Source organism: Podarcis melisellensis (genome assembly GCF_964234715.1).
Source record: "Podarcis melisellensis genome assembly, chromosome: 1".
In the NCBI taxonomy this organism is placed as follows: domain Eukaryota; kingdom Metazoa; phylum Chordata; class Lepidosauria; order Squamata; family Lacertidae; genus Podarcis; species Podarcis melisellensis.
The window spans coordinates 110,233,782-110,300,151 of NC_138528.1; the positions used below are offsets into that span (position 1 = coordinate 110,233,782).

At 42.0% G+C, this 66,370-nt stretch overlaps 2 long non-coding RNA genes across 2 annotated transcripts; both read left to right on the forward strand.

Annotated features, from left to right (window-relative positions):
• Positions 1–1,387: 1,387 nt before the first annotated feature.
• On the forward strand, positions 1,388–23,682 carry LOC309363804. The gene is made up of 3 exons (XR_014165594.1): positions 1,388–1,566; positions 3,863–4,135; positions 23,302–23,682. It is a non-coding gene; the product is annotated as an uncharacterized lncRNA (long non-coding RNA).
• A 26,725-nt stretch (positions 23,683–50,407) lies between these two features.
• LOC309363772 lies at positions 50,408–59,538 on the forward strand. The gene is made up of 3 exons (XR_014165584.1): positions 50,408–50,583; positions 58,071–58,238; positions 59,491–59,538. It is a non-coding gene; the product is annotated as an uncharacterized lncRNA (long non-coding RNA).
• Positions 59,539–66,370: the final 6,832 nt, after the last annotated feature.

Genomic DNA, 66,370 nt, shown 5'->3' on the forward strand with positions numbered 1-66,370 from the left:
ATATTAAACTAATGATTTATTGGCAAGGCATCACTATTACATATGCTATTATAGATTTGCATGCTGTGTAAGGATATATCTCATCATGAACTGTGCTATCCTTTGACTTTTTAATGAAGATGCTTTTAATATCATTATGATTGCTACTCAACTTTTTTGTTATTTCCTAGATGTCAAATGCTTTTAAATAAGAGAATCTTGCCTCAATACTTAAACCACTTTCTAAAAATTAATTATGCTATTTTTATGTTGTGTTAATGCTGACACTGGGGGTGCCTGAAGTCAGTGGTGTGTGGTCAGTGGACTAGCAAGACTAGTCCTGGTAATTTAGAGCTTTGAAGTACAGTGGTACCTCGGGTTAAGAACTTAATTCGTTCTGGAGGTCCGTTCTTAACCCGAAGAGAAGAAGAGTTTGGATTTGATATCCCGCTTTATCACTACCCGAAGGAGTCTCAAAGCGGCTAACATTCTCCTTTCCCTTCCTCCCCCACAACAAATACTCTGTGAGGTGAGTGGGGCTGAGAGACTTCAACGAAGTGTGACTGGCCCAAGGTCACCCAGCAGCTGCATGTGGAGGAGCAGAGACGCGAACCCGGTTCCCCAGATAACGAGTCCACCGCTCTTAACCACTACGCCACACTGGCTCTCCAAGGTGCTGATGTGCACTACACCACACTGGCTCTCCAGACATCTCTGCCTGATCATGTAGGATGACTTAAAATGGCTGCCATACTGACAACACAACATGGGTGATGCTGGCTTATAAAGAGTGCCTCCACCAGGCTGCTTCCCTCTTCCAATGGAGCAAAGCTCTAATCAATCCTATTCAAGAGCAGGGCCCCCAAGCATGTAACCTGAAACTGTTCTTAACCTGAAGCACCACTTTAGCTAATGGGGACCCCTGCTGCCGCCGCACCACTGTTGCACGATTTCTGTTCTCATCCTAAAGCAAAGTTCTATTTCTTGGTTAGCAAAGTCTGTAATCTGAAGCATCTGTAACTTGAAGAGTCTGTAACCCGAGATACCATTGTGGCGTTTGCCTGTTCGTTTGAAAAATGTACAGGGGGAGAGAAAGGGTTCATATGCAAACCAATAGGAAAGCTGGAGGCAGAGCCTGTTGTTGTTTAGTCGTTTAGTTGTGTCCGACTCTTCGTAACCCCATGGACCAGAGCATGCCAGGCACTCCTGTCTTCCACTGCCTCCCGCAGTTTGGTCAAACTCATGCTGGTAGCTTTGAGAAAACTGTCCAACCATCTCATCCTCTGTTGTCCCCTTCTCCTTGTGCCCTCCATCTTTCCCAACATCAGGGTCTTTTCCAGGGATTCTTCCTGTATATAAAGACTGTATATAAAAAGGCGGAGCCTACCTGTATATATAAAGGCTTAGCCTGAGGTTTGAGTTAGTTGTTGGTGGGTAGTTGGCTGGTTTTAGTGGGTTGGTTGGTTGGGAAAGGCAGTTGGAAAAGCAGATGGCAGGCAGTTGGAAATGGAGAGACAGTTAGTGCAGTGGGTTCTTGTGTGAGGGGAGGTTGAAGAGATAGAGACAGGATAAAACAAGACTAAGAAGGTAAAGAGTAACAACGTTTGGAATGCAGTTAAAGTTTGTTTGTGTCTGAAATAAACTACACTCTTCTTTGTTAATTTGAGAACCTGACTGAGACTAAGTGATCTACTGGGGAGGAGCTGGTTGGTGGCAGCGGATTAGTGGTGTACGGTTCAATAGTCCGTGAGATGACCGGGAGCTCCATACGAACGCCACAGCCACTGTATTAGAGTATTAAAGCCTAGTGCCTCCTTCCCAAAGCCCAGGAAGCTTCTGCACGACTTAGGGAGGGAGGCATGACGATTTGACAGGGTCCAAGAGCCCTCCTGCCACATTCCCAAAGCCTACCCTCAGTTACCTGTGGCATGTGCATGTTTCTGTTATACATAGTGTCATTATCCTCAACCCAGGGACTTCGCAGTGTGTGGCAGAGAATTCTTATTGGGACAAAGCTCAGGCTGCTTCCTCGGGGTGGAGGCAGGGATGAGACGATCAGTATCATGTCCTGAGTATTCATGCAGATATAATTTATTAATACACTAATATGACTAATTGACCAATATTTCTTTTCTCAGCTGACATATTTTGGGAGCTTAGCGGAGGATTTAAAATCCTAATTGCACCGGCTATTCATAGGCTCCGATTACATTGGTACTTGCAGATGCTTCCGGGTTGTCCTTGTATGGGGAGGAAAAGGCTCCACGTACACAAGTAACTGATAGGTAGAAGAGAGAACAGAGTTCCATATGCAGGAGTTTGGCCATATTTGGAAATGAAAGTCAGAGATGTAGCCATCGCCGAGTACAAAAATATGGCTATGATTCAAAACTGCCTCTTCAGAGATGTGAGCTTGGCCAGGCTTCAAAAGGAACTTCACTGGATTATTTAAAAGAAAGAACACTGAGTGGTGGGAAGAACATATTTCTTGCAACCTCTGGCTATGTGGAACCATCTCATTTCATAGAATTCATAGAATTGTAGAGTTTGAAGGGACCCCAAGAGTTATCTAGTCATAACGGGGTGAAGAACATCAGACCTAGAGGACCCATATGACCTTCCAGGCATCTGTCTCTGGTCCTCAGTACTCTCACCCTTTCATTTCTTCACATCCCTAGTGATTTTGCTATTTAAAACTAGGCTAAGTTAAAATGTGCATTCATTGCTCCACCCATTTTTCTCTCTGACTTCACCCACCAGAAGGGAATATGATCCTCAGGCTGAAAAACAGGTTTTCTACTCCTACGTTATCGTCTCACTTGAGAAATTACTAAATAATATTGTAAAGCACTTTGGATTTTTTTAATGATATAGCAGTATGTAAATATGTTTATGAATGAATGAATGAAGTGGCATTGAGAGATTATGTTCTGGCTCAGATTTCACCCTGTCACCATGTGAATGATTTGGGGGAGTGTGTAAGAGCACTGATGGAATCAAAATCTGAATAATCTTAGAAGGCGTCACCAATGTTCTGACATCTCCACTCAGGGTGTTTCATTGTCACATTCAACTGCCTTGATCTGTGGGATCCCAGAGGTTTAAACAGGTGATCCCATGTGTTGCAATAACACACAACCCAGCCAAGAAAAGGTGGCTGGTGAGAAGCAATGGTTTTGCATTTCAACAAGTCCTGCCAAAGCCATTCTGGGAAGCGTGGATGGTAAGAAATGGCAGAGAGGAACCTGCACTGAAGGACCTTTGCTCTAAAATACAAATAAAATGAGCAATAAACACTTGGCCCCTTTGAAGGGTTAAGGTGAGCAACAGATACTACCTCCCTACCAGCACCACAATGCCAATTGATTTGGTCCTTTCTGGGATTCTACCGACACGTTTGATGCAATGCAATATCCCCCTGCCAAAGATTATTTGCAACCACAAGGAGCAGTGATTAAGTGCTTCCTTTTTGGCAGTGAGGGGACATTTAGTCCTCCAGATTTCCCAACTTAATCCCTCCCATTTTTAATTATTAATTCCACCTCTTCCTTTTGCTGTTGAGAAGGCAAGCCTGACATTTTGGAGGTAAAGTGGATGTGCAATTTACTGCTTGCTGCAGCCCTTGCAGTCCTGTTGCTCTGATTTTTCTTCATCTTGACTTTTTTTTTTTAACATGGAGAGCTTTAGGTTTGGTAGCAATGATATATGGCCCTGATCCCCAACTTTGGCTTCTCACTCCATATCTCTGTGTAAGACGCACTTCCCATTTTCTGCCCTTTTTCCAAGCCCCCTTCTAAGAGAAGATGCAGCCATTAAGCTGTCATTTCTTATTGTTCTGCTGCAGCAGCGATTGTGTTTTACAGCACTTCTCCATTGTTTTCAGCTATGTGTCTTGATAACAGGTGCTCCTCCCTACTTCATGAGCTCCTTGTTATGAACCAGAATTGCAGCACATTCATATTGATAAAATCTCTGGGGAAAGCCAAAGGAAATGGCATGTTTATCTTCAGTGGGGCGCATTCACTGTCTTCTAATGAGGAAAAGCAAGCTTCTATGAAACACTTTTCTATGCAGAAGAGAGTCCCATCTGCTCCTGTTAGGTTTATATACCCTGTAAATAACAGAGGGTCCCAGCAGCCATCTTGATTCAGTCAAGGTAAAAAAATTTCAGCCCTGCCCCAGGGGTTTGTGGGGAACATTTCCTTAATTTTTCTGGAAGTAGCTTTCATCACACACTTCATACTTTTCATTTCCCTCTGACCTTATTTTTTATTACGATCGCCCACACCCAGACGTATACAGTGGTACCTCTGGATGCGAACGGGATCCGTTCCGGAGCCCCGTTTGCATCATGAGCAGAATGCAAACCGTGTCTGTCCATGCACGGGTCGCGATTTGCTGCGTCTGCGCATGCGTGTGATGTCATTCTGAGCATCTGAGCATTCGCAAGTGGCGAAACCCAAAAGTAACTGGTTTTGTTACCGTACTTCTGGGTCGCCGCGGGACACAACCTGAAAATGTTCAACCTGAAGCGACTTTAACCCAAGGTATGACTATTTGTACCGGCACCTCCAGGACAACATGCATAAATGTGCTAGCCTTGAGTCTCTTCGCCATTCTTATTTGTTTTTACATTGAGTGTTTTCCCTGTGCTGGAATGTATAATTGAACTCCAAAAGTGCTTCTTGCTCACCTGGCTGGACTTTGCAGAGGGGCAGAGTTTCTGCATGAAAAAACTAGCCTACTGTACAAAGATAACATTTACATTCCTTGTCCCACCTGCTTTTACCTCTGTCCATGCCCACCACTAGCATGTGGTCTTGTGGACTTGTAGTCTAATGTGCATAGTTCATCAGCCCTCTTCTGACATGATCTGGATTCTTGAGGAGTCAGCAGGACTGATTGCTGCACATTCAACATTGTAGTCCTACTCACAGTGATCCCTTCCTCAGGAGCAAGGGAAATTGACCACAACTTGATTGATTCCCAATGTAGGTAGGATTTAGCTTAGGCCAGGGGTCAGCAAACTTTTTTAGGAGGGGTCCGGTTCACTGTCCCTCAGACCTTGTGGCGGGCCAGACTGCACGTGCGCGGCGGAGAGGGGCTTCTCTCTCTTTCCCCCAGCGCCTCCCCTCCCCCTACTTTCCTACTTCCTCTGCCGCTCTGCCTGCGGTTGGGAGCCAGTGGGGGTGGCAGCACTTCTCCTTTCTAGGCCAGCTTTCCTGTGTGCCAGGTGCGAGGCCAGCAGGCGCGCCAAGCTCCAGCCAAAGCCCCGCGATGTGCCCGTCACGAGGCTCACAGCCATGGACTAAGAGGCCGGCGGGCGGGTGGTGAGTCTGGGCCATGCCTCAGCACACGGGTGGCGAGGCTTTGGATTGGCTGGCACCAATCAAAGCCCAGCTCCCTTCCTCCACAGGGCGGGGAGAAGCCAGGAGGAGGGAGGATACACCAATGTGGTGTGTGTGAGGGAGGAAGGGGGGGAAATGTCAAAAAATGGCACCCCCCAAAAAAATGGCAAAAAAAGGTGCAACACGAATGATCATGCTGAAACAAGCGGCAATTCCAGGACTGTCTGCGGGCCGGATCCAGAGAGCAATTGGGCCTGATCCAGCCCACGCCCCTTAGTTTACCGACCCATGGCTTAGGCATTGGGTGTGTATCCCTTCCAACCTCCTGGTGGAGGACTGAGGCATGGCAGAGTCAATCATGGAAGTTATGGGTCCATCGCTAGACACAGGCCTACATGGATGGCCCTCCATTGAAGGGAGCTTTATGGCCTTTTAAACCCAAGGGGTAGATCGGAGTAAAGCCTGCTCCACACCAAGCCCCAACCCATGGATAAGCTGGAATTCAAAATTGGGAATAGTGGGACTCCTGCCCTTCTCCATGGCCGGCACGGGGATTTCCCAACTGTCGGCAACTCAGCCCAGCATTGTTCCTGGGTGTCAGGCCAGTCGTGACAGGCCGCAACTGCCACCCACCCCAGGACTGGGTAAGCAGCCATTATATTTGCATCTGAGATTCCATGCACACAACAGCACACATGATCATGTTTTATACCTTAGGACATGGGTAACATTTCTATTCCCTTTGCATTTTGCATTATCATTTGCTGCATGATTTGAAAGTCCATGCCAACGGCATCACCTGTGGCTGTTGCTGATCCAGACCCAGCTGGGCTTGATCTGGGTCACAGCTGCTTCAAGGAGGGCATTTGCAGGGGGGAAAAGAAACAGCTTTAAAGAAATGCTGTGTTATACTTAGCAATATTCTTAGATTTCATTTATCCACCGGCACATGAACAACCATCTGATGCCATGCTGTGCCCCTTCCAATGACATTTGACTCTTGGCTGATCATTATGTCAAACAAACCTTAATAGAATGAATAATTTAGAGGAGTGTAATTTGCCCTTGGTACTATAACTTACTGTCAATTTGTGATAATGATTCAAAAAAGAAAAGGGGGGGGGACACCAGTGTTCAAAATGGAACAAAATGATAGGAAGGGATGTTTGGCTCTAAGATGTCACACTGGTCCCCTTTTCTGAAGACAGAACATAAAATTTAAGAGTCCTTTGATTTGTTAAATGGTGTCAGACAAAAGAAAAGCTTTCACTGCCTGGCATTTCCAGACCTTTTCAATCTGCTGCAGAGGAGCAGCATAAAATTGCACTGAGAGATCATTGCGGCAATTATGTCCTTGTGGACATAGATATGCAGAGGACTTGCCACGTTTTGATACATGCTGCTCTAAGCTACATTTACATTTCGTATTACGAATAGGTAGGTATACGTATATCTATATATCATGACCTTTGGGAAGCAACCAAACTTCCCCTCATACTTTCTCAGAAGCAACACAGAAATTAGAGTCCTTGTTGAACAACCAGTTTAAAATGGTGGGTAGCTAGTTCACTGAGGAGGTGTGTGGGGAGGATATACATTTTAGATGCCTTAAAAGGATTTATCTTTACAAAAAAACATGTTTGGAAAGATGCTAGGGCCCCAGTGCCCCCAAAGAGTCCGCCATTGTTCTGTGTTCTGTGTCCTCTTTAGGAATGGAAAGGTTTGTGAGAAACTAGCATTAACATTCCACACAGTGCATCTAAAAATTCGTTAACATTCTGTCACGGCTTAAAATTAGCTGCTGTTTCTTTAATACAAAAGGAACTGAGTCAGCATGAGTCAGCGGTCTACAATGAATGGGCAAAGTCTGCATGACTCAAGCAACCTTTTACCTACATGTGTCTGTATATATAGAAGAAGAGTTTGGATTTGATATCCCGCTTTATCACTACCCTAAGGAGTCTCAAAGCGGCTAACGTTCCCCTTTCCCTTCCTCCCCCACAACAAACACTCTGTGTGGTGAGTGAGGCTGAGAGACTTCAGAGAAGTGTGACTAGCCCAAGGTCACCCAGCAGCTGCATGTGGAGGAGCAGAGAAGCGAACCCGGTTCACCAGATTACGAGTCCACCGCTCTTAACCACTACACCACACAGAGTGGTCATTGATTGTATGTTGGATTGGTTGGAAGCTGGTTGTGTTTGATATGTATAAAGCTGTCGGTCGTGATTGGAGAAGACTTTTTAGAATAAAAGCAGCATTCTGCAAAGTATTCTTTCTCAAGGATTCTTTGTGCCGACTAGGGTCTGAAGACCAGGCAAAGGTGGTCAAACACTGACACATTCTCCCTTTTCAAACACTGACACATTCTCCCTATCTCTTCCCACCCCCAGTTTTCTAGTTTCTTTCCCCAGCAGTTAGCATTCTGTGTTCACAGAGCATCCTCAGTCCTAATTCAGCCATTTTGGGGGATTTCTCCATCCATTTGTTGTTTTACCCCCAAATATTTTTTGTACTTCCGAAAAACTCCCGATAACCTCTCCTCTGGTCTATGAATGTGTGACATTTTAGCTACAGAAGAACAGGCATTCAGCAATTGAGGCACTTGGATAGACAGGATCTTTGCTGTACCCCTGGTTATTTTGCTGTCCTGTTTATTTACTTGGGCATACAGTGGTACCTTGGGTTACAGACGCTTCAGGTTACAGACACTTCAGGTTACAGACTCTGCTAACCCTGAAATAGTACTTTGGGTTAAGAATTTTGCATCAGGATGAGAACAGAAATTGGGCGGTGGCAGCGGGAGGCCCCATTAGATAAAGTGGTACCTCAGGTTAAGAACAGTTTCAGGTTAAGAACGGACCTCCAGAGCGAATTAAGTTCTTAACCCGAGGTACCACTGTACTTCCAGTGAGGCAGTTCTGCAAATGGAAGCAACTATGAGAAGGAAAGTAACTGCAGCATAGGCCTACCCTGGGTTTTTACACATTTCAAATGTCCTGGGCTGTTCCCGAAGATCCTTTTAGCTCTGATAGCATGTACTTAAACCTGTGGCTTTCTGCATGAAAGGCACACACTCTCCCACTGAGCTCTGCATATAACTCAACATTTCACAGACAAAACTAGAAACACCTATGGGTGGGTGAAACTGACGCGCGATCGCTGGAGGAGGAAAATACTTAAACCCCGTAGCAGAGTTCCTAAAAAATAGACCAGAGGCAATTGTGCTTCATCCTGCGGAGGTTTTGCTGGTACTGAAGCAAATGAGCATAAATGGTCACAGATCCAATACATTCAGGATTGGCACAGTCCATAAAAAATCCAGTTGCAGCACTTACAATAAAACTTATAAGAAGACTATAATATAGGTTCATCCTGTTAATTGAGCAGTCATTCTGATTTGTTTGGAAGGAGGTTGTACAACAACAAACATCCTGATTTACTTGCAGGGTGTTTATACATCTTCCCATTAACCATTTGCTACATTGCACACTTTTCAGGATGTTTCCCTCTCACTTTACTAACCACTAAAAGCATTTTTCTTTTCTTTCCGGAAGTGGATTTGTTGCATCTGGCTGCATATTTTAATTGTGCAAATTTCAGATTCTGGTCCTTGATAACAAATTCACATCCTAGGGATTTGTAAGTATCCTTAACCTGCAGTATAAGTTACGAGTTCATCCAATAAGTTAATTATATGTGCCTTGCCTGGTGGTTCTTGCTAGATGCCACAGTTAAAAAAATTCTCCTAAGATCCCAGCTGTCAATATGGCAGTTTTTTATTGATAATGTCTTTCTATGGAATATGTCAGTCCTAGCCTAGAGCAATTTTTGGTTTGAGCTTCAATGGCCTTTGTTGGCTAACAGAGTACATTATGGTAATGTAATTCATATATTGGTTTCCCGGAATCCTGTGCATTGTGTGGAAACTTGGCCATTCAATCTGTGGCTCATGCAGCACGACTCTCAAGATTTATGCAGTTTATTGATCTTCATCAAACAGACTGTATTTTCAGACCAACCTTCCTGCAAATTCCTGAAGATGAGATTAGCTTTGTGCACAAAGAATAATCCTATTAAATGTGATGAGGAGAGGAAATATGAGGTGCAATTGGGAGGACCCAGCTGTAGAGTTGAAAAGGGCCACGAGGATCATCTTGAACAACCTCCTACAATGCAGGATTTTTTTTGCCCAGCATGGGACTCAAACCCACAACCCTCAGATTAAGAGTCTCATGCTCTACATACTGAGCTATCCAAGGTGCTGATGCTACATATATCCATCCCCTAACAGTAATGCTTCTGTGCATGCATCCAACCAGCCATAAAATGAGACTCTCATAGTGTGATTCTGGACTCATTGCTTCCACAGATGGGAGTGCCCACTTCACTCAAACCTTCCTGCATTGTGTGAGAAGATCTGAATGCGACTTCTAAATGCATTCGCTGAACACATTCCACACAGCCAGGAAAATTTAATAATGCACAGTACCCAATCACAGGGAAGCTTCTATTCATGTTCAGCTGAACATGCACAGAAACTCCCTTCAGACCTTCCTATTCACTGTGGGTAGGGGGTTCCTCAGTCTAGAGGACAAGCTAGTTGCTGGTTCTGGATGGGGTTGCACCCCCTCTGAAGGAGCAGGTGTGTAGTTTGGGGGTTATTTCTGGATACATGTTTGTCACGAGAGTGATCTCTGCAGCTAGGAGTGCTTGCCAGACTCTGGCGCACCAGCTTTGGTCATATGTGGATCAGGATAGCCTGGCTAGTGTCATCCATTCATTGGTGATCTTGTCTGTATTATTTCAATGTGCTGTATGTGGAACTGCTGTATGTGGATATTGCAACTCTGCTAAAACATCTGCATTGGTTGCCTATGTGTTACTGAGCCAGGTTCAAGGCTGGTGTGTTGATATGCAAAGCCCTGAACTGTTCAGACTGAACAACTGATGTCTATGATTCCTTATGGACCACCTGAGTCCTTACATCTTTGTGGGAAGTGATCATCCTGTGTGATTGTTATTCAGATAATATTAGAGGCTAAATGTTCATTAATTAACATGACAAAAGAGCTGAATATTATTAGTGGAAATGGGAAAATGCTAACTTTTTACTCTAACAGGGTGCATCTATAAAATAATATGCACATATACTGGCTAAGAGCAGCATAGTTTAAGCTTTTATGGTTTTATGACTGAAGCTTCTTTGACACCTTTTAAAATGAATGTAAATATATTCAGACTATTTATATGTTCTGCCATTGTCTGCAAGAATGCAATTGTGGACTGTCAGTGCATTATAAAAAGTGATGGTGTTTCTATTGCAAATTGTGCTCTATCCAATAAAACACACACATTTAAATGAAGGTAGTTGTACGGTGGAGGGGGGATTGCAAATTTTTATGTCCCTGAGGGGCAATAATGCATGAGGTACAGTACCTGCAATTTGTCTTTCAAACCCAAATTGGAATTACACTATATTGTACTTCAACATTACATTAATAGTGATTTAGAATCCCACCAGTAATAGATCTTCTATAAAGGCTGGACCCTGGTGATACATAACTATCTTTGATATATAAAAGTTAGCTGAATTAATTTTAGATACAGAAAGTTTAGGAAGTTGCTTCCGGAATTCAAGTGTATGTAAGGAACTCTGTGAGAGAGAAAGTGGTGAAGACCACTCCAGAGCCGGCTTGAGCTGGACTTTCCCCTCACAGGGCTTTCTACTATGAACTGTCCTTTGGTAGTTATTCCAGAAGAAAGAGGAAGGCAGGTGAAGACCATCTCAGAGCCTACTCCAGCTGGTGTATCCCCATAAGCAATATCAACATGTAGGCAATATCCACAGCATACATTGGAGGCACTAGTATAAAAGAGCTCACACTTGCTCACACCTAAACCTTGTCGTTGGCTTGCACGTTCCTATGACCCTGGAGAGAGAAGCCATCGGGAGTCTCGTACTCCCAGCAGGGTCACCCAAGGCTGTAAGGTCAAAGGGCAGGAGCTAGACAAAGTATGATCCAAGAAGTCCTCAACGGTAGAACAGGCGGATGATAACAAGTGGTATGTTCCAATGGCTGTGAAGGCAGATGAAGACTGGAGCAGATAAGAATCTACCAGTCATTGTAATACTCATGCCATTGGAATAGAGCCTTACTGCGAAGACTGTGCATTGGTCAGCGTGCACTGATCTACACACACAAAACAAATTAACACAAAGGTATCTTCTAAAAACCCAACCCAAACCCCAAAAGTCCCATGGCAATCGGCAAATGGTAGCGGGGGCAGGACCATGAAATCTGGAAGCCCCTAGGCATGAATCGACACATGGGTGGTGGATACAGATTCCATCGCTCTGACTCAAGGAATGAGGCAGTTGAGGAGCTCGGTAGCAGTATCCATGACTGAGCAGCCCTATTTAGGATCCATTCTGCTCACCCCAAAAAGGGGAAGGGGCTAGAAAAGCTGCCCTAAACATAGTCTGCCTCCCTTTTCGCCTGACTGGATTACCGTGTCCAGTGGGGTCACCACCCAGTGGTCGTAAAAGACAATTGAACTTTGGAACATGGGATATATGGACAGAGCTACAGTTCCCTGTGTGGTTGAACTATCAATCTCTCTTCCCAGGGAACTCTGAGTTCTTAAGCTGACTGTTTACCTCCTTGAGTGCCTTAGGTAGAAATGTGAGATATAAATTGAAATAAATAAGTTAATGCTCATTAATTTACACAAGTAGCTGGGCTTATTTCTAAAATGAAGGGGTAGCTGTAAGTTACAAACATAGATGGCGGCACTGTTCAGCTCTATAAGGAAGACTTCAATTCACGCATGCCCATGATTGATTGAATGGAATATTTACAACAGTTCACCAGAGCCCAAAATTATACCAGAGGAATTATCAGTTAAAGATTCATTTCTAAAAAATAAAAAATAACTTCAGGAAGGAAATAGAGTGAAAAATTAGTTTCTTAAGAATGGCATGATCTATGCACCTATCGTCATCCACTTCTACCCATAAGATTTGCCTTTGATATTGGCTTCGTTATATACTGTATGCATAATAAACATCAGCAATCTTTTGCACAAAAATAATTTGATAAAATAAAAACAAATAATCTGAAACACTTTAATCTTCATTAGGTAGTCATGTTGGAAACAACCCCCCGCCCAATTTATGCACAGCTACCAACAGAACTTTCTACAGTACCTTCTGAATATCATGTGTTATTTAATGAATTAAAGTCATGATACTTCCTTGACTGCTTCTTGTGAAAGGGCAAGATTGTTCCATTTTATCAGCACAGCGAAAATAAACACTGTCTTTCAAGTGTTCTCTTGTCTTGGGTGGTGGTGGTTTTTATCTTCTATGGCAAGATTTTGCAAATTCATGGAGGTCTGGTCTCTCAGTAGCTATTGGCTGCAACCGTTAATGCAACCTTCATGTGCAAAAGCAGCACACCTCTTGGTAAGCAACATGGTATGGCTCTCACCATCTTGCTCTGTTAGTGAGCATGGTCATCTATGTCAGGTATAGGGCAAGTGGGTTTGACATGGCCAGAACAACCTTATGGACCAAATGGTGAAGCCTCGTGGGCCTAAATAAGCCTATAGGCCAAAGGTTTCCTACTGCTGGTAGCAGTCCCACCTATATCTGGCCGCTCTAAATGCTACTATGGTTAATAGAAGGGAGCTGACTCAGGTTTGTCTCTTCTGCTTAAGACATTGTATTATGGGTTTCCACGTGTCCATATTTAGAAAACCTAATATGACAGCTTTTACTCATGTGACGGTCATCGCTCAGCCAGTGCTATGTTGCAAGGATGGCAGCCATAAGTAGCCCTTCATAACATGGATGCAGGAAGGAAACAGAGGTGACAGCTGCTGTTAACAAAAGTCCAATAGCATGATTAAGAGCTTCCTTCTTTAAACACCAATATGTTTTTGTTTCCAAGTTATAGCTCTGGGCTAACATGAGCCTGTAGAAGCTTTCTGAATGGATGTTTTAGGTCAGGGGTTAGGCTGAACAAAACCCTCTAGGTCTCTTTATTTGGCCCTTAAGGCTCAACCCAGACGACATTCCCTTCCAAGCCACACCCCTCACTGGCTCTTCTTCATACCTCCTTGAGTGCTTTTGGCTGGATGAAATGTGTCCTTGAACTCTGATCATGTCTCTTCCTTATCTGGATGAAGGATAGGGAGGTGCATGAGCACCTAAAGGCCAAGCCATCTGCATAATGGTAGTCATATTAATTACCCAGCCCAATATTGCATCTGGCCCCACACACCTCTGTCGTGTACCTCCCCAAATAAGATCCCCAGGAATGTGGCCCTCAGCTTGAAAAAGTATCCCAACCCCCGTTATAGCTGTTTGACAATATAATGCATAATGGTGCTAAATTTGGAAAGCCCTCTAACACTGATCAGGTCAGAATAAGGATAAGGAATCTGCAACTACAGTCCAGTCCTCTATTTCCACAAATGCTTCTGCCTTATTTGAAAAGCCTGAAGAACTCAGCACGTGGGAAGAAATCTGTGCCGTTGTTTCCAAATCGTCTCTGGATTAAATAGCGGCAGCTACTGCCTGCCTATTCATCGTTTTATTTTAGCAAATCAATCCTGATAGCATACCAGGTCACATCACCAATAAATATTCATCAACTCTGGGGTTTGCTTTGGAGCCTCAGTGGTTTCCACACATCAAAAAACACCCCTTTCCCTCTAAATTAGATCTAAAAATAATTTGTATACACTATAAATATTTTTAAGATTCAAACAGGATATATGAGTTAATCAATGCTAGTTCAGTTGTCAGCTGTGATATATACAGAGCACATTTAATGCTGAATGGCTACACGATGATGTGACATTACAAGACGAAGTACCAGGCCATACCTGGGGTGTATTATCATTAATCTCAGATTGCCACTCCAGAGGAATACTTAACTACAAACTTTTCTTTCCCATGAAATGAATGCATGCTCCTTCCTTTAGCCTACATCTCTTGTTTCCCTGTTGTGACAGTTACTATCCTAGAAGCATACATCAGGAATTGTCAGTTGGGCACCCATAGGCATGCCAAATGCTTGGGCACAGAGTATTAATGCATGAATTTGTGCCTGGAGAGAATGGGGCAAAAGCTAAGTGTTGATAAGTCCAAACTCATGCAGGTTGTCTATCCATGCAGAGAAGACTCCTCCTTTGAAACTTCCTCCATAACACATGGACTGCTGGGGGTGGGGGAGGCACTAATCTGAGCACAGTGAAGAAACTTGTGTAGTGAACAAGCCCACTCTGTCCCCTGCATGGGATTGTAGTCACATGAGGTGAGAACACCTACAAGGGACTTGTAATAATCTTGTGAGGGGAATGCTTGGAAAGAGATCTAGGTTGGCAGCAGTGTTAGGAGCCTTGTTCATCCTGCACACTTAGACAATGCTTTGTCACACATCCTAACATAGAATCATAGAGTTGGAACGAAACCCAAGAGCCATCTAGTCCAACCCCCTCCAATACAGGAATCTCAACTGAAGCATCCATGACAGATGGTCATCCAACCTCTGCTTAAAAACCTCCAAGAGAGAAGAGCCCACAACCTCCTGAGGGAGCTCATTCCACTATTGAACAGCTCTTACTGTCGGAATCTCCTTTCTTGTAACTTGAAGCCATAGGTTGGAGTCTTATCCTAAAGAGCAGGAGAAAACAAGCTTGTCCCCTCTTCCATGTGACAGCTCTTAAGATATTTGAAGATGGCTGTCATATGTCCTCTTGGTCTCCTCTTTTCCAGGCTAAGCATTCACAGCTCCTTCAACCGTTCCTCATAAGGCTTGGTTTCCAGACCCCTGATCATCTTGGTTGCCCTCCTCTAGTCACTGCCACTGCACTCCCCCGCATTGGAAATGCTCATCCCCCAAACAAGAACTAAAATGTGCATAGCATAGGAAAACATCCTAATGACAAAGGTGTAGCTGGTAACTTCTAGGTGTTCCTGACTACAGCTCCCATCAGACATGGTTGATGCTGGCTGGTGGTTATGAGAGTTGTAATCCAACACATATGCAGGGAGGATATGTTGGCATGGCATGATGCTTTCTCTTGTAGCATTTCTCTGAGTAACCCCCATCCCCACCTGCCACCTTGGGATAAGTAAAATAATACAATGAGTTTGCCCAGTGCCTTAAAAGATTAATCTGCAAAGCTGGTCTCAGTACTGAACAAATGTCAAGCATAAGGGCATTATGTGAAGCAGTGGTTTCAGAAGATCAAAATACTTGGGTGGGATGAGCAAACAGTAAATGTAGTAGCAAAGGTTGCAGAAAGCAATCAGGGATGCATGGTTTGCCTGGTGATTTGATTCTCCCAGCAGAGATTCGTAAAAATTCTTGCTGGCTTTACAACTGAAGTCATGCAAATATTAAAGGATTGAGGCAACACCTTGTTTTTAAATGTACTGTAATGACATGTTCTTTAACAAAATCAGCTTCTTTGGAGTGAGCTGTTTGTTGGTCATACAGAAATGGTATAGAATCTCTCTTTTTCTATATATATCGTTTGATATAAAAGCAGGTTATATTGAGGCATATCATTGGGATTCATGCACAATCCTTTGTTGTACTTCTGAAATTAACAAATGTGCTTGTGTGTTCATATAATACATCATGCCAGACTTTCCGGTGCCAATGTTCTGTAACTGGGCAGCTGTATTTTATCCCTGCCTCGTTCACCTAAAGCAGGGATGGGAAACCTGTGCCCCCTCCCGGGTTATTAGACCACAACTCTCATCATCCCCGAACACTGGCTGATGGGAGTTGGAGTCCTTCAATGTCTGGTGGGTTTCCCATCTCTGAAATATTTCATTGTATATGAATGGAAGGTTGCTGTTGGGGATCATTGTTCCTCACATTTGTTCCCAATGAAAAGAGCTGGCGCATGGTTAACTCAACACATTTTGCTGACTGGGGTGTAGCAGCAAATGGTGTCCTCCCTAGTCAAGCTACGTAGTATAAAAGCAGACAGAAAATATGACAAGCACTTCTTCAATAACTTTCTTGCAGTAAAAATAACATCAGTCACAGTTTTTTTAAAATGAAAACATTGCCTTTTCCTGACACCCAAAATCAGCTGCTTGAAGCAACTGCCTCACTTTACTTAATGGGTGGGGTGGCCTGAGTCCATCAGTATTCTAGACTAGCTTGTCAGCACAGTGAACTGTTCAGCTAGTGCCTTTGAGGGTCTCCCTTAGAAACCAAGTGAGATATAGTAGAAGAAGCTCAGAGAAAATCCTCAGAGACAAAGAATCCTATTGGTGGTGGTGACGACTTCTGCTCCTTGCTTGATGCCAAAGGGTGTCATTATCCTTTCACATTATTCTAAGGGCGATGCTGGAAGTTAATTTGGAAGAGGTAAAAAAGGTGTTCCCTAAAAACGTTCACCTGAGTGATCTCTTCTTAGATCTATAGTATATTTAGTCCTGATTAAAGTACATGAGGTGCTCTTTATTCTAAGCATTTCACCCATGTCTTAATGTAAAAAGGAACTTTGTCCCCAGAGTCGCTTAGTGCTATCCATATGTTAACAGATGTTTCTAAGAACCATCATTAATTTCACTTCTGTTCCCTAATTCTTAAGAAGTCCATTTAACAAGCTGAATTCCTACTGTATGTTTCAGATAGATAGATAGATGATAGATAGATTATATATCTTCATTGCTTCTCTCTCTCTCTCTCTCTCTCTCTCTCTCTCTCTCTCTCTCTCTCTCTCTCTCTCTCTCTCTCTCCCTCCACCCTTCCCTCATGTTTCCCAAGCACCTTCAAGGATGACATGCATTTTAATTTAGTTAGGAGGCTCCTACAGGGAAGCAAACGGAATGTCAGCAAAACGTTTTTCTCTAGACGTGTTAAGCAGCTAGTCCAAAGAGATGAAGATCATTCCCAATGGAAAAGCTAGCCTGGAGGGGCTGGTCTTTTAGCTGCCCAATACAATTCCATCGGTGGCGAATGCAGCAAACAACATGACTGCTCACTTGTCCATCATTTATGGCGATGGACCCATGACTCATCCCCAGCGAAAGAGTCATGATCTAAACTATCTGATTTTAGCAGCTGATTGATCTATTCCGAAACAGGGAAGTGAAAGAAAAAGCCATCAGCTCCATCAATAAAACATTGTCCACTGGAAATATTTTCGCCAGCCTAAGCAGTGTTATGCAAAACTGTGCCTTTTGTGAAATACATAAAAGCAACCACCTGTCATTTGGTATTAGTTAGTTAGCGTTTGTCAGACACTTAAACAAAACACATTGTTCCAATACGACTGGAATATTTAGATGGGTTCTGGCAACGTTTGAAGTGATGGCATCTTTGATAGAAATTCTCTTTATTACTCAGAGTCCTACTTCCAACCCACCCACATTTTCTTCCCCTTTGGGCAACCTTCTTGTGCGAAGAGGTTGATTTATCTTTGTTTTCATTTTCAGCCTGTCATCTAGGAGTCTGTTGAGCAGTTCTTGATATTTGCTCGTTTGCTCCCCCCCCCATTTATATCCTGCCTTTCTTCCACCATAAAACCCAGGGCAGTGTCCAATGTAGGCCCCATGTGATTACCCACCCAAGCGCTGACTGGATTCAGATATGCTTCAGTTGGTTTCTGTATATGGAACAGGAAGAGTAACTATCCTTTTACACCCCCCTTTTCTTTTTCTAAAAATACACATAATAAACAATTTCCATATACCCCACCCCTCAAGAAACATTTCATGCCTATACAGTATAAATAATACAGGAAAACATACAGTGAATAGTTTAGATCTGATTACTTCAGTTAGGGGTATTCTACTCTATGTCTTAACAGATTGGTGGCAAGGAGGCAACACTATCCTTTACAGTGTACTAAATAAACATATACCATATAAACATGTACCAAAAATTATCTTCTTTTTTGTTCCCAAGCACTCTAAGCTGCTTTGTTAGCTTCTCCATAAAGGCTATATTCCATATGATATGTATTGTCCATGTTTGAGGCAGGCATGACTGGTGAATACATGGTTGTTTATAAAGGCCTTTGGCCTATTATTTCCTCCTTTTAATTAATTTTAAATTTAATTAATTAAAATTTAAATAATTTAATTTAATTTTAATTCTAATGACTGCTCTGTAATCATTACCATGGTCGTGGGTTTTTTAAGCTAATGTTTTGTGATTTGGGTTGAATTAAGGATTGTTTTATATTTTATTAAAATTGTTCTCTTGTGATGGTTAGCCACTTTGAATTTACACACACACACACACACACACACACAAAATGTGTTACAGCTGAATAGTAAGAGCCAACTTCTCATTCTCTAGAAGTTCATTCTGAATTTCTCTCTCAAAATCATCTCCATTGGGTGATTCATGTTTTCATTAGCATCTTTTTATGGATAAATATCAGGAACTCAAATGAAACCACATCCGATTTCACCATAGGAATATAAAATGAATTGTCACCTTTCATTCCTGGAACAAATGAAGATGGCAATGGATGAGCAACAGTCTCTGCAATATTCATTCTCCCCACTATGCCTATAAATAAAACACCATCTTATTTGTAGGATTTCAGCATAGGTTTCCCCATCTGTAATGGAGGTGAGTATGCATGTGTGTAAAACTAGTGATTCGCAGGTGTCCATAATACTGTTGCATCTCACCCCAACCTCTGAGAGGTGTGACATTCCAGGGGTTTGTGGCTTCCTTTGGGAAATAAGGCACAGTGCTGAGAAATGAGACTGTTGCATCTTTATTATATATATATATGTGCTATATATACAACCTGAGCCTATGATAGAGGGGTTCACAGCATTAACACCCCAAAGGGTCTTGTTTCTCCCACAGCTGTAGCTTTAGGTTCATGCAAAATCAAATATGGTGCTCTAACTTTCTCTCCAGCTTGCTGCTTTACTTCTCAGTCACATCACTGCTAACTCTGCTCTAAACTTGCAAGGCTTTCTCCTTCCAAGTATCTCAGAAGGAGGGGCCCCACCCATTTGCCATCTCACACTGAGTCCTCCTTTTTCTTTCTTTCCCTGAATGGCTCATCACCCAGGCGATTACCTCATCAGGAAGCTAACCTGGCTTATATTTTAGGACTTGCTTCATCCAGGGGTTCAGGAAGCTAGCCTGACTTGATTAGCTTTCAACACTTGCTGGATCTAGAGATTAGAGGAATCCAGCACCCACACACACCAAATTCACAACAATATGTTGAAGTCAGAAAGTGCAAAGAAACCTCCGGTTTCCTTTTGAAAGTGTGAAATGACTTATTCCAGTATTAGTGAAAAGGTTTTTTCTTTAAAGCATAAGGCAGCCTGCTAATTTTTACTCTTCAAACATATTTTAAGTATAGTTGGCCTGTATCCAAGAGCAGACACACATTGCCAGGGACTGCTGCGTGCGCTAAAACAGCAAATTAAAGTGCAAAAGTCAGTGTGAGCATAAGGATATCAGATTTAAAACCATGAAGAAGATATTAGTGTTCCTGACATTTCATTCCTAGATAAATAAGTGCAGTCTGGGTCACTTAATTTCCATGTCAGCTTGAATGATGTAACACAGGGGAAGAATCTGGTTTAAATCAAAGCAATACGACAAACATACTTCTTTTTGCCCCTAATTTCACAAATTGTAAGAAACCACGGGGAAACCATAAGGATACAAACCTGGCTAAGGTGCAAATGGTATTTTTAGTGACATTGGCTGCATTCAGGTGATCAGGTTTTGGCTTAATAGGCTGAGATACGAATGAACTTCATACATCTGCATGCAATCGTTTTCCTTCTCCTTTTGTGCAAGTAGGACAAACAAGGAAAGAGGCCACAATAAGCCATAGCTTCCCTTAACATATGAATTGGAGAACTATGCTTGTGCCTTCTGAATAAGCCAGCCTATCAAGTAGGGTTGCCATATATACAGGAAAATTCTGGTGATGTCCAGGGGGTGTGGACTAACATGGTCACCCTGTGGGAATTTTTAATTTAATATTTAATGTCCAGGTTTTGTATTTTCCCTGGCAGAAGTGGAAGCACTGTGGAGAGGTTGCCTCCAGCCCGCTTGCCACCCCGCTGCCCCCTGCTCCTGATCGCTGGAAAAAAGTTCAACAACTTTGGATGATGACTCGAAGAAAGCTCAACAACTCTGGACAATCACCCCCCAAAAGCTGAGCAACTGTGTCCACATTTTTACTTCTTGAAATATGACAACCCTATATCAAGCCAATGTCAAACCATGGCTTCATTTCCTGGATTGGGAAAACACTCAAAATGGCTGGGGGAAGACATTGTCTTTGGCAGCTTGTAGCAGTAAGGGAAATGCAATGATACTCTGCTACAGAAATATGGCTGGGATTGGGGTAGCTAGAATAAGAAATCCTTCACAATTTTTGATATAAACAGATGTGATCCACATCTCTTGACTGAATGAGTGGACTGATACACAGCTATTTATTGGCACCCATATTTCTCCAAATCTGGTGATGCATTTCTTAGCTAAAGAAAATGAAAGTACCAGAATGCATGAAAAGTGCATATTTTAGGATAAAATCATTTAAGATAAAACACGCCTCAAAATATACATCTAAATCAGAAGTTGTGTGTAGATTTGTGTATTTATTCTGCAGACTAATGCAGAAATAGGACAGATTTATGAATCAATACATGTGAAACTGACATGGACAGGGGAATAGGCTGAGCCATCCATCCCTAACTCTTCTTTATTCTTACCAAAAGCTTCATGGTATCCTTTCTTGACTTCAAGAGGTTTTCTGTGACACAGTTTTATGACCTGATAGCATAGCTCCATGACATGCAGAACTGTCCTAAGAGGTTTCATTGGACTTATGCCAACACTTTTTGCTCTCCTTAAAGTCCCTTGGATATTTCAGCCAAGGAAGAACCTGCAGATGTCTTGCTTTGGGCAAAATTTGCTTATGTCGCAGTTTGGCAGTTTGTACAATCCCAAGTGTCTTCTACGCTTTTGGATAGTCCAATTCTACAATGTTGCACACATATACAGTGGTACCTCGGGTTGCAGACGCTTCAGGTTACAGACTCTGCTAACCCAGAAATAGTACCTTGGGTTAAGAACTTTGCTTCAGGATGAGAACAGAAATCGTGTGCTGGTGGCGCGGCGGCAGCGGGAGGCCCCATTAGCTAAAGTGGTACCTCAGGTTAAGAACAGTTTCAGGTTAAGAACGGACCACCAAAATGAATTAACCCGAGGTACCACTGTATACAGACCATGCAAAAAGCCCTCTATTACCAAGGTACTTGGGAAATGGGTGGCGCTGTGGTGCAAACCACTGAGCCTAGGGCTTGCCTATTGGAAGGTTGGCGGTTCGAATCCCCGTGATGGAGTGAGCTCCCATTGCTCGGTCCCAGCTCCTACCAACCTAGCAGTTTGAAAGCATGCTAAAAAGTGCAAGTAGATAAATAAGTACCAATCCAGCAGGAAGGTAAACGGTGTTTCCGTGCGCTGCTCTGGTGTTGGTGTTCCGTTGTGCCAGAAGCCGCTTAATCATGCTGGCCACATGACCTGGAAAAACTGTCTGTGGAGTGGAAAAACTCTGGCTCCCTCAGCCTGTAAAGCGAGATGAGCACCACAACCCCAGAATTGTTTGCGACTGGACTTAACTGTCCTTTACCTTTACCTTTTCACCAAGGTACTTAAGCTGCTCCACTCCCTCCCGCGAAGGTAGTTTTGTGCAGCATGCGCCCCTATTTTCATGTTGACCAGATGAAGCATATTACAATCCTTCTGTTCCCCTGAACATTTCTACTTAACTAGCAAGGCTGGTTTTTACAAAAATTATCAATATGTAGGGATGGCAAGGTGAAATTGTAATGAGGTTGACAATGGTTCCTTTTGGAGTGCTCTCCGAATAACCATAAATGACATGACTGACATGTTCGATGATTTTTATCCTATGCTTCCTCTTTCGCCTTAAAAAGTGCATTTTTTATTTTTATTTTATTAAAAATTAGAAACTATCGCTTCTGACCACACACTCAACCTATAATATTATCTGACAGTAAATACATAGCCTCATCAAATCACTTATCTTCTCACGCTTCAGCAATAATATTGAGGGAATCTGAATAAATTACATCTCAAATGGTACAGCTGCTCTTGAACAGCAGAACTAATGAATTGCCATGACTGAGGGAGGACTGGGGGTGTGTGGAGAGATGACTTGCATTCATAATCTAGGACAGCTGACAGGCCGATGTTTGATCCATATCAGTCACCGTAACTAATTGCAACGTGAAAAACTATTGCCACTTTTAGGTTAATGGTTTGTCAGCACCTAGTATGCCACTGGTAACTAGGTTGATTTGCCACACCAATAAAGAAAAATGTTTCATCAACTGAACAAAGCAGGTCACAAAGCTTTATATTGTGTGTGTGAATTTTAGTTGGTAGATAACAGTAACTTTGATCTTTTTGCAAGAGTTAGTTTCCTGGAATGCAAGGAAAATAAATTATACTGTACTGCAGTTACAATGGAAAATTAAGCCTGGTGAATACTCCTATATTCAAATGGCTATAAATCAACCTAACAGCCTGGAAACAGCTTTTCGTGGATTTGTTTTCATAAAAATTATATACCACTTGATTGTAAAACCACTACAACAAAAAGCCACTCAAAGCTGTATGATAAGTGGCATATTGATCGTCTAGCTATGTGTCTGTCATGGTAGAATGGGACGAACAAGAACTTTTGATTATTTGGAGCTATTGTCTATATTTGGATGACCATGTGGAAGACGCTTGTTAAAATTTGTTGCTAATCAGCTTTCACTATGTGGCTGGAACCAGGCTTATATGTGGTGGTTCAGTCTTTCTCCCAATCCCCACTTTTTTTTTTAAAAAAAAGTCTGCTCAGTTAAGATCCTCTTTGGTCTTTTTTTGAGACCTTTTTTTTTTACACATGTTTTGTCTTCAAACAGGGGATGCAGGAGCGGAAAGGAGACTTCCATGGGCGTATGGTTCCTTGCAAGCCACATCAGTGAACAATTCTTAAACAGAACTCTCTCTGATTTCCAAATCAGATAAACACTGAATTGGCAGAGAGTGAAGCAGCAGAAAGCCCTTCATTTGAAGGAAGCTATTTCCATGTCACTCAGTTCCTCAGATGAGTACTTGAATAATTATGTGATTATTAATTTGCTAACCATAAACTCTAAATATTTCCATATTCTTTATTCTGAATAGCTAACAAACTGCAGCATAAGCCCCAGAGACTTCATAGTGTGCCTTGGCATTGATAGAGAGGGATCTGGAAACCTGGAAGAAGAATGCCCTTTAACTGTCAATGTCAATGGGACTTTAATTCCCCCCCCCATCAGTTTTATATGAAAAGATTTTTGCATGAGCTGTGTATCTGATTGCTATAATCTGAATATGGCAGGCATTAGTTATTCATAAAGCACCACCCATGAAAAATATTTCTTCTTCAGAAAAGCAAAAGATTTTAACTGAAAGGTGTTTCTCTTAAAAAACAAAAATAGTAATTCCCAGCTTAAAACAGAGTGAACATTCATGTTTTGTCCTTGTTTGTGCTGATATTAGCAAGTCCTACAGTCCTATGAACATTTTTTGGGAGTACAGTAAATCCCATTGAACCAATGTATAGGGCCGTCCCATCCATGTGGCAAGGTGAGACAACTGCCCCAGGTCGCAGGATCCAGAGACAGCAGGTCCTGATGTAGATCTTTATTCCTCCCTTATTCCTAATGTAGATCTTCACTTTCCCCTTCTTCCCTGGCAGAGAAGGGGCACCATTTATGTGCCAAAATGTATTGGGCTGGCTGTGGGACATATTAGCTGTAAATCTGCTCCACTGGGTTGAATGGAACCTAGTTACAACTGACATCCCTGTCATTTACAAATACAATGGTACCTCGGGTTACAGACGCTTCAGGTTTCAGACACTTCAGGTTACAGTCTCGGCTAATCCAGAAATAGTAGCTTGGTTAAGAACTTTGCTTCAGGATGTGAACAGAAATCGTGCCACGGCGGCACGGCAGCAGTGGGAGGCCCCATTAGCTAAAGTGGTACTTCAGGTTAAGAACAGTTTCAGGTTAAGAACAAACCTCCAGAACAAATTAAGTTCTTAACCTGAGGTACCACTGTAGAAAGCAAATCTGTCTGAAGTTAAACACTTATAAGGGCCAAAGTATCAAAGCATCAACTTTCCTCAATCCCCACCCGTTAAAGATTGCATTCTTAAGTATATATTTTGGGATCTAAAAACACAAACACCTGAATGCATATTTAAATCAAAAATACAAATCTGAATATGTAGTTTGAGAGAGAAAAATGTTCATTATTAAAATACACATTTAAAGGTTTCGTTAATGCAGATTAATGCAGAAAGGAATGGAATTAAGGGTAAAATTGTAACGTGCAAAATTGAGACAGATTCATTTCTGGATCTAGGGAATGTTTCATTTTGAAATGCCCCAGGACACACACCACACCCCTGTGGGCGGTGTGCCATGCCCCCGGGACGTATGCCAGCCTCACCCCGCCTGCTCTCCGCCCCCCAGTGCCAGAGCATGAAACTCCGTCACTGCCTGAGGTGTTTGCAACTCGAGGTACCACTGTATCTCCTTACATTTAACTGTTTACCATTATTATTACTACTACTACTTCTGTTATCAGAGACAGGGTATTTCTATTATGTGAAACCAGTGCATTTATTTTATCCATGTGTGTGGGCTTGTAGCTTTCACTCTACAGTGACTTCAAAACCCCTGATCACATTGTGAGATATGATGATGGTACATACCTGAACAGAAAACACAAAACTGCATACAGAAAAACAGAATCGGGGGAGTGGGCGGAAGGATGTGATATTTGAACGAGCCCTTACAGCTTAAAGAGCTGTAGAGAATCGTCCGATTTCCCTAAACTGTTTTCCTGAATATTTTTGTCATAATTGTGTAAGTGAAGTTAAAGGATCTCAGGCAAGCGCCACACTTTCAGACAATAAATATGTTGCTTGAACAAAATGTCAAATCTATCCCGAACAAAACATTTTTGTAATACTATAGCTTTAATTCTTTACTGTGCTTTCCACATACTCTATGAGAAAACATGAATATTTCCCATTAATCCTATTAGTTTATTCTCGGATAAACGTCTGCTGGATAAACCCTTGGCTAAGCTTCTGCTGTGTTTCAGAGCACATTGATCATCCTCTCTCTACCAACTACATTATAACATCAGCGGTTCCGAGTCCATCTGTAATGATGTGTTTTGCCACAGATGATGAGCTACTGCTGTTCGGAACATTTCTCCAAAGATCAGCCAAGTGATCAAACACCTGTTTCTTTCAGCATTGTATAAAACTGTTAATGGGACTGCAGATGGTGAAGTACCACAATTCTTTTAGAGGTGCATGTTAAGCGTTATAGAGGTGTGCATTTAGTAGCCATGAGTGACAGATGAAACTATGCTGTAAACGTATTCAGAGAGAACAGGGAGTAAATGTTAAGGAGTGATTATGGGCCTCCAACTGGTCACACTTCCATTGGAGATGAAAATAAAATTCAAGACTGCAGATATTCTTCCCATGCTGGTCCACGGACATTTTTCACCTCTGAAAGGAATACTCTGTAACGTGAATGTGAAGTAGCTTATCCAGCCGATGACACTTTAGTGTTTTTGGCAGGGATTAGTGGTTCATCATTTGGACACATCAGGTACCGACTTTTCAGCTATCACATAATTTAAAGTGTGCCTTTAAAAAAGAGGGTGACCAAAATGGCAAATGCTGATCGCCAGTGCAAATTGAGAAGAATTTGAAAGATTCATCAGCATGACCATGAAAGCTGGAGTCCTAGAACATCAGAACAAGGGTGCCAACTTGAATAATATATTTGGGCCCCCAGGTAAGCCCTGCCCCACATAACTGATCATAAGATGCAGAGAGCACAAACCATTTGAATGGCAGTGCCCATCAACTTTGGGAGGCCCAGTCCCCTCAGATATTTTATTCGGGGGGCAAAGGAACCACACCCCCTAGGAGTTGGCTCCTATGCATCAGAAAGGCCAGGATGTGGAAGGCTGATTTAGGGCCTACTGGCTTCTTCTTGAATCAAGAGAACAGTTTAAGAGTTTCCAAAGTTTTTCCATTTTTCTTCTTCAATATTTAGAAATCTTTTTCATTTCTATGAAATTCTGACCTTTCCTTAATGCTCTCACAAGTTTAGTTTAGTTTAGTTTAGTTTCTTTTAACCGGGGCGGTAAGATTTTGCTTGTATTCCTAGCTATAACATCAGTGCTGTCCCTTCATTAAGCCTCTACCTGTGGCTTTTCAGCTGTTGTCAGGGATGATTCCCAGGTAATATCTTCCCTCTATTTTGTGGGTAGGTTGTCCCTCCCCTACCTGGCTTGGTCTCCTTGGCAAGGCATAACTTTTATATGATACCCTAGGGATTGGCAATCTTTTGAGGCCCATGGGCCCAATTGCAAACCAGAGAAACTATTGTGGACACCATAGACTCACACACAACAACATATTCTATTGACTACAATGAAATGCTTCTCTCTCCATCCCTCCCTCTCTCCTGCTAAGCCTGTTTTATTACAAGGGAAATGTCCCTTCAGGAAGCACCTGACGTAGTCTTTTCATTCTAAATATGGTTGATCTGCATTCTCTCAGATTCACAAAGATGGAAAGTCTCTGGTATTTCATGGTCTGATAGTTGTTTCCACCCATTACAGAAAATACCTAAACAAAAGGTTGATTTTATTATTCCAGCTGGGTCAGGTCTCTCCCAGATTCTTCTTCATCTTCAAACAATAGTTGGTAGTGAGGCTGGTTTAGAAAATAAAAAGTGGTTGGTTAAAGGATTCCTTGGCAGTTTGAAGGCGGTGTTTGATCTTTTTAAGGCAGGAATGCGATTTTAATTTCTCTCAGGCTGGTGTCTATTCTTCCACCTTCTCTTCCTCTTCTGTTCTTAGCCTTAATAAGCCAGTCAATGAGAAAGGAAGGGATTTTTTTTCTTCTTCTTCTAACGAGTCTTGCTGAAAGCAATTCGCCTGGTATATTTTCTTGGGATGACTTGACTCAAAGCAGTTTGCATACCTGAGGAAATTATGGAGGGGTGTTGCTCCTTTCAAGTCTAATTACATCAAGCAAGAAGTGGACTCCATGTGTTCCAGGAAAGGCCTCTGTGGGTGCATGTGCACCTTTGGGTGCTACACTTATCCCCTTTCAGAAAACTTGCCCTGAGCAGCCAGGTAAAACAGATTGTTTTGGTTCCTTGGTGGTGGATTTATTATTAATAAATGCATCCCTTTAGAAAAAGAATAGACCATTCCCTCCCCCTTTGCTATTCCTGCAAAAATCAATTCCTTTTCTGAATATCCAAGTGAATATCAGGGTCTGATTAATAAGCTCAGGGAACACAATAAAGACAGCCATAAATGTAGCTTGGATGAAGAACACAGAGCATTTGTGGGCAATCAATTGAAATATATTTATTACCTAAGGAGCTCTCAAATGACTAGATCTATACCAAACGAAAAAGACATAGTACCGGCTAGTTGGTATTGATAGCTACGTAGAGCAATAGACTGCAGGCTTTTCTGAATTTCCTGCTGACTCCCAGGTTTCCTTTTTTAGCACAATATATTTCAGTATCTGATTCATAAATAGGTAGCTATTGAAAAAGGAATCAACTATATCATTAAAATGCCTGCCAGAGATTCTGGTGATTAATCTCTTATTTCCAGGTGCTTGAGGATAATGTAAAGGTTTTAAGAACAATTCTTCCATAATTTGTATTAGTATTAGTCTACGCAGGACACGGGGTGGATTAGAAGTGTAAGGACCCCCATGTGGAGACACTCTCCCAGGCCATTAGTGACAAGGAAGACCTGTTAGGTTATTTTACCACTCATTTACACCCGATTTCTGGTGAAACCCTTTTTACCACTTTGTTCAATGATATAACAACTGCATCACGCAGTGACAAGTTGCTGCTTGATAATATTGTTTCAGAAGTGAGCCAAGCTGTTTCCTGATTTGGGGTGAAAATGTATTGGAACGCTTCCAAGCCAATCCAAGGCAGGCAGAGGTAAAGGCAAGCATTGTTCATTCAGCTGATCTCCTTGGATAATGTTCCAGTTTTTTCAGTGGCTTCAGTTAATACTAGCATTCAACAGCATTTTACCAAAGGAAATCTAACTGACACATCTGACTTTCTACTTCTTCCTGATTCATTTCATGTCAACGAGGTGAACAGCGACTTTTCAGTAACATCAGCATCATTTTTGCACTCAAAGTAAGGTTATTATTATCATTCTAAAACACAGCTGATTCATATATTATCTTCTTAATGAGGACCTGTGTGCCTTCAAGTCCCATGACTCATGTTCTGGAATGTGAAAAGAAGGAAGAGACTCCTTTTCCCAGGTGGTAGCTGGAGAGGCTTCCAGTTAGAAATGGGGTAGGGATTTGATCCAGCTCATATTTCAAAGCAAACCTGCCTTTGCAGTTTCTGAAACAATATGCCTATCAAAACACAGCCATCCTTTGAGATTCACACTTCTCATAATTTTGCAGTGCAAATCTCATGCCAAGGTAATAAGCACTGGTCCATGGGGTCACGAAGAGTTGGACACGACTAAACGACTAAACAACAACAATTTGCTTACACTTTGCTTACACTTAGGTAAAGTGTACATAGAAATGCATATAGGTGGAATAACACAAACACACAAAATCATTAAATCAAGGAAAATTGCTTCGCAAATGTGTCTGTTAAGCTAAAGCTGCATACAAAAATATTTGTTAAAATGCACCTGTGAACTGTATTCCATGAGTCTCTTTGTCTCAGGTTTATGGATGCTTGAGGAATTCAATCTTTGTGCATTCATAGTTCAAACAACCTGATCTGCACCTACTCACTGGGTTTCACATTTCTCCAAATGTTGCAACACCATTCTTGGTGTTTCAACAGATCAGAATACAAACTGAAAAAAAATATGCCTATAGGAAGCTCAGAAACAGGATCTGAGTACAACAGAACTCCATGCCTCCTGTGGCTTCCAGCAACAAATATTCAGAGGCATAATGCCTTTGACAGTGGATCAACTTGTCTTCCATGATTTTTTTCAGCTGCCTCCCTCTGTTCCTCATTGTTTCTCACAATCATTCTTTCTCAGATCTTTTCAAATCGGCCTCTTTGTCAGTCTCCTGGATGGCACTTTGGCCATCTGGGCCCCCTTGAACCTCTCACCACCCACTCATTAGGAACCTGTGCTCTGTCATCTGGGAATAAACGAATAAGGTGATTAAGCACGCCAATTTTCAACATGAACTAAACCTGTGCGATGGCTCTCACTTCCTTAGAACATCGGTTCTCTAGTCAGGCCTGGGGTTGCTGGGGAGTGCAATTCACAGCAGCGCAGCAAGGAGCCAAGACATTTACAACATTGTATGTGCATATAAGAGTGCATACATTGATGTGGGATGGGGCCCACCAAACTTGGCATTCAGGCTGTAAGGTGCAAGTGACCAGCATACTCATCTGAAGTACCTGAAGGAGCATCTCCACCCCCATCGTTCAGCCTGGACACTGAGGTCCAGCTCCAAGGGCCTCCTGGTGGTTTCCTCATTGAGAGAGGTGAGGTTACAGGGAACCAGGCAGAGGGTCTTTTCAGTAGGGGTGCCCACCTTGTGGAACGCCCTCCCATCAGATGTAAATATGATAAACAGCTATGTGGTTTTTAAAAGACATCTGAAGGCAGCTGTGCTCCAGGAGGTTTTTAGTGTGTGATGTTGTATTGTGTTTTTACTAGTTTGTTTTTGCTGGAAGCCTCCTAGAGTGGCTTCAGAGTATCCCAAGTTCCCTCTCACCCTATGCAGTACAGTCATGTTTCTCCCCACTCAATTTTCTTTTGCCTGTCCTTACATTAGCCATGTGAGCATGGTTATCTCATTTTATTTTATTACTCTGTACCAGATGCCTTGGGTTGTGCCATAGGCGTCTTTAAACAGCTTGATTTGGCCGTGCTTTGGCAGGAAAGTGTGGGAAATTGAACTGGTGTATACGAGATCACCATAAGCAGCTTTGAAGGTGCTGTGTGTTTCTAGAGGTCAGCTGCTCAAGTCTTTGGTACCCATGGGCTGGACAAGGAGCATCTCTGAGGCTAACCTGTCCTTCCCAACTAAAACTGTGATCATGAGCTTCCAAGAGTCTGTGGGCCAGAAACATCTCCCTATTCACCTTAATGCTATGATTCAGGCAAAGGGACAATAACCTATTATTTGTGACCCTTGCCCAGAGCTGGCTTACCCAAAATAGCTGAGCTTAGATTAGGAACACAGGAGTTGCTGGTCCATCTATCTCAACATTGTCTGCATGGATTGGGAATACCTCTGCAGGGTTTCAGACAAGGGAAATCCCAGGCTACTTAGATATGCCAGCATTGAGCTCGGGACATTCACCCTACCACTGAGTTAAAGCCCTTATTTTAAACAATGTTAATGTTTTTTTAAAAAAAATAAATAAATTATTGTGATAACAAATGTGGCCCTTGTACAATGCTTGCCAAATATCTTGCCTCCTCTTCTGTGCTGTGGAGGAAAAATCATATAGCTGGGATAGAGTGGAATCTATCTGCTTACCTGACATGGGACTTAGACATGTACCGTAGAAGGCTTTGAATTGTCTCTAGGGGAGCATTTTTAAAAGCAATTTGGAATTAGACGAACTACGTTGACCTCTTTGCTGACCTTTTCCATATATTCCTGGAAAATATGGAGAGGGGGGGCGAATTATGTTCTTCATCTTTTAAACCACTCTTAGAATAACTATAATCACAAACCCATTGGATCTTCTTTGCAGCAGGTTTACAGGTGCTGTGCTTCAGCTGAAGGTCAGGCTAGAAGGAGGAAGGAGTCAGGCAGGATGAAATCAAATTGTGAGATCAAAAACTGCTTCAGATAACTAGCTTTGGCCTTTCACCTCCATCTGTATTATATTGTTCAGTTCTTATCCCTCGCCCCCCCACAAAAAAATCTCTGCCTCAAAAGAAAGGATGGTTCTTTTACTCTGATAAAACTTTGTTCTACTACAGTGGTACCTCGGGTTACAAACACCTCGGGTTACAAACAGTTTGGGTTACAGACTCTGCTAACCTGGAAGTAGTACCTCGGGTTAAGAACTTTACCTCAGAATGAGAACAGAAATTGCTTGCCAGCAGCGCGGCGGCAGTGGGAGGCCCCATTAGCTAAAGTGGTACCTCAGGTTAAGAACGGTTTCAGGTTAAGAATGGACCTCCGGAACGAATTAAGTTCATAACCCGAGGTACCACTGTATTTGGTTTCCTTTTTGTTACACTTTAACTGTTCTCTCGTCGCTTTTCCTTCCTGTGGCCAGCAAATATTTAAATATTCATTTTCGCTGCCTCCCATCCATTGTGATAGCTAAAAGTGTATTTAACTTCTTTTTTTACATAATTGACTCTGCCACTTGCATCCAGAAATGAACTGGATTTCTACTGAATCCTGCTATAGTCAAAGTATCCTTGATAATGAATTCCTCTCCCCATTAAAAAGATCCTTTTTTCAGAAAGAAAGGGTTCGCTTATCCTTTCCCATACACACATGCACACAAACACACATATCATTATTTTATATGGCAGACATATCTGTAATAAAAAACACAATAAAAATATTGAAACCATTTTAGAACTGTCAAAATATCTACAAACAATAAAATATCTAATTTAAGAAGAGATGTAACCAAATCATGGTTATCGGGCATTCATCCTGACTTGCTTGCAGGAAGATTAGACAATGCCAGCTTTTTAATGAACGTTTATCCTGATTTGTTTGTGAGGAGGTTGGACAACATTGTGTCAAAGCAAGTATCATCCCACACTTTCCAGTGCTTCTCCCCCACCACGTATCACAAAAAAGAGAAAAACTTCTGATCTTTTGGGGACGTTGAGTTGTTGTGCAACACTATAATTGCATGACATGAATTTGCAGGATATGATTGAATCCCACCCGAAAATAGCAGAAGCCTGGAAGCCCCCTAAAGTCTGATCATTCGGAGACATTTCATGTGAACTAGCCCTAGTTGTTTGAAAATATCTTCTAAAATTGTTTCTCAAACACCAATTTTTAAGCATTTTTCTTTGGAAATATATTCTGCTTCTCCTCCTGCTCCTGATCTGATCAACTTTGTAGCCTCCAACCCCATGAGAAATCAATTGGCTCACGGCTAGCTCAGGAATGTCTCTTGGCTCAATTGCCTTTGCCAGCCCAGGACATCAGCAGCAATCAGTACCATTTGGGAATCACCTATATCCTCCCTGTCTGCTTGAAGTGATCCATCCATCTTACTAAGGAAGGAATTCACAGACTACTTTAATGGTATACTGTAGCTTCATTGAGTTCACAGGGACTATGCCTAATGCATTCAGTTCATTTCTGCCATTAAAAAAATCCAGAAGAAGTGTTAAGAGTTGCATGCTACTGATTCTAAATACGATTTATAACCATACATCACATTAGAAGTGTAAATGTCAAGATGTAAATGCCTTTGAGGTCTAAGAAGGTTGTCCTGCCTGATCAGATTACAGTATAGCCTATCTCTTGCCATTACTGGAGCTTGAAATGAATTAATATATTGTTATTATTCTCAAAGGGGATTTAATTTATTTCAAATGGCAATTTTATAAGAGTAGTGCAAGACATGAAATCTTGTTTCAGTGTTATTAACAAATATAATTACCTGGAACAAAGAATAATTATATGAAATGAAAATTAAAACCCCACAGGTTTTACAAGAACATTATTTTCTGGACTGCTATTGATTGTCGAGAAGAAATAATCCCGGTACAGTGTGTACACTATGCTACGTGCTTGGATTTCATGACTACGGAGAAACTGGCTGCTTGCACTGGGGTTGGTTTGACAGAATGCAGCAGGAGAACCAAACTGTGATTCAGCTATTTTTTTCCAGGACAAACATGATGTAAACAAGAAGGTATCTTGTTAACTTCAGGGTTTTTCTTCTCTTTTGTTGGTTTGTTGTTCTGATGGGTTCATTACAGGGTTAATATATTTTAAGAGGCTTTTCCTTGAAACATGATTCAGCCATTATGCAATGTATACTGAATTTGTGAAACTTGGTGTTTTTGAGTTGTGTGTATGAATTAATATATGCTATGTATGCATTTTTTCTATTTTATGCTCTTTTGGGGTATTTCTGTTGTGTGCTGCTTCAGAGGATTGGAGGGGAATGTTGGGAAGCAGCTTATATATACTTAAAGAATTTCTCTTTTAACTTTTCCATAAAGAAAATCAATGGAGTTCAAATGGGGCTTCTGATGTGCGTGGACATGACACCACAAAGTGTCACCAGCAATGCTTGTTCACACATTCATGCTCACCCATTGATATCTGGATTTATTTGTTCAAGTTGGCTGCAATCCTAAATCCCTACCCTTCCTGCCCCAGGTAGGAGCAAAGTAGACCTTTAAGGAGCAACGTTGCATCTTCAGTCATCAATCAGGTTAGAAGATGGAACAGGAGGACAGAAAGATTGCTCTACCAACCTGAAGCTTGCCTACCAATTTAACCCAAATCAGGCCTGAAACCATCCTGCTGGGGACATTCCAAAGGCAGCCACCAGGAGGCTAGCACAGGGTGACACAGCTAGGCATGCAGGAACACCCCCACCAAATCAAATCCCCTCAATCTGGTGCAGAAGCAGGTTTGGATTGTTTTGTGTCTATGTGGTGCTGTGGGTTAAACCACAGAGCCTAGGACTTGCCAAACAGAAGGTTGGAGGTTCGAATCCCCACGACAGAGTGAGCTCCCATTGCTCGGTCCCTGCTCCTGCCAACCTAGCAGTTCGAAAGCATGTCAAAGTGCAAGTAGATAAATAGGTACCACTCCGGCGGGAAGGTAAACGGCGTTTCCGTGTGCTGCTCTGGTTCGCCAGAAGTGGCTTAGTCATGCTGGCCACATGACCTGGAAGCTGTACGTCGGCTCCCTCGGCCAATAAAGCGAGATGAGCGCCGCAACCCCAGAGTCGGCCACGACTGGACCTAATGGTCAGGGGTCCCTTTACCTTTAGCTTACCCACCTTTTTTTTAATTTAAAAAACTGGCTTATGATTTTTAAAGATGGAAATCCAAAGCAGGGGTGGGGAGCTTGTGCCTCTTCAGATGTCATTGGAACACAGCTCCCATCATTCTTTATTTTTGGTGTTGCTGGTTGAGGCTGATGGGAACTGGCTGCTGGGGCAGCAAGGGGAACAGAACTGGAAAAAGAAAGAATGAAAGAAAGGTGCAATTTTCTCATATGTGCTATATTGGCTGTTCAGGAACTATTTCTCCACTAACTCTGAAACTGCTATTTTCAGCCCCAAAATGGACATAAGAGAATATTTACCCTACCGTGTGAGTAGGTTGCACTATTCTTAGGTGGAAGCTGCTTGTGTGGAGTTATGTATGTCAAGCCTTGCTGAAATGATGAATCTTGCATATATAAAATCAGTAACCAGGTTCTGACATAAACAATAAAGCACTTGCATTGCAGTCCTTTTGGTCTTGGAAGGCATATGCAATGAATAAATTAAGTCAATAAATTGAACATGTCATGTCTTATCCATGTTGAGGTTCACAAGCTCTCTTGAAATATGGTAATCATTTTTATCCTCCCTGATGCTAAACGCCACCCTTATGAATTGTGTTTGCAGAGGTCTTAAATATTTGGCAAAATACTGCCAACATATTCCTATCATAACGTTGCCTTTGCACAAATCCAATCTTGGATGTCTTAACTGGTTCTAAGAAATGGATATATTTAGCAGTGCATTACAGTTATCAAATGTAAACTCTGGAAAGGAACGATTGCAGAATGAAAGGTAGATTCCCTAGAAAAACAGATTGTCCTGTCAGTTTCAAGGGTGTAATAATTAGGACAACCTTTGCTGTCAAAACTCTGTGTGTGCCCTGCTGCCAGGAGCAGTCAAAAACATTTCCTTATTCAAGGTAGGGCAATAAAAGGAAAGGATGTGCACCAGGTACAAGATTTGCCTTGCATTTGTATATACAGCATTGCGAAATAATATGATGTGTTTTGTATTTGCTGTGTCTTTCCATTTAGACTTAATACATGTGTCCGAATCAGACCTGATGAATCTGAAGCTCTCTTCACCCCTCCCTATCATTGACTATAATGGAAAAATGAAGGTGCTATTATCCCCCTTTTCACATAAGTGGATAGAATTTGTAGGAAAAAGAACCCTTCCAAATCTCAGACAGAAAAACCCAGGATTTTTTATTATTTTTTTGCAACCATTTAAAACCAGCAAACTGTTTATTTTCTGCCTGAGTTGAATGCAAATTGCAAGCATGATTGTCCCTTCTGAAGTTATGAAGTCTGCTATGAGCAGCACACCTGGGACCTTACTTCAGGGAAAGGTTTAACTTATGGGAGGGAAGAACCACACCCAGAGGAGGGAGGGCAGAGAACTTCAAAAATACTGGACAATAAGAGCTGGATGTAATTAAACCATCACTAGCTACCTTCAAACTGAAGAGAGAAGTTTCAAACTTTGAACAAGCAGATGAAAACCAGAAGACAGAGAGAGCTAACAAACAAACACATCAGAAGAAACCGAGAAAGAAAATAGAAATACAGTCGTAACTTGTTAGTTGAACACCTTAGTTGTCGAACAAATCGGTTCCGAACGTCACAAATGTCGTAAGTAAGTGTTCCAGTTTGCGAACGTTTTTGGGAATCCGAACATCTAATGTGGCTTCTGAGGCTTCCGACTGGCTGCAGGAAGCCATGCCTTGGTTTTCAAACCATTTCGAGAGTAAATGGACTGCAGGAATGGAATAAATTAAAGAACCAAGGTACGACTATAGATAAAAAGCAACAAACACATCCATGCAGCAGCAGTGGAAAGACTTCAAGAGAAGTTTCAAGAGAACCCAAAGAAAAGCTTCAAGAGAACCCAAAGAAAAGCAAGATTAAAAAAATGGAATGAAAAACAAATAATTAAGGTAGGTGTTGTTTGTTGGAAAACAGAAAGCGGGTAGGATAAAAAGGAGCCATTAAATCATGTGGAAAGTCATAAAACTGAACTGAGGAAGAGGGAAATAGAATGGCTCTACTGAGCTGTCCAAAATGTTTGTAGACATCCCACCTAACCCTTCCCAAAAAACCAGTGGCCTGGGAAAATGAGGTGCTGTGGATCAAATATAATTTCATGATTTTATTGAAAGTAAGTAAACCTTGGATCAGGCGGTCAAAACAAAAGTTTCCCCATCTCTAGGAACATAGGAGGTTAAACGGAATGAGACCATTGGATCGTCTAGCTTAGTGTTGTCTACACTGACCAGCAGCTCCTCTTTAGTCCCAGCCCAAGACTGAACTGGGGACCTTCCACATGCAAAGCAGAAGCTATGGCCATTTCGTAAACTGAATTTCTTCCCCATGCCTACCTTGGAAACTAACCCAAACAGCTGCCATACACACACACACACACACACACACACACACACACAGTGGTACCTCGGGTTACATACGCTCCAGGTTACATACGCTTCAGGTTACAGACTCCGCTAACCCAGAAATAGTGCTTCAGGTCAAGAACTTTGCTTCAGGATGAGAACAGAAACCGTGCTTTGGCAGCGCGGCAGCAGCGGGAGGCCCCATTAGCTAAAGTGGTGCTTCAGGTTAAGAACAGTTTCAGGTTAAGTACGGACCTCCGGAACGAATAAGTACTTAACCTGAGGTACTACTGTAAAAGAAGAAAACAAGCAGCAAAATAGCTCAAGAGTGCAAGTTTAATAGTGCACGGTATTCTGATGGAGAGTACAGCACAGAGCAGGGGGTAAAACCCTTCTCCCATGTGTAATAGTGGGTAGGGAAGTTTCAGGACTCTTTGTTAATGTGGAAACAGTGTTACTAGTAATGGTATACCCATTTGTGTGTGAGAGAGATGCTATGTGGCCCCTGCAAAAGTATGGACGAGCATTACGGTTGCCTTACAGTGCTACTGGATTGAATGCTGATCAAGACAGCCTTTTTCTTTTTCCTTTGCTCCAAGAAACGCTTACTGTCAGGAGTGGTTTTTTGAAGAAGCAGAAGCAGAAGAAGAAGCAAGCCATTTCACAAAGGTCAGGGAGTATTGTAAAGATCATAATTGCCTAAAGGCTTCATTAACCTTTGCAAAATAGTGCTTGCCGGATTGTAGAACATAGGATTAAATGACCATTAACATCCAGAGCAATTAATGAAAGTAGCACCCACAAGGTAATACAAATGACACATAAACCACACAGGCCTGCACCCCAAACAAAAGGCTGATTTCCAGCAGTCAGGCATGAAACAAGATGTCTATGGAAATTGCAAAGAATGGTTTATGCACTGTATAATCTACCACCCCCCACACACTCCAAAACAGAAAATCAATTGTGTTGGCTTGGGAAGAGGTTGCTGTATGCAACATCAGACAGCAATTGCCTGCTTCTTTTCTGTAGGCACCCTTAAAATAAATAGAGTCCTGTAAATAGCCCATTTGAACATATTTTGATTCGTTCTTTTGTTTAAAAGGAGTCCGTATGCGTTCAAACAGTAGGAAATAATTTTGTATTTCAGGGTGGGTGGGTGATTTGGAGTAATGCCTGCCTTCAGAAAGAATGTAAATTGCTCCACGTTCCAGCAAACAAGCTCATAGCAAGGATGAAAGCCTATTAATCACCATCTCTACATAATCTAACCAACTTCAAAGAAATAAAGCTTACCTTGTATAGTCAACCTAAACAGGGTGGCTTATTCTGCATCATTAGTATCAGTAGATCATCTTATGACGATCCTTGACTTCCCCATTATAACACACCCCTGGGAACCTCTGCTAATAAAATTAATTCCACATATAAGATAACAGCCAGAAATGCACATGCTTAGCTGGTGTGTGTGTGCATGTGTTCTGTGAACCATACCATGGGTTTTTATGGAAAACAAATTTTGAAAAGACTGCTTTTACGGTAGCAATTGCTTGTTCCGTATCATAAAGGTAAAGGGACTACTGACCATTAGGTCCAGTCGTGGCTGACTCGGGGGTTGCAGTGCTCATCTCACATTATTGGCTGAGGGAGCCAGCATACAGCTTCTGGGTCATGTGGCCAGCAGGACTAAGCCACTTCTGGCGAACCAGTGCAGTGCATGGAAACACCGTTTACCTTCCCGCTGGAGCGGTACCTATTTATCTACTTGCACTTTGACGTGCTTTCGAACTGCTAGGTTGGCAGGAGCAGGGACCAAGCAACAGGAGCTCACCTCGTCGCGGGGATTCGAACTGCCGATCTTCTGATCAGCAAGTCCTAGGCTCTGTGGTTTAACCCACGGCACCACCCACGTCTCTGTTCCGTATCATACTTTTTAGCAAATGGCCATCTGTGACAAGGGTACAAGTAATGGGTATTGAGTTCATCAAAATATGGATATGTAGAAGTTGCTAATTATAGCCCTGTCTAAGCACTGATTGAACACACAGTGATCATTGTGTGAAGGGCCATAACTCTGCGCACTCAGCTTGCACACTATGCTGCCCCCCAAGTCATCCCTTCCTTTAACCCTGCAGGTTCCATTTCATTGGAGCAACTTATGAACAGTCTTGAGGAGGCGTTGGCATTGGGCATGGCATGGCAGTAGAGCCAAAGTGGGCATGGGAGGCTCTGCTCCTTTCCCTCACTCAATCCCCTCCCTCACATCACTTGTGTGTGAAAGTCTGGATTGGGTCCCCCCTCCCCCCCGTTTACACCCTGATGTGACCCATTAGGGATCTGCACTGCAGCTGTCACAGGTGCGCAAATCTCAACTTGCAGGTGGCCTGTTGCTGTCTGCTGTAAATTTCATGTGCTAAGCATAACCAGATTGTTCTCCTTTTCTTTGTTTGTCAGGCACCTGCTGCTATCAAGCCACTGCAATGGCAGAGAAACAGACAGAAAAACTAAGCAAGCAATGAGCCAGCCAATGATCTGACTTGATATAAATCAGCCATCCAGTATTTGTAAGTCTTCCCCAGCCTGTTACTCTTGTCTGAGTTTACAAGCGTGCACTGCTTTCATGGTTCAAAAGACCCATGAAACCCCACCCAAGGAGCCCATGTGAGCTAGTTAATCTGTGGCACGACTAAGGATGGGAGAATCCGACAATATTGGTTTCTCCTAATTTCTCATTCTCCCCCAATCATAAGCTTGTAGTTGTTTAGTGGTTTAGTCGTGTTCGACTCTTTGTGACCCCATGGACCAGAGCACGCCAGGCGCTCCTGTCTTCCACTGCCTCCCGCAGTTTGGTCAAACTCATGTTCGTAGCTTCGAGAACACTGTCCAGCCATCTCGTCCTCTGTCGTCCCCTTCTCCTTGTGCCCTCCATCTTTCCCAACATCAGGGGTCTTTTCCAGGGAGTCTTCTCTTCTCATGAGGTGGCCAAAGTATTGGAGCCTCAGCTTCACGATCTGTTCTTCCAGAGAGCACTCAGGGCTGATTTCCTTCAGAATGGATAGGTTTGATCTTCTAGCAGTCCATGGGACTCTCAAGAGTCTCCTCCAACACCATAATTCAAAAGCATCAATTCTTCGGTGATCAGCCTTCTTGATGGTCCAGCTCTCACTACTGGGAAAATCATAAGCTTAGTTCTCCACATTTCAATATCAGTTTCATTTTTTAAAGTCCCCTGAAAATTAGCCAGCATTTTGTTGGGAATGTCACCTAATTTACATATTTTATCTCCCCAATATAATGCATTTTTGTTTTCTCTTTTCACTAGTATGTGACCCAAGCATTTGCCTTTTTTGACCCTTTACTTTAGCTGGAGAAGTGGGTTGCAAAATTTGGGGAAGTGAGAATTTCAAAGGATGTGTTTCAGAAAGTGTGGATTAGGTTGGTTCTCCTTTAAATGCAAACTGAACTGAATATCTCCACTTTCCCCTGCACAACTCAACTCTCAATATCCTTGCATGACTTGGCTCCACTTAGATCTTTGGCCATTATCAGGGTTCCTGAATCTTCTAAGGGAAAGTTTCTAAGCACATTCAGCTGAACACATTTAGAAACCCCTTTTAGACCGTCACTCTGCATGTGCAAAGTTTGCCAGTGGAGCTACCACATGGGCAGTGGATATAAATGGCCCACCAAGGCCTGCCCAAGACATTTCTCTGTCAAAGGATAAGATTCCACATACAGAATCCAACCGACCTGACAGCTGAATCTTATTTCATCACTGGCATATGGAACAATCTCCTCCACTGTACCAGACAGCAGCAAAGTAGGCTAGGCTAGAACAGGTTAGGTAGTTCAGAACAGGGTAGTTTAGGGGATTCAAGAGGAATGGAGCATTGTGTGTTGCCAAAGGCAATTGCCCCACTTTGCCTAATGGAAATGATGGCCCTGGATGTTTCTGTTCTGCTGGTGTTGCAAGCATTAAACTACAGTGTGAGCACAAACCAGGGCAGTCTATTTGTCCTGCTGCTGGCACCTAACCCTCTGTGGCTGTGGTCTAGTGTCCTCACACTCACAAATATATATAGATTATATCTGACATACTGACACCCCAGCACCTTTCTTTTTGCATGTCCTTCTAATGTCTGTTCTCTAAACGTCCCAGGGTCAACCAAAACAAACAGTATTTTTATCCTTCAGTTTCTATAATTGTGTGTGTGTTTGAATCAACGCGCTATAATAATAATTGTATTAAAATAGGAATCAGAATAAAGAGGTGACATGGTTGCCGGGCAACACCACCTGTAACCAATTAAGCACTTTCAGGCATTACTGGGAAAGGGCTTTTTTTTTTAAGCACACATTTTGAAAAGACTTGAGTAAAATTACAGTCCAGGTCTATGTTTTCCAGATGAATCATTTTGTAGCCTTAGTGGAAGCATGAGTTCCCATAGGAACCTTGATGTGAAAGGCAAGAATATCAAATTGGACTTTGAGCACACTTTGGCATTCAGGGCTGTTTTGCGCTTAGCTTTGAAAAGGTTGTGGGTGGTGTTTTATCCCACAAATGGTTCTGTGTTTGCCCTGTAGCAGGTCACAGCATACTAGGCGGTGTAGCCATTTTAGGCATGCCGTCATGACTCATTTACAGTTAGCAACGCTGAACAGCTCTATCTGGGATTTTGAGCTAGGGTTGTCTGAGGCCTTTGGGTGATCCTCTTCGCATAACGGCAGACACATCCCACTCAGCATGCAGATGAAGAAGTCCAAATGCACGTAGGCTGGAGATTCATGATCTTCTCCCTCCTCCCTGTTTTGAGTGGAAAGTATGGTCCAAATGGTGCTGGCTGCAAATGGAGTTTGTAACCCCAAACTTCCAAAGGGCACTAAGTTGGTGAAGGCTGACACAGACCATCTATATCTCATGTTGATATTATGGGCATGGTGTCCACTGCTTCACCAGAGGAAGGGGATTGCTAGGTTGTTGTTTTGTTGTTTTTTAAATGTACCGTATTTTTCGCTCTATAAGACTCACCAGACCACAAGACGCACCTAGTTTTTGGAGGAGGAAAACAAGAAAAAAAATATTCTGAATCTCAGAAGCCAGAACAGCTTCTGGGTGACCTTGGACTGAAGTCTCTCATCCCCACTCACCTCACAGAGTGTTTGTTGTGGGGGAGGAAGGGAAAGGAGAATGTTAGCTGCTTTGAGACTCCTTCGGGTAGTGAAAAAGTGGGATATCAAATCCAAACTCTTCTTCTTCTACAGGCTAGTGAAATCTTTATTCTTCGTACTTAAACACTACCAGCCAGCCTAAAGCAAAAAGGTATTTTTTGCTATAGTGCTATAGGCATGGACAACAAATGACATACTTCCTAGAAAGACAAGGGCTCTCCTTTGCCCTCAAATGTTCCCAGAAGGGAATTCCTTTTCCTGTATGTGATCTGCCTTAATATTCTTTATAAACTGTGGGGGCCATAAGACACCCAGAAAGCCCTCAGCATAGAAATATGACTTAACCCCCGATTCCAAAGTCAAAGGAGATGAAAAAGCAATAGAAAGAGTGCAAAGGAATCTGAATCTGGCAGAAGACGTGATATGAATATGAGATATATGATTTTTAAAAAACTCTTTCCAGGAAGAACCTATTTAAATCAGAGTTGGAGAGAACTGCCTTTGACTGACAGCTACTGCACTAAATAGTCTGCAGCCAATCAGTCCCCGCTAAGTGCAGAAATGGGAGAAAGACAACTATGAGAATCCTTACCTATTTATAACTTCCAACAAATCCTGGAAAAATGAGGGAATATCCTTGTATCTGTTGCTGGGAAGAAACATAAGGCCATCAAGTGCAACCCAAAATGGAATTCTCAGTCAGAATTCACCAAATAATCTGTAATTTATATGAGGGTAGTTCAAGGAATAGAATGGGGAAGGGGCTATTGGGTTGCTGTTTTTTTATTTTTATTAGGTATTTTGTGGTTTTATACCTTGATGTTATTCTGTGAACCACCCTGAAACCCCCAGGTATAGGGCAGTATGCAAATAATGATGATGATGATCATAATAAGGAATGCAGGAAGTCAGAAAGTCAATCACCATGTAATAACAACAGAGATTTGGTTGGGGTGGGAGAGGGAATATTGCTTAACAGTACAAATGGTAACGAAATCGAATTTAGTTTGAATTTTAGTGAGCAACTACGTACATCAGCCCTACCTCTTTGTGGGGACTTGTTGCAGGCCCGGCCATAACAGTTACCCAAGCAGCCAATCAAGCGGCTTGGGGGCATGGCCGGGGCCAATTTAAACCACGATGTGGTTGGGGGAGCTTCTAGAACAGATTTACAGGGGGCGTGGGGGAAGAGGAGGTGGAGAATATTCCATCACGCAAGCAGAAAGCCATGTGCTGACAACATGATTGCCCTTACATTAAGTTGGATTCCACCCTCTAGTAGGTAGTCCTTGGAAAAGTATGTGTGGCCCCTGGTAATTATTTTTCTGTCAAAAAATTTTCTTGAGCAGTATCCATCAATTAAAGAGAAAGGAAATTGCATTCAAAAACTCTAACACAGGCATAGGTAAACTCGGCCCTTCAGATGTTTTGGGACTACAGCTCCCATCATCCCTAGCTAACAGGACCAGTGGTCAGGGATGATGGGGGTTGTAGTCCCAAAACATCTGGAGGACTGAGTTGGCCTATGCCTGCTCTAGCAGGAGAAGGTAAATGTTGGTGAAACTGGCAGTGTAGAGTGGGGGGTGATTGTTGCACTTAACTAACTTTTGAGGTGGGTTCATTTCTTTCATTCCACATGTCCTCTCTGAAATGCCCTGCATTTTGCAGCCTCCCTGGATGCCCATGTTACCTAAAGTCTCCATCACTGGGCCTCCTTATAAATGCAGGGAAGTAAGGGAATTGCCTGGCATACACCTGGCAGCTGCCCATTGTTGCTGTTGCTGTTGTTGTTTTAAGTGAAGTCTTTTTATATAAAGAAATCAATACAGGAAGTTTGAAAAGAAGGGCAAAAGGAGGAAGCCTGAAAAACAAAATTGGTGAGCACAGTGATCTCACATATTCAGTAGATAGCATCCATAACATCCCTTGTTTCAGTTCAAGCCCAGCTGGGGAGGCTGTACAGCACTGTGGCCGTGTTTAATGGAAAGAAAAACACACCACCAGCCCAACAAGACAACGACAAGTATCCACAAACAGCATACGAATCAATATGGCTAATCTGATTCAAAAACATCCACTCACACATGAAAGCAAAGTTCACTACAGTCAATCACAGAGAAACAACCACACCCTAGGCCAACCCCAACCTCTCTCACCACCAAAGGAACACACACAAATAGTAATGAGAACCTGCACAAGTGATGCTGACGCAAAACCCCACCACATACATTAAGTAAAATAGAAACATCACCACCCGACCCCACCCCCACTCACCATGACCCCCTCCAACTCTTTCCCCCCTTTCTTCCTAATGTAACACTAATGCCTCAACAAATGAAACTGATCTGTAGAAAATGTAACTTGAAACAAGAGACATTGCACATACTTTTGTGAACCAAGAAATCTTTAATAAAAAAATACGTTTAAAAAAGAAAAGAAACACACACCACCATCTTACAAGGATAAGGTAAGACCAAATGAAATTAGTCTTAAAAATTATAAAGAAATTCTGAAGTGCATTGTGAAGGAGACATAAAACAGAAACCTCTTATCCAGGTTTCAGCACAGCACTGCTTGTAATTTCACAAAACAATAATCAACAGTGAAAAAACTCTCTCAGGAAGGTTGACAGACAGGTATGTCCTGGGGGCCTGAAGTGTCATCACAATGGGAACTGTTGGAAAGGAAGGGTAAATCTGTCAATTATTGTATCTCTTGGTTTCTCATATTTCTAATCTTGAGCCAGTTCTTCACATTTCCACAGCAATTTTCAATTTAAAAAAAATCCTCATGAAAATTCATCAGCATTTGGGTGTGAATTTCTCTGAATTTTTGTGTTATATACATTTTTTCAAAGCAATTTCCCTGATTTCAATGCATGCTTGTATGTTATTTTCACTATTGCATGCATTTTTGGGCACATACTTTAGTCAAATATATGCAGTTTTGAACCATTACTAGGCTGGAATCACACTGCAAAAATTTAAATAAATGTGTCTTGGAAAGGATGGCTGTGTTTCAGTTCATCTATTTTTTCAAAAAGTGTGACTTTGGTAGGTTCACTTTCAGATGTGAACTGAATCAAATGTCTTACCCATCCCTAGGCATGACACTGTGATCTCAGAATGCTGGGCAAACTATGATCTGATCAAGCCTGGCTCATCTTTTGATCCTCTGTTCTGTTTGTTTTGCCAGTGATCTTTCCCCCAGTAGATGGAGGTGTTTGAAACCAACTGCAAAACCGTAATGTTCACCCATTAGGTACGTCTTGGTTTGGGGTATGAGAAACAGAGGATTAATTATGTTTCTGATTTATTGTGCTGCCAAGGAGAAAATTAATACAGTTGAACTTTCACTGACATCTTGCAATTGTGTATACTTATTAATAAAACTTGTCTATTAAAATTAGCAATAACGTAGCTGTTAATGTTAGACTTAAAATTCTGGATAACTGGTGCCTCTACAACAGTCATTACATCCAAACGGTAACAGAAAGGAAATAATTACATTCACTAATCACTTGGTTTAGTTGATGTAGGGAAAAGGGCAATGTTAGAAAACAGGTTCATGAAAAGGTCATCTATAGAAACACAATATTTTAAATAACAATGTGGGCAATTCAGCCCCAGCCTAGAGATGGGAGACTTCTTAAAAAAAAAATCAAAAAATAAATAAATCAACATAATCATCATTCAGATAGCTAAATAAAAAAATAATCCAACTTCTGATAACAGATCAGCATTGAATGCAAAAGGTGGATCATTTAAAAATAGCATGAATTCTCACACAATTAATTAAAAACTAGCATAGATTGTCTCATTATTTTTGTAAGTGTTGAAGCTGCAAGTTTTTGCAATTGACCCTCCACATTGTGAAATTTGAGACTTCCACCACATCGACACCATACATTTAAAGAACTGTTATACCACAATATGTAAAAGTCATGTCTTCCCCCAAAGAATACTGAGAACCGTAGTTACTCACTAAGAGTCCTGAAAGTTGAATGGAGATATAGTCATCTTCCTAATGAGGGTCAGTAGCACAGATGTTGTAAAGGTGCGGTGATCTGCCATGGAACAACCCGACTGAAGAAGAAGATAACAGTAATTACCCGGACCTCGTTGCTGGTTGAGAAGGGTCCCTCATGACTGTTCAAACTTCAGGATCCAAAAAATGTAGGTCTGTCTCTGCATCTGCCTATACTAAGATGGAACGTTGGCTGTTTCCATCTTGGGTGATGTTCTACTTTTAGGTAGGTGATTGCACTATTCAAATATGTGTCCTAGATTGCTATCCCATACTGTGACTCCTCAAAAGACCAGTATCTTTTTTGTAAGCATTGATTTGAAAATTTGGAACCCCCAAAAATGCTTTATCTTCTTCCTAGGGAGCCATTACATCATGACTGTTTTGTTCCCATTTCATGGCATAGACAACAAGATCAAACAGAAGGAACCTTTTGCGCTGACATATTCTGACCAAGTCTATTCAGTTGCTGGTGGGCAAACTCTTTATTAGAAAATCACAAATAAAGCAAAAGGAATGGCTGAGTGAAAGAAGAGGTACAAGGAAGGAAGTCTGGGGAAAGGGAGGCTTCTGTAAATAAACCAAACTCATTTGAAATAGCCAGTTCAGAAAAGAGTTCAATGATCGCCCTGATGTGAATGCCAGATCCCTTTATTTTCAGCAGTTATTGTTAGTACTGTGGCGCTGTGGCCTCTTGGGCTTGCCGATCGGAAGGTCAGCAGTTAAAATCTGCAAGACGGGGTGAGTTTCCGTTGCTCTGCCCCAGCTCCTGCCAACCTAGCAGTTTGAAAGCATACCAGTGCAAGTAGATAAATAGGTACCACTGTGGTGGGAAGGTAAATGGTGTTTCCATGCACTCTGGCTTCAGTCACGGTGTCCCATTGTGCCAGAAGCAGTTTAGTCATGCTGGCCACATGACCGGGAAAGCTAGCTGTGGACAAACACTGGCTCCCTCGGCCTGAAGTGAGATGAGCAACCCCTGTGCTGGTCCCGGGGGGAAGGTTCCTGTTACTGTAGTCAAAGTTCAGTCCTGAGTCACTAGCCTGGAATTAGTCCACAAGGTGCGAGGCGAGGTCCGAAGCAGGAAGCTGGGCGGGGAACAGGAACACTGGAGGAACAGGACTGGATGCTGGCCGAAACAGCTCTTCAATGATGACGTTGCTCCCGCAACCTGGGACCGGGCTGACTGGCCTTTATCTTCTCTGAGGCCAGGGGCGGTCCCGGCCCCCAGGAGCCCCGCCTCCCCTGGCCTTAAGGCGAGCACTCCTCCTGGGAGAAACCAGTTCCCTTCGCCTCTCTGCCCTAAGCCTCTGCAGTTCAGGAGAGGCTGAAGGGTTACTGGGCCCAGGGGGAGACTCATCTGCAGGCACTGAGTCCTCAAGCACCTCTGGGGCCAGAATGGATTCACCTGGTGCCTGCTCCTGAGGATCTGGTCCAGGTGCAGGCTCCTCAGAATCAAGGCCCTGCCCCAGTTCAGCCGGCCCTGGAGGCAGGGACTCCTGTGCCAGCTGGGATTCCTCCGGTTCACTCTCAGAATCGGAATCCCAGGCCATCACACCGCCCCTCATAGTCATCTTTGACTGGACTTAACTGTCCAGGGGACCTTTACCTTTACCTTACTGTTCTCCAGTGTATTAAGGATTATACACATGCACTAATGACTAGTTAGTGTGTTGCCAAGCTAAAATATTGAGCTTCCTAAGTTATGTACTCTATTACGTAAGCTAAGGCAACAGCTTTTTAGCTTGAAGACTTAATGAACAGTTTTCAGGCATGTGTTATGATTATTACACAAATGTAACAGAATACTATCTTCTCTAATTAATCTGTAGCTCCAGTGTATCACTGTAGATATTAGATGGGGAAGAAAGTATTAAGAACTCAGAATATGGAGTAAGTGGCTTGAATACTTTACTAGAACATATATTAAAAGGGCAAATATTCTGAAATAAGGAGAATAAAATTGCTCATAGTTCTATCTCAATGTAGAAGTCTTCCCATAAAACCTTTGATCTTTTATGTTTCCTGATTATCCTAAACTAAGAATATAACTGCATATAAATGGAGTAATTTGGGGTATGCTCAAACCTTTGACATTTCCAGTTAATGGATCTGCAATAGCACTCATCGGGCATTCATTGATGAAAAGGCCTGAAGGACTGTACAGTTATCTCCAACCCTCATTGACATACTTCATGTTGTCAGCCCTCCCAAGCTGGCATGCGGTTGCCCGGGTCTGAAGGGTACCATGATGATGCAAATGGCTTTCCAACATGGGGATAGGACCTTCCATGTGTTTGTGACTCTGCAGAGCTACTGCTGGTCAGAGTAAATAGCTGCTATGAAACTTGGTAGACATATGGCACACAATTTTGGAAGGATGAAGTCAGTTTCTTTCTAGAAATACTTTTCGTAGAACCAATATTTTCTTACTTCTATCCAGTTCTTATCTGGACTATTGACTAGATTCTGAGATTCAGTCCAAACTCAGAAATGAAACTTGATTCAGTCTTGGCACTTAATCCAGTCTAGTATCTCAAATGGAGTGACCATTTGACTTCATCTCATGTCTGTAGATGCCACTGATATAGCAGGTCACCAAGCCATGAGGCACAGGAGGTCTTCCTGTACTCTGGTCCTGACCCATCACTCTGGGTTGATAATGTTTTCATGTCTTAAGTGCAACCATAACTGCATAAGACTTTGATAGCTATACACAGCTATCCTTTGCTGTGATAATTTCATTAATATATCCCAACCAAGCCTAAACCAAATACGGTCACTTGAGAGCTGACCGGACCCTTCCTTTTCCCCTTCCCTTCTTAGGACCAACACCTGGGACAGGAGGAAGCCTGTTCCTCAGTGGAATCTTCATGGTACTGCATGAGTAGACCCTGATCAGCCTGACCTACTCATGAGTATCCAATCCAGGACACTCGCTTTTACAAATGCCCCATTTGATTTACTCACAACACCTCAGGCTTTTCTACAACTAGTGTAGCTGTGTTGGGAGAGAGAGATATAAACTATTTGCACATCTCCTCCACATGCCCTTTTCTTAATGGGATGTCAGGCTCATCATGAATGAACAGCCTTAGCTGCATCCAAGTAATATGCAAATACACCCAAAGAATATGTGTAAAAAGTTGTCCCAAAGGAAGGCAAGATAGAAACAGCTATGTGTGGCTAACCTATTTGTGAGGAGGTAGAACCACCATTTTGTTTGAGGGTACATTATCTCTCTCCCCTGCCCCACATACATAGATACACACATATATATATTGTGTGTGTGTGTGTGTGTGTTTGTGTGTGCATGTATACACACACATATGTACTATATCATCAACCAACATAAAGAACTAAGTGCAAAGAGGTGCTCAGCAGCAGACAGAAACATCGCCTAACACAAATTTGAAATACAGGCTAGCAAAGAACACTAAACTGTGGCTGCATAAGCTGTGACTAAAGTATTACATATCTCTCCTGAATGTTATATTATAAAAGTGCTAATAGATAATTTACAGATGTATTCTAAATGCCAGGGAAATTTAATCAGGTTCTCTTTGAAGCAGCCACTACTTTTTAAAAGGCCATCTTTTTGAAGTTTACCCACATCATATGGAGAATGACTAACAGGGACCTAAAATGCATTTTACACTTTGAATGTCTTGTGATTGAACAGAGTACTTGTTGCAGATAGAGAAAGATAAGAGACCTCGGGTGCAATTGTGTTTTAGAACTCTGAGCTGTTATTCATTGAGCATCTATTCATTGAATCACAGTTTATAGCCCCATCAGTGAGTACTGGCAAGTAGTTAAAGAATGTTTATCAGAAGAGAAATGGATGTTAAACCACAATTGAGCCATGAATCAAACTTTCATGGGAAGAAACAGAAAGCATCTTTTCCACGTGATTGCTAGCTGAAATGAAAGATTTAAAATATGAGGTTTCTCTGAAGGGAGAGATTTATGGTCTGGCTATTTGTGCTCTGTGGAAAAATTCTCCCACTCCCCCCCCCCCCAGTCATTCTCCATCAATTAATGAGAAAAGAACCTGCATGTGAAAATGATCAAAGGAGAAAGGAAATGTTGGTGAAATTCTTGTGGGTGGAGTGAAAGGCTTTTTTTGTGCTTGCCTTTTGTGGTTTGCTGAAAGGTGGAAACCTGTCAATTATCCAATTAAGAAGAAAATAAATTGCACTTGAAAGCAATCAAAGGAGACAGAAAATTTCAGTGAAATCCTCATAGGTGGGTTGCCGGGTGTTTTATGTGCTTACATTTGTGGATGCAAAGAAATATTTGTGAGTGTCCTTCCTTTCATTCTGCAAATCAGCTATCCATTGGTCTGTACCCTGAAGCCTTACTGGGTTGCCTGTGCTTCAATCAGTGTCCTGGGGAAACATCATGATGTACCACCTTCTAAAGGGGACTTTTTCGATCGGGGGGTATGGGGTGCTACTGAGAGCTGGAAAGATGTTTAATAGAAAGAAAGAAAGAAAACCACACATCACCCCTGGCTACCTTGCAATGATAAGGTGAGGTCAACACCCATACCCATGTAATAATAATAATAATAATAATAATAATAATAATAATAATAATAATAATAATAAATAATATGCCCTGGAATAAAAGACAGGAAAATAGAATCCTCTTTGATGACAGTGGAAAACTCAAGAAAAATAGATTTTATCACAGCTCTGCTGATTGTGACGATGATTTTGCTTAGACCTGACTTCGAAATGTCTGCCTTGTTGATGATTTGCCAAAAGCAATCATGAGAATGACCTTGTCTGAAATTAGAGAGGGTTTGTGGCCATGATAATTTTTCCAGGGTTGGGGTGGTTACATTGTGATAATTCATGGAAAAAAGAAAAATCTATTTGCCACCAGAGCCTAAAATAAAGAATCTAGACAGATCATGTTGTTGAGTTAATAAAACATGAACTGATTCCACATTTTATTAACTTAACACTATGATCTGCAGGGATCAATTTCTGTAGGAGAAGCTCACTCTTAGGAGACCTCAGCCGACCAGCCTGTGGGACGGATTCAACATTGTGCTTATGTGATTGTTCCATCAGCTTGCTAGAGGGAATGGCCACACCCCTCTCCTCGCCTGCTTGCCTGTTCTGGGGTTCTCCTACCCACTCCTGAGCAAATTTTGGGGGTGCATGGGGGGATGAGAAGGGGCAAATCCCTGCTTGCAAGGGGAAGCCCTTACTCAGGGCTTCTACTGATGGGAATCACTCATTGAATCCCACTCTGCATTTATTTGGATGAGCTAGCCCCTGGCCATGGAGGGAGGTTCCTTTCCTTAAACACCTGCTTTTGAGTCAGCCTTTCTGAGTCTGAGTCCCAAGGGTGATCCATATCCTGCCCACAGGTTCCACAACAACCCTGTTCACCTTCAGAGGTGCCTAAGGGACCTTCACCTAGCATCACCCTTACCTGACATTAGGTGAGAAGATGCAGACATGGACATATCCAAACATGTTTTTTGCCAGAGCTTTCTGGAGGGAAAATGTCCACAGAGTGGTTCCGTTTTAAAGCACACTTAACATGCAAAACATATAGGAAGGTAAATTGAAATGTCACTTTACTGAGAAAACACTATAAGCAAGGAGGGAACTGGTGCTGACCAGAGATAATGCATAATGTAAAAAGGGAACAAAATGCAGAAACATCAATAAAGGTCATTTGTGGTATGAAGAAAATAACCAAAGATTTCAGCCATGTGAGGTTTATGAATAGGAGCCCTCTTTTAGGCTTCACAGAGAACCACCACAGATTTATTTGGGATAAAAATAGGATGACACAAACACAGCAAAATGTCAGGCTTAATTTAAAACGAATCAGCATTTCTGAACAGTATGAATTCATAGAATGATAGAATCATCAGTTTGGAAGGGACCATAATGATCAACTAGTCCAACTCACTGCAATACAAGAATATTGTACGCAACATGGAGCTTGAACCCAAGACCCTGAGATTAAGAGCCTCATGCTCTTCCAACTGAGGTAACCTACAGGGGTGATATTATTTGCTGTTGGGGGGTGGGGAAGAGATTAAGTAAATGTAATGTATATACAATGACCGCTCCCCGCATAAAACGGGGGGCGCCCTTTGCGTGGACGCGTGCAGCCCCTAGATCTGGAGCGGCTCCAACAGCATAGGCTTGGCTTTGCCTTCCCTCAGGTGGGATACCTGGAGGTCTCCACCTACCTCAGTCAGTTGTCCAATCCCACCTGGCAGAAGCATTGCCAAAGAGATCAGGCCAGGTAGGGGGGGATTACCTGCCCACACAATAGAGGGAGGCTCTTACCTGGGAATCCTCACTTGGCTCCAGAGCTTCTCCCACCCTACCCACCCTCAGTTAATGCCTTATTTTGCAGGTTAACTTTTCTTCACAGGTTTTGCAGGTTAACTTTTCTTCACAGGTATGCGGGCTCTGCTACGTTAAGGTCACTGTCAAAGGGCCGGAAAGGAATTTCCCTGCATTGGCAGGTTTCGCCTTTCCCGTAGCAAAACGTCACAACTTTGGCGGTATCAGGCCTTGGGCGGAATCCTTTTGTCCATCTTCCTCTTTGCAGCGGTGATACCAGGGTTCCCTGTTAAAGGGGTTTCTGAAGGGAGGCTTTGACCATACGCCGAAAGGTCGTCATTGCTCTCCCCTGCGGCGGCAGCGTAACGGGGGCGGCTATCTCTGCTTGAACATATGTTCTCCAGAGCCGGCCCATCCCCCCCCACACTGGATAACCCTGATGCTCCCTAGGTCCCCGGCTGGGGACTGGGGAGGGAGAACGCCCAATGCCTGAGCCAAGGTCTACCCACATTTGAAATTTAATAAAGTTGTGGCCAATTTAATCTTAAGTCGTTATTCCACATGACGGGGGGGGGGGGGGCGCTTGGGATCTGGGGACTCCGCCTGTCTACGCAAAAGAAATAAGGGCAAACTTCTCTCATGGTGAGGTAAGTACAGTCCCATCAGAAGTGGAGAATACTGGGTGGCATAGATAATTCCAGTTTAGTTTTAGAGCTTTGTTAACTTTGTGGCTCCCTTGAGTGAAAACCATTATATTGGTGGCACCTTTTTCTCCCAGGGTTTAGCTATAGAATATTTCTTTACAGCTATTATTTCTTGATCAAGGATACCTCTGGATCCACTACTGTTGCTTGAGACCCAGGTAGACTTGGTGGCATGAAGTGCCTTCCGTCACCTTCAACAGGTAGCCCAGCTGCACCCATATCTGGACAGGAGTACCCCCACTTCTACTCTGGTAACTCCCACTTCTGTTGTGTATGGTCTGGTAACCATAAATCATCTGGATTACCAATAGGAAGCTGATGCTGAATGACTTAAGATCAAGGGTGTTAAATAACTGATTTTGGTAACTATGTGTCAATCAAAGATTAACAATTAAAAGAATTAACAAAAAATAATAAGAGAAGGGGAAAAAACAGAAACTTATGTTCAAATGCAAAATCAGAGGACATACCAATTTTCTGCTTGCAAAGCAACAAACCATCTCCAATACTGTGAATGGAGAAAGAATTCATCTTAGGCTGCAGACTTCAGAATACCTATCAGGAAGTAAATCCTACTGAATTAAGTTGAACATACTTCTGAGCACAGTTATTTTGGATCAGCTGGAAGAACTTGAGAGCTTGCTGAAATAGAGATAAAGGATTGATCCTATGACTTGAAGATGCTGGTGCCTTTAATGGAAAGAAGGGAGATGGACAGATGACATTGGAACAAAACCTAGTGTATCTTAATCCCCAGGAAGCATCTGTAGCCACAGGTCATTTCCAGTGATCATTTCATCATTTCAGGTATATAGTGTAGTCCTCCACATTCAGGTTTAAGGTGCAAAAATCACAGGCCCAACATCTTCACCCACCATGGTGGGACAAATGTCAGGGTTACACCAGGACCTGGTGCATTGTGGGGGAACGAAGAGAGTAGCATTGTTGCTGGAGAATAAGGTTACCAATGCTTACTCGTTTTGATGGGTGTATGCTAATTCCAAGGTCAGAGGCATAATATACCTGAATACCACTTGCTTCCATGGAACAGCAGCGCATGGGGGCTACTGCCCTTACATCCAGCTTGTGGGCTTCCCAGAGGCATATGGTTGTCGGCTGTGGAAAACAAGATGCTAGGTAGCCCTTTGACTTAATCCAGCACAACAACTCTGTTCTCTTCGTAAAGGGACCCCTGACCATCAGGTCCAGTCACGGACAACTCTGGGGTTGCGGCGTTCATCTCGCTTTATTGGCTGAGGGAGCCGGCATACAGCTTCCAGGTCATGTGGCCAGCATGACTAAGCCGCTTCTGGCAAACCAGAGCAGCGCACGGAAACGTCGTTTACCTTCCCACTGGAGTGGTACCTATTTATCTACTTGCACTTTGACGTGTTTTTGAACTGCTAGATTGGCAGGAGCTGGGACAGAGCATTGGGAGCTCACCCCGTTGCAGGGATTTGAACCGCTGACCTTCTGGTCAGCAAGCCCTAGGCTCTGTGGTTTAACTCACAGCACCACCCACGTCCCTTTTTCTCTTCATAGTCATCTCCATTACTCTGTCCCCTGGGACCATACCAAACCAAAAGAGATTCAAATTTACATTTTACATTGACATCATAATATGTTTTGTACATAGTGAGAAAGCAAGTTGATAAGCCTTCCCTAAAACACTCATTAACTAATGTTATAATTTTGGCTGATGGGCAAAGTAGACCTGTCACCAATTTTCACCAACTTTTCAGCAATATCAGAAGAGCAAGATAAGGTTTTCACCCAGTAAAAGCATCTGAAGACTCTCAAAAGGAAAGAGCTTTCGCAAGACTAAGAAAAGTGAAATAATTCTGATAAGATTAGTATAATCTCCTACACAAACTTTAGATAAGTCTCAGTGAAATTTTGGGGGATTCCCCCCTCCCATGTCCATAGGGTGTGCAATATTCATTGCTGAAAATGTGTTGGATAACACAGGAATACTTTAAAAATCAAGATATCAATTTCACTTCCTCTCTCTGACCGTTGAATCTCCTTTTGATTTCCATTCCAGCCAAGATGGACACCTAAACTGTCACCAGTGGTTTTCCCGGCCTCTTTAAAGATGATCTCATTAGGAAAATGAAATTGGCCTTAATTATATTAATGATAATAGCTGTGAACTGTGCACAATTAATTCTGTCACTGTACATATCTGTAATATTAACTGATCACTCCTCTGCTGGGTAAGTGGGTATTAATTAGGGGAAAGAAACAACTCAGTCTGAAACCATCTATGACAAATTCCATGCAACAATGCTACTTCAGTGGGTTTGTTTTTATGTAGTAAAATATTTCGCAGTCAATGTAAATTGTAGGAAAAATATATTTGGTGGTGGCTAGATTAGTACTAAAAGGACTTTCATTTATTCCCTCTGCATGACTTTAAATGTAAGCTAGGCTGTGGTCATATAAACAGTTACCTGGAATTGTAGTGCAGTCCTGACCATATCTCCACAGAAAGAAGTCCTATTGGATTCAATAAAGCTAACTCCAAGATAAGAGGGTTTAGAATACCACAGTATGCAATTACGGTACCTATATGGTATCTAATTTCTATCCTACCCTTTGGCCAAGGGTCTCTGAACACCATAGTTTAGATTATCCCATTTTAATCTCACAAGTGCCCTATGTGAGGTTGATTAGCCCAAAATATGCCTGTCCCAAGATCATTTGGGGGAGCATCATGGCTGAGTGTGAGTTTAAACCCAGATCTCTCCAAGTTAAATTCAAACCTTCTGCTACATCACAATGGCTCCATTATTATCTGTTTTATTTTGTTTGGTCTATTTATAATTGCAAAGAACAATTATCTTTCAATTTGAGAAAATCTGGCATTGGGCCCTTAAAAATTCTTTTATGTAGCTTTTTAAAAGAAATGTGAGTGCACATCAAGGAAAATTCAATGGGCTGGTTACGAATGCTCTAATAGTTTACATTGCCTTCTCTGTCAGAACCTGAGGGGAAGTGTATCAATTTGTGAATGACTAATGTCAGTCTTCCGCATAGACCCTCTCTTGTCAGAGTTCATTTATGTCGAAAGGGAGGAAAACACTAACAAAGTTTCACAATGCATAATTTTTCTGCCTGAAAAAGGAGAGAAGTTTCACACAAGGAGTGACATGCTTTATTGAGGTATTAATATTGAAACACACAGACCACATGATATATGTATATATTGCTTGGATAAATCACCCAAACAATCTGCATTCCATGAGACACTTTTATTGGGTCTTTTGGAAGGTGTCAGCATAAACATTCTGGATCAAATGATAATGTCACTGTGCTCCTTGTGTGCGGCGGTTTCTAAAACTGGTTTGGCACCCTGTATCCCCCCTGAAGCAATCTGAGTCTTAAGGCAACCAGCATTTATAACTTTTCAATGAAGGAATATGCTGCTAAAGTACTGAAATCTTTGGGATATGGCCAGGATAAATACACCCCTTGGAATGGGATGGGAGCCATTAGAATTGCAATACTCCAAAAACCCATGACAGATATAACACACCTTCCCCATATTTACTCCTGTTTAATGCAGTTGCCTGATTTTCTGTTCCCTCCCATTTTGCAGATTTCCATGATGAAATACGGGATCTATTTTGAAAAGTTTTCAGGTTAATTGCTGCCGTTATAACGTAAAGATATTCCAATTGTATTCTTGAAACCAATTCCCATTGTAAAGAGTAAAAAACTCTTAAGTTATCCAGAACTTTTAAGAATTATTTATCACCCAGCATAACACAGTAGGTGTTTTAGAACTGTTGTTTATGCATTGATGTTTGAAATATGATCATAGCCTGTCTGAAAGCACTTCCAGAAAATTGTACAAGCACTGAGCAGAAAGCTGAAAATGTCACCAAAGCGGGGGAAAGGGTGGCAATATGATTTCTTTGAAATATAGTTGAGAGTCGAGTAACCTGTGAAAAGTTGGTTTGATGGTCTTGCTGATTTCACAGTTTAATTCAAATGCTTTAAATCCTTTTGCAAACAACACCGACTGTGGTGTCCTTTAAGTGTTACAGGAGAGCAAGGGGAGATATTTCTGGGGCTTCATCCCAAAGTGTTAGAATCACTTTTAAAGGCCTGCCAACACATAGGGAGGGCTGATTCCAAGAAACTTTTCAATGGGATCAGTTTCTTTCTCTCTATAGAGCAGAGCTTTCCAAACTGTATATCTTGTCATGTTTGTGGGTCTGCTGCAGCGTGTAGGTGTGTTATGCAAACAATCCCAGCACTTCTCCAAGGGCTGGGAATGGGTTCGGTTAACCTCCGGTTTGCTAGTAAAACTGAATTACTTTGTCATGAAATAATGCATGTCTAAACAGTGTGTCACCAACATGAAAAGTTTGGAAGGCTCTGCTGTAAAGCACCCATTTGATGGAAAAGACCCACTCATTTACTCTGCCTACAACTGTACTTCTCTAAAGATATATAAAAATAAATATAAGTCTGCCATCCTTAATTCACTAATAGGGACACAGCTGGGCTTACTCCTGAGTAGAGTTTCCTAGGACTGTGCTGCATAAATTACATTAGCACAGACTGATGAACCCACAGAAAACACTTCCCATTGATAATGGTATCAACATTTAAGGAGCACCTACAATCTATTTGAATGCAGTCCAGAATAAAGAGACAGGACACACAATGGAAGAAAGGCAGAATGTAAATATAAGCAAATAAATAAAAATGTAAAAACTGTCTAATGTGGAGCACAGGGCATTATCAACATCTGCAAAGGCTCTTTGAAGCATTGTCTTGCATTGCTTAGCAAATGGATGTATTCAGAGAATGTTCTGTGGGGCAATGAAAACTGCAATCTGAAGCATTAAGCAATGGGAAGTTTTAAAGGACCTCGTCCCCTTTTTCATTGTTCATTCTGTGTTTTCATTGGACACTGTCTTCAGTCTGTAAATTAGGGCACATTCTCCAATCTGTCTAAAATATGTCTGATGCTTTCAGGAAGTGGTAGAAAACCTGGGGAATTCATGCAATCTTAGACCAAAAACAACAAAGTTCTAAGCATCAGAAGACATGCTGGGGCTCTGCTGCAATCTACGTAAAAATGAAAACCAAATGAAAATTGAATGAAGCAGAAGCAAAAGAGAAAGAGAGAGAGAACAATTGAAGGTAAAATTAAATGACTGGAGCTATATACCAGAAATAAAAACAAATGAAATGAAATGAAACTTTTGTCAGAACACATCACATTGTGAGTTTGTGTTACATAAGTGAGCATACTTAGTACTGAGCCGGGGCTTGCACTGTGCAGTTATTCCGATAATTTGAATTTAGAAATATTTCTTTCCAAAGAATGTGATCAGGAAGAATATAAACTTGATTTCTTCAGTTTTTTGAATAGATAATATACTGCTCTCTGAATATCACACGTTGTTTTCCCATCACATACTCATATTTCATTCATTGTCTGGCAAAGAAAATGTAGAATGTATAAAATGTATAACTCCCTCCCCTTTGAACCAGGCATGCTGGTGCAAACTCTTTTTTTTCTCTCTAGCTGTAAGAAACCAATAATAATGGTTCACATGATCAGTAATCCTGGAAAACAATCTCTGAACTCATTTTAGGCTCTGGTTTATGTGCACATTCAGGAAGCAAATCAGAGAATAAATTGAGCTGAAAGTCAACCAATAACCCTCTGGGAAAACCAGAAGTTCCTTCTTTCTAGAAGAAATGACCGTGTAAACCATCACAGTCTTCATAATCTTGGTGGGCATTCACAGGTTTAAAGCAGGGGGTGGAATCCTGGCAAATGATCCAAGATATCTGGCAAGGGGATAAAAATAGCAAAGGTGGCTAACCTCTGGCCCTCTAGATGCTGCTGGACTCCCATCAGCTTCAGGCAGCATGGTCATGAGCAGAATTGTTCTGCTTCTGGAAAACCACAAGTTAGCCACCCATGGCTTAAAGATTACTGTTTATTATGGCATAAGCTTTCATGGAGAAGAGGCCACCTTGTCTTATACATAATGTGCAGGCATCTCTGCACAAGATGCTGGGGTGTGTGGTGGGAATGCAAATGAATGAGGTCAGAGGGAAATGATATGCAAAAAGAGCAGTGATAATTATGTGAAAGCAAAATGGTTACGGTGACAATTGATAAGGCAGGGCTGGTGATAGGAGAAGTGTACACTGTTAGATTAACATATGCAGCATGATAAAAATTCTCAATTCAGCTGGTGATTGAATATCCTGATGAATTATAATGCACCAAGTTTCACGCCGAAGTTTCCCTTTGAAGTGCCTTTGTTAACAAATGGTCACTTGCAGAGTGTCCTGATGCGTTGAAATATTCTCCTGCTGGCATCTGGATAGAGCCATTTCTGATGTGAGATTTGTTCTCATTTATTATTTTGTGTAGAGACTGGTCTATTTGTCCAGCTTCCATGCAGAACACACCACAAGACCCATCTGCTACAGCCAAATACCTATGATACAACCGCTCAATGATGTGAAAAATCAGGTAAAAAGGAGGCCAGACAATTATAAAGGAATACTGTATTAAAGGGAAAATCTAGAGGAGAAAATGGCAGCACACTAGTCATCTATAGCTCCTACTCAGCTTAGAATTGCGCTTCACACATCTGGTCCTTGAATGTCTATTCCAAGGCTGGAAAACCTGTTATCTTCCAGAGGACCTTCAAAAGTAGTTAGACTACAGCTCCCACCATCCCTGACCATTGGCCATGCTGGCTCAGTCTGATGGGAGTTGGAAGACAACAGGCTCCCTATCCCTGGCTTCTGCTGTAATGAATTTGTTAGTTTTACAAGACTGCCTTGATTTTGCTGTAAGGGACTAGCAAAGATATCCTTCCAGGATACAACAGAGAGCTGCACAATACTTTCCCTTTTTATGCATTATTCTTATGAGTAAGAAAATGCACATTCCCACATTGTACAGAACATACATGTATTGGTTCTGCCCCATGACACCCTATAAATTTGGGGTTAGCCCTATGGACATATTAGAGGGACATGTGTGGACAGGGAGCTGACACAGCTTTATGGTGTGAGCATGAGTGTTTTCCTGCTTGCATTTATGGAGAAGGGTGACTTAGGGAAAGGGTGACCTGTAGAAGCCATAAAACATATTGAAACTCCTTGTTCAGGTGGACTGAAGTTGCTTTCTTATAATATTTATGATATAATAACCTCTGAATGTTTATTGTCTTGTGAACCTTGGGGAACTCTTAGCAGTACAGTGGTACCTTGGGTTACATACGCTTCAGGTTACAGACTCCACTAACCCAGAAATAGTACCACAGGTTAAGAACTTTGCTTCAGGATGAGAACAGAAATCATGCGGCAGCAGCGGGAGGCCCCATTAGCTAAAGTGGTGCTTCAGGTTAAGAACAGTTTCAGGTTAAGAACAGATCTCCAGAACGAGTTAAGTACATAACCAGAGGTACCACTGTATAGTATTCTTCACTGCTGGAAGAGGCTGGATATCAGCACCAAGGAGAGCACCACAGAGGTGATCAGTTGCAGTGATGGGGTGAAATCCCCCCCATGGCAATGCTATTCTTTGCTCAAACTGTTTCTACAGAAGTATGTGAAATTCATAGTATCACTGTACCAGAAGCAGTTGTAATTAAGTCAGGCAACAGTTTCAAGAATTAAAGTGAAAGTCGGCATGAACAAATAAAGTCAAACTCTGATTCACAGCCTTTACAGTGAGATCTGTTTAGGGAGAAAAATAGCTATGATAAAAATGGAAGAATTTATTTATTGTTTATTGGGTGACCACTTCATATATCTTTGAGTAACATGGAGGATTTTCCCTGGAATTCTTCTCTGTCCGTATCTATGGTGGATGTGCCATTTAATGTGCTCCCCCTTCCTCTGTCTGGATGTCTATGAAAATTGCTAAGACAGCTTGTCACCGTGCATTTTGAGTTGTGAGCTGAGCTAGCTGGGATTAATGGTTGAAGTCATTTGGAGTTTGTATTTTACTCTCCTCTCTGGCAATAGGCCACCTTGACATTTTTGGTCCCCTAGTTAGAGATTGTTCTAACAGAACACAGATCTCCCTATGAAGCCAAGAACCTTAGGTGGAATGTGTGTAGAAAAAACTGATCCTGGTGGGTGAGGGTACAACGTGTCTCCACTTGTGGAGACCAGCCACTGTTTCTTCACTGATTATTATATAACTTTAACACTTTGATTAAATTGCATGAATACTAAACAGTGTCTGGTTGGCAGACACATAAAGGCTGAGTGTAGCACTTGAGTTTCAGCTGAACAGCAGCTGTTTAAGTTATATAGGAAAATGTCAAATGGACCACTTGGAGATACCACTAGAAGTAAGGTAAACCTGCTCCTTTCTCAGAAGGTAAGGGCCCAACCCAACCCTGTTTTCCTTGTTCTGCCTCTTCTTTCCCACTGAAGATGCTTTCAAACAGGAATGGGAAACCTGTGGTCCTTCAGTTGGGTTCCAACTCCCCAGCAAACATGGCCAATGGCAAGGGTTGATGGGAATTGTAGTTCAGCAGCATCTGGAGGGCTACAGATTCCCCACCCCTGCTTTAGAAATTTGAATTATCTAGCAAAAAAATCTATTCTTCTCTTCTACTGAGTCTCAGATCAGAATTTGATTGTCCACTGGTTTCCACTGTCATCTGAATGTTGCAGCGCTGGTCCATTTTATCAAATGTACACAAATAGTGGTTTTCAGTCAATGTCAATGAAAAACAGTATGTGTTTGCCATCTCTGTAAAACTATACTCATTTAGCCATAAGGGCATAAACAGCAAAACAGAATTACATATGTCATTTTAATTTAAGCTGACGAAAGCACTTTGGAAAAGAAAGGCACTGCCCTGCCATTAAAGTGCTGAGACTTTAAAGCAACACAGGTTTTTAAATACCAAGCCATGTTTCTTTGAGGAGACAAGAAACAGCATGAAGGAAGGGACGATGATTTAGGAGGAAAGAGGAAATAATTTGGACAAATGAAAATAAAAACATCATAAAAGGAGGGAAATCACACAATATGTATATATAAATGGTGGGAGTAGGGAGGGCAGGGTATTATTATTATTATTATTATTATTATTATTATTATTATTATTATTGAATACCATCTGCTCCAGGTAAAAGGGAAGTACAACAAAATGGATGAAAACCTCTTGTGTTTCTTGTGAATATGGGGGGTAGAGGATATATATTTTGTAAAGAAATACCCCTCAGGTTATTGTTGGAGAAAGGGTAGAATGGAACTATGTAGGAATCCATGCAAGATAAGGTTTCTTCATGTGCTGCTAATTGATGAGAACGTGGGTCAACAATTTCAGAAATATCTGACACTCTCTTGGGCAATTTTCAAGGCAAACATTGTGATTTTCTTCTTTTACCTCACAGTGAGAAATTCACCTAAATTTTGGGGCTGGGAGGGGGACTCCTGAAAATTCATTTCACACCCATAATCAGGTTAATAATTCCAGCCTTCACTCGGGAGAGGTCTGTGAGGATTAATGTTGCAATTATTGTAATGAGCTTCATTATCTACTAATTAAAAAAAAAAAAGATTCTGTAAGAAATCTGTCAGTAACTTTATCCAATGCACTGCATTTAATCCCGAAACTTTTCTTGGCATTAACTTTAATTGTTCTTCACCACCTTTGAATGGCTTTTTAGAAGAGCTTCGTAGTTTTAAAAATGTGAACAGGCCTACAAACCATATAAAATAAAATAAAATAAATAATAATAATAATAATAATAATAATAATAATAATTTATTATTTATACCCCGCCCATCTGGCTGGGCCCCCCCAGCCACTCTGGGCGGCTTCCATAGAAACCAGGAAACACTAAAATATCATACATTAAAAACTTCCCTGAACAGGGCTGCCTTAAGATGTTTTCTGAATGTCAAGTAGTTGTTTATCGTTTTGACATCTGCTGGGAGGGCGTTCCACAGGGTGGGCGCCACTACCGAGAAGGCCCTCTGCCTGGTTCCCTGTAGCTTTGCTTCTCGCAATGAGGGAACCGCCAGAAGGCCCTCGGCACTGGACCTCAGCGTCCGGGCAGAACGATGGGGGTGGAGACGCTCCTTCAGGTATACTGGGCCGAGGCCGTTTAGGGCTTTAAAGGTCAACACCAACACTTTGAATTGTGCTCGGAAACGTACTGGGAGCCAATGTAGGTCTTTCAATAATAAAATAAGGTTGTTTTTAGCACTTCATTGACTCCCAACCCACATATGCCTGTATAAATATTTCATAATGCCATTAAATATGGGTTATTATTTGTCAACAGTTTTGTCTGATTAAAGTGGTGCCACTTTAAGGGTAAACGGAAACATGCAGGCAGCAGGACTTGCCAGGCAGGCAGCAAGAAAAAACTTCCCTTCACATTGTGCCAAATATATGCCACATGGATTTGGTCGTGTTGAATATATTTAATTAACATAAATGAGATATAATGTGGCTCTCTCTCTCTCTCTTTTTCTGGCTTTTAAAGTCTGTAGGTTTGATGAACCCTTTGCGATTAAATTTAAATGTAAACCCTCCCATTCTGCATCTATCTCTGCAATGTGGCATATCAATGAGTTGTCTCATATATGCAGATGCATGCACACATTGGAGAAAACGGATTACAGGCAGAGACGATATAATTGAGATCAAGTTATGCGACTGAATAATGACATATAATTTCGGCGTTTCCCCTCTACACACACACACACACACACACACACACACACACACACTCCCTTCTTGCATGAGTGTAGGTCAGATTGTTCTGCAGCACAAACAGACAGAAACACACCAGAGGAGAGTTCAGTGAGTGACTGAATATTCACTGCTATTACCCCAGAGCAGAGTAAATGCATCACAGATTGGCCTAGAGGAAGCACATTCTCTCGATCCATTTCAGTCTGGTTCCAGGCCCAAATTTTGCACTGAAACAGCTTTAGTTGCCCTTATAGGCACTGACTCCTAGGGGCCAAGGCAGTTTCAGTCCCCCCAAGGTATTTTCAGAGGGTGTTTTGCTCTGCCCCCTGGCTCCTTGCGATGTTGTGCGATGTCATGCATGTGACATCAAGATGCCATGTGATGTTGCGTCAGCTCCCCCAATCCTCTGGAGAACCTGGTGCCTCTGGTTGTCCTAATGTGGAACACTACAGCTATTTATCTTGTATATCTTTATAGCTGCTATTGTCAACCTACGCTGTCACATAATTCTGTTATTTCAGTTTGATACATCAATTTGTATGAAATGTAAGAGTTCTTCCTTTCTTTTTCTTCCCCTGCCCCTTTGTGTAGTCATTCCCTTTGGCATTTAATTTCTCAACTATGCGAGGTTCGACATAGTGCATTGCACGGGAATTTTTACCCCATTAGTCTGATTTAAGTGGGACCTTCCAGACTGTTGCCTGCAGGAGGAAAGAAACTTTGTCAGTTTAATAATCCATTACATTTTTTGAAACTTAATATCACCCTCAACCACGGCCCCCTTTCAAGAAATGAAAGTATCATTTTCATATTCTTCTCAGCTTCAGCTGATTTATTTTTGTAACTGTCAGACCTGAGGATTTATTGTATCCGTTCCACTACCACCCCCTTGCTAAAATATCTTCCATCCTTCAGGTTGAAAAGACTGCATGGATTTTTCAAAGCCACATGTTGCACTGTGTTATCTAATTGCTGTGAACTCTTCCTCGAGAGTGAGGCACTTGACTCTCACAGAACTACAGAAACTGAGATAGAAGTGGTCGTTGTAATCTATAATGCATTTCACACCAATGCTTCAAAGTCATACCCCTCACAGGGGCCTTTCCACAGCCTTTATCCTCCACTGACCTCAATTGTCTCAACAGACTTAACCCTTTGTCCAGCTGCTCCAGTAAAGACACATGCCTTATTGTTTAATGTAAATCTTCACTACCACCATTTAAAGCTGTTGCTTCTTGACCTACCCTTTAGGTCCCTTTCTTATTTTCTTTCCCTACTTGTTACTGCTCAGCTGAAGGAAGAGGCTGACACCAAATCTGGGAATAAAGTTTCAGAAGATGATAGCCAGTATCCAACTGTCTGAGGTCAGTGAAGAAAGGGGTGTCCTAAATCGTTCCCCAGGAAGGGCCTGGCTTGAAGTTTAGATGAAGCTGGACTTTGTTGCTAAAAGAGTTTACTGTACACCAGATGTGAATTTACCAGTAGAACTTTTGCAGGACAAACCTACGTGTGCCTCCTCAGCCCTACTGAGTGTGATGGAGCTTACTGCTAGGTAACTGCGTGAAGTGGGCCCTTGGGTGTGTGGCAACAGGCACAGAGCAGATGGCTATGTGGCCAGACCAACTGTGCAACTGAGCTCCACAAGGACAACTCAAGGGTGCAGCTGATCATTGCAGAAAGCAGGCTTGAGTTCACCACCCATCAGCTGTCAGGTGATGATTTCAAGCTGGTTGATCAGTGGCACTTCAAGGCACTCTGCAGAGCTCTTTGTGAGCCATGTGTGGTGCTTTGAAGTCCCAACAATGATACCTGATGTCACTGTGACATTGGTCATTGACAGGTGAACACCTTTTTGTAAATCAACTTCCTTGAATATAAGGTCTTTCTTGTATGTTATGTATACACATATATACACATTTCCCCATGGCATATGCATTTCCGTACACAATATTTGGCTGGAGAACTACATTGCAAAATTCAAAGAACCGCAATTTCGAAGAGTGACTGTGTTTCAGTTCATGTTTTGTTTTGGAAAAAAATAATTAGGTAAGTTTGCTTTTAAATGTGAACACAGCTGAATTTGTTCTCCAACCTTATGGATGATACAGAAGTGCAAATGTGACTAATCTAAGGTTATGTGACCCTTCTTTATTATTTCCATGGCTATTTCCATCATGATGAAAAATGACATTGACGTTTGAGATACTTGCCTATGAAAATGAATATCATCTTTTTCCAGGTTGTGCTTTTGTATATTTGTTTTCATTTAGATTTATTACTGCATTGTTATGCTTTCTTTCCTGTTCAAAAGCGCAGGTATGAGTGTAAGGCTATAACTTTAATAGAAGCATATATGTTTACGTCTTTCATACACTTTCCTCAGTTGCAAATGACCTTTGAGGGAGAAATTCTGAAAACCTTTTGATGGCATTTCAGGTATTCTTTGTTAATGAACAGGACTGCACCTAGAAAAGCAGACAGACAGACAGAATTTCCCAAGGAATAACAACAAACTGTACAGTTACTCTTTGTAATGGCATCTCCATGGATAAGCAGAATATTTTCCTG